Here is a 72,089-nt window from a genome sequence, read left to right as displayed (position 1 = left end):
GATGTTGCATAAACCTTACTAGTGACACTTTATTTAGAGTACCTCTAAATGTAACACCAAAACGCTAAAGACAAGATAATCTGGGGGTCAAATACAGCACAGAAAATCAAACCCCTTGCTGGCACAGAGGAGATGGGGAGCTTCCTAGCATCCACACTCTCTTATGATTCTTTGAACACACAGTGGTCACCCAAAGCTGCTGACTACTTACAACAGCCAAAACATGAAGACAACCGAAGTGTCCATTGATGATGGATAAAGATGTGTACACACACATATATACAATAAAATATTATTCAACCATAAAAAATGAGGAAATTCTACCATTTGCAACAACATATATGGAACTTGAAGGCATTAGTCTAAGTGAAATAAGTCACACAAAGAAAGACACATTCTGAATGATCTCATTTATGTGTGAAATCTAATTGAAGAAAAAAAAATTCTAGAAAAAAAGATCAGATCTGTGGTTCTCAGAGGTGAGGGATAAGGAGAGGGACAATGAGAGAAGGGTGGTCAAAATGTACAAGCTTCCAGTTATAAGATAAATAGAGGTATAGTGTACATGACTGTACTTACACTGTTGTGTAAGACTTAAATAGGAAAGTTAAGAGATTAAATCCTATGAGTTCTCAGCAAGAGGAGAAATAATTCTTTTCTTTTTATTGTATTGGGTTGGACAAAAGTTTGTTTAGTTTTTTCTGTACAATGGCTCTAATAGTACTTAGTCGTCTTTAACTTCATTTGAAACAATTTTGTTAGATTGTATTTTGACAGCTGTCATATCAGCATGCATTAAAAAAAATCAAAATTGGTAATTTTTAGTGCAGCTCTTTTAGTATTGAAGATGGAAGAAGATATGCAACATTTTTGGTGTACTATGCTTTATTATTTCAAGAAAGGTAAAAATGCAACTGAAATGCAAAGAAAGATTTTTGCAGTGTATGGAGAAGGTGCTTTACAGATTGAATGTGTCAAAAGTGATTTGCAAAGTTTCTTGGTACTATTGACATTTTGGCCAAATAATTCTTTGCCGTGGGGTTGTCTTATGCATTGAAAGATGTTTAGCTGTACTTCTGGCCTCTATCCACTAGAAGCCAATAGTGGGAGATGCTGACATACTCAGAATATCCAAATCAATAAAGTAATAGATGAAAATGAAAAAGTATGTCTTCTATTTTATGGAAAAAACCATATGGACTTTTTGGCCAACCCTATAGTTATACAAAATGATAAATGTTAACTAAACCTATTGTGGTAATCATTTCACAATATATGTAAATCAAATCATCATGTTGCACACCTTAAACTTATAGAATAATATATGCCAATTATTTCCTACTATAACTGGAAATAAAAGTCTGCTCTAATTCTCCATTTACCTGTTTCCCTCCTCAACTGCTCAAACACATGTATCTAACTGAATGTATTTTGGGTGTTTTTGTGTCACCAGTGACAGCTCCTTAATGGGTGGTCAGTGAATGCTTCTTAAATGTAGATATAACATCAGTTCCTGCTATGGTCTGAATGTTTGTATTCCCCCCAAATTCATACGTTAAAACCTAATGCCCAGTGTGACGGTATTAGGTAAAGGGGTCTTTGGTCGGTGATTAGTCATGAGGGTAGAACTCTCATGATTGGGATTAGTGTCTTTATGAAAAAAGAAACCTCAGAAAGCTAGCTAACCCCTTCTGCCATGTGAGGTTACAGCAAAAATGTGGCCAGCTAGGAGGTGGACTCACCAGACAGCAAATCTGCTGACCCCTTCATCTTGGATTTCCTAGAATCCAGAATAAAAAATAAATGTTTGTTATAAGCCACTCAGTCTCTGGAGTTTTGTTATAGCAGCTCACATGGACTGAGAAAGTTCTCCATGAAAATTTTCTTAGGACTTCCTTAGGATTCCAATTAACTCTTGTATCATGGTGGCTCAATATGCATTTAGTGCCAATCTGATTGTATTAGAGCAGATCCTTTTGCTTAGATTTCCTCTGAGCTGCTTTGCTTTATTAATATCTACTGTCCTTCAGTCTCAACTAAGTCCTGGAGTCTTAACTAAGGTCAGGAGTCTTCCTGATCATCCTGAGTAGGTTCCCCTTCAAGGTTTTTCTACAGTTTCCTGTGCTTCTGCTTCCATAGCCAAGTGAAAAGGCCAACAAACCACTAAACTTGTAGTACTGAGATTACTTCAAAGTGAAAACATCTGAGCTACAGAAAGTACAGAGAGAATGCTTATTTGAACTTTCCTTATCTGACTAGACCAGATATTTATGAGAGTCAGTTGCCATAATCTTCCCCTCCAGGGAGGTCTCCAGTCAGGGAAGCACTGATCTTAGGCACCAGGACATTAAAAAAAAAAAATTGTGTAAACATGGATGCAGAACCTCCCATTCTTTGAAGCTCTTAACTTAGTCTGCCACCTCAACCCACTTCAGCCTTTATTAAGCTGGTATATAAACCTTTACCCCCAGCTGTTCTGGGAGCTATTTATATTGGGTACTCCTGAATGCATAACATCTTCTCTTGCTAATCTTTCTATTGTCAGTTAATTTGCAGGCTTCTGACCAGTTTGACCTAACTTGATAGAGAAGTTTTTCCTCTGGACACATGGCACTGTTATTGAGTTTTAACATGACAACAAACTCACTAGAAACAGAGATTGAGTCTCTCTCATACTCACTGATTCCCCGGGAGGTTCCTTAAGCCCAAGTTTATGTTTGACTATATTTTCATTTCATTTGCACATGAACAACAAAGTAATTGGATACAGAATCCATGTACTATAGCCCCACCCCCCTAAGCTAACTGTATATTTCTTAATTGACCTAGTTGTTTGGTCCTTGCTGGATATACGAATTATTCTCCTTATTCACAAACCATCTCACCCTCCAGATTCACTCCGTTTCTCCACCCTTCTCTGACCAGCTGTTTTTTTGCCTCTGTTGGCATGCTTGCAGGTTGTTCCCTGATTCATTCAGTTAATGGGAGGTACCAGCAGGAGATCAGAGGACAGGAGGGCAGAGAGAGGTCAAACTTACCATTTTCCCATTCCCCATCCCTGCTCAGTGCACACAGGCTCCTCCTCCAGGACTCCAGCTCAGTTAAATTCTACTAACTTCATTTTGTCCCCTCATCCCTCAGCTTCCTGTTGTTGCGTATCTCTGGTTGCCTCATCTTCCTTGTTTGCACCTCTAACCCTTTCTGCAAGTAATGCCTTTATTAAAGTCTCTTCACTTAACCATTAGAAGTGGTCCCTGTTTCCTGCAGGGATCATAACTGATACAATAGATCACTTGATGGGTAGTTGTTGGTTTTATTTGGTGTATGTCTGGGAGGCAACAGTGCTGAAAATGTCTAAAATTTTTACACACTCTTAATAATTGAAAATGGTTAAGTCTTGTTAATGAATTTGCCATGGGAGGCTCAGTGGTGTGAAGAAAAGAAGAACCAATTTATGAGAGTATATCAAAGGCCCATTTCCACCATTCTAGCCATATGAGTTGGGTATGTCATTTAAGCAAGGTTTCAGTTTTCTTATCTGAAAAATCAATACAGTACATGAAATTATAATTACCTCAACTACGATTTGCATAACACTTCATGGATAAAATGTATTTTTTTCAGGCTTTTGAAGTAAATAAGGCATATTTTTTCAGAAGGTAAGGAATATAAAAGACTCAAGAATGGAAGGAAAAAAAAAGATCTCTGGCTGCACTGAAGGTAGAACAAAAGAAAGTGAGTTTAAGTAAGAAGCAGAAATCAAGGAAGTACTACATTCCCTGACTTTCAGCATGAATGAACACCAGCACAGTCTCCCTGAGATCGGGGAGTTTCTCTCTTCCAAAAGGGCATCAAAAAGAGAACATACATTGAATTTTCTATGATGAGGATATCTGATGAACTGCCTCTTATTCTTCTAGGCCAGGGCCAAATCTCATTCCTGTGTGGTCTTTTCCTGATCTTCTCCCATTATTCAAACTCCCAGTCCAGGAACAATTAGTTATCTTTTCTTTTTTTGTTTCCACAGCACTCTATACCCAACTCAAAGACTTTTAGTACATGTAAGTTTCTGCATCTGTATCTACCTCTGCTGACACACTGTAAAATCTCTAAGGCTAGGGACCCCATCTAATTTATTATTGCATCTACCACAGTTCCTAAAATGATAGTTATTTCAAGATTGCAACTGAATAAAAGATTTAGAGAATACATAATTGTCAGGGAACATCCCCCAAAGAGTGGATAAGTACACGAAGAAATAAAAAAAATAGTGCTAATTATTTTTTATTTCTTTTAAGGTCAATCAATATTCTTTATGTGGATCTTTTTGATCAGTAAGTGATATTCTGTGAGATATACTACCAGACATAGGGAAAGAGAACCCACTTTTCAAACATGTACCTTTGAGAAAGGATAGCAGGCTGGAAGCATGATCAAGTCATCAATCTACTAATACTTGCATTCTCCTTCCATACACAAAACTGCAAAAAGTACTAGTTATAGCACAGGATGAAGGCAAATTGCCTGATACACTCACTGTAGGGCACACCAACCTTAAATTCAGGTGACAAAGCTGATGGACAAAACCTCCAAAACAATGCAATACCATCTTATCAATGTCAAAAGCAGAGGCATTGATCATTTTCCACATGCTTTAGGAGTAACTGATTCAATCTGCAATAGGAAGGCTGACTGAAAAACATAAAATAAAACCATCCAAGGTGGAATGCCATAAGAGGGATTTCATGATTCCTAGATTATACTCACTTACAAGAACACACATAACTCTGTAAAATATTCCTGTGTAACAGTGATCCAGCACAACACTGGTTCTTCATGACCATTACAGTAGATAAGTAAATCTGGGTTAAACAAGTTTGTACAAAAAGGTTTCTGACCTTTGAAACTTAAGCATAATTGTATGGTGAAATAAGAGTAACACATGTCACATCTTTCTATAATCACAAAAAAGGAAGTGAATCTTTACAGACTGTATTAATTTATTAATTCAATAAATGTTATTAAGAACCTGTAAGACACTGTGCTGGAACTAAAATGATGAACAAAACATAGAGAACCCTGTACTCAAGGAACATGAATTCTGTGGGTGGAGCTGACATTCCAATGATGACTTCAGAATTCCTAATTTTTTAAAAATTTTAGAATCTTGTGGAAATATTATAGAGAGTCACCACTTTGGAGAAAAGATTTTCATATTGTACAGAATGAAAGTCAGTAAACAGTAATAAATCAGGATAATAAGAAAGAGACTGAAAAATATTTAAAGTGCAATTGAATAATATTTTAATTATGCAATTCAACACAATAGTTAAGTTCATTCTGAAAATTTGGGAGACTGGGCTATGGTTAGCATATTGTGTAGTAAACCATATCCTTCACTCCTTCCTACCTGAAACTACAAAAAGCACCAGTTATATAGCATTGTTTGAATAAATACACACACAAACACACACACATATGACATATACATGTATATGAAGATATTAACCTTAAGCTCTGAAGACTCACTCTGAACAGTGTGGCTCAGTTGGCTGGGCATCAGTCTGCAAAGCAAAAAGTCACAGGTTTGATTTCAGGTCAGGGCACATGCCTGGGTTGTGGGTTCAGTCCTTGGTTGTGTGTGTGTGAGAGCCAGCTGATCCATGTTACTCTCTCACATCAATGTTTCTCTCCCTCTCTTTCTCCCTCCCTTCCCCCCTCTCTAAAAATAAATATATTAATTAATTTTTAAAAATCTGAAGACTAAGCCTTAGACATCCTGCTAGGTGAGAAGATAGCACCTAAAATTTTTAGATAAATCCAGGACCTCAGGAGAGCATTAAAGTAGATCTAAGTCAGTAGTATTGCTTGGCTTCAAGTAAAAGCAATAGCAAATTCTCAGTGAAGGAAAGCATCTTCAATTTAGATCCTCAAGATTTCCTTAGATTAAGTTCTACAGAATATATGTTCTCAATTAAAAATTATCAAGCCATGAGAAACAAAGTACAATAAGTGAAAGTGAGCAAAACCAACACATAAAACATGATCAACCATCAAAGACTTAGATAAAAGATGTAAAATAATTATGATTAATCTTTTTAAATAATGGGAAGAAAATTTAAAAAATGAGAAAAAACAGGAGATTGTCCCAAAAAGCAGGTACACTTGAAAAAGTAAATACAATGTATATAAATAAGAAGTATAATTAAAAACACACTTGTGGACATCTGGTCAAGTGGTAGTGGAGGAAACATGGTTGTCCTTGTTGCACAACCACATCAAAATTACAACTAAATATAGAATAACCATCTCTTAGAACTGTCAAAAACAGAGTTGAATGGAAGTCTGACAACTATGGAATTAAAGAAACCACCTCTATCCAGAATGGTGAGAGGGGTGCAAATGTGGAACATGCTGGTCCCTCACCCATGTGTGGTGGATAAAAATTCAGGAGGGATCTCTCAGGAGTGAGGAGTCTCAGCCCTACACCAGGCCCCCTAGCCCAGGGTTCCAGTGCTGGGAAGATAAGTCCCCACAACTTCTGGCTGCAAAAACCAGCTAGGATTGAGTCAGTGGAAGAAACTGCTGGAGCCCCAAGCATCTCCTCCTATAGAACCCACTCAGAGACTCACCTATTCAGACTCACTCCCTCTGAGCTCCAGCACTCAGGTAGCAGCCTGAAAGGCACCAGTGGTATACAGGGAGAAACTGAAGTGTCTGGCATCAAGGTGAGCAGAGGTTATTATCTCTTTTCTAAACCCTCGCCCACAGAGTGGGCAAGCTTAGACTGTATCTGAGACTCCATCAACCTGGCTAACTCTGTTTGACCTGCCTTGGAGATCCCCAGAGACTCCACTCCAGCTGCTTTTCCATATGAATGGCTGGTCTTGGTTCATACTTCACAACTGCCTAAACCCTATCAAAAAAGCCACTGCTGGCCTCAGTGATCACCAGGCCCAGCACTATCAGCAGCCAGCCTAGACTCACAACCTGGCTTCGCCTGGGAATCTCCAAGCCCTACACACATATCAGCCATCATCTCAGATTGCTTTATAGCTCAGGCAGGATGGCTCGGGGGAAAACACAGGTTGGGGGTTACCTTGGCCTGCACCACCCAGGAAACCCCAGGGCCAACACATCCAATGGACAGCTACAGACCAGGTTGGAGCACCACCACCCTGCCCCTACACAGCTGATCCTCCACGGAGGGTGAGGGTCTGTGGTCAGTGATCACAGACAATCCTTGCAACTGACTAGCCTGGGTAAATATCTCCCATTGATCTGCCAAGAGTAACCAAGGCTCAAATACAAGAGGAGAGTGTACTCAGCCCATACAAAGGGCACACCTCAAATACCTAACCTGGGTAATAGGGGAGGCTGTGCCACTGGACCCTATAGGATACCTACTACATTAGGCCACACTACTAAAACATAGAGTCAAAACAGCTGTACCTAATACTTAGAAACAAGCACAGAAAAGCTGCCAAAATGAGAAGACAAAGAAACATGGCCCAAATGAAAGCAAAGGTCAAAACTCCAGAAAAAGAGCTAAGCAAAATGGAGATGAGCAATCTATCAGATGCAGAGTTCAAAACACTGGTTATAAGGATACTCAAGGAACTTAGTGAGGACTCCAACAGCTTAAAAAAAATCTAGTTAGAAACAAAAAATATACTAATTGAAATAAAGAACAATTTATAGGAAACAACAATAGAGGGGATAAAGATGAGAATAAAATCAGTGATTTAGAACATAAGGAAGCAAAAAACAGCAGATCAGAACAAGAAGAAAAAAGAATCCAATAAGAATGAGGCAAGTATAAGCAGTCTCTCTCTGGGACAACCTCAAGGGTTCCAATGTTCATATCATAGGGGTTCCAGAAAGAGAAGAGAAGGAGCAAGAAATTGGAAATCTATTTGAAGAAATAGTGAAAGAAAACTTCTCTAATTTGGTGACGGAAATAGACATGCAAGTCCAGGAAGCACAGACAGTCCCAGACAAGATGGATACAAAGAGACCCCATCCAAGACAGATCATAAGTAAAATGCCAAAGGTTAAAGATAAAGAGAGAATCTTAAAAGCAGCAAAAGAAAAGAAATTACCTACAGGTGAGTTCCCATAAGACTATCAATTGATTTCACAACAGGAACTGCATGCCAGAAAGGATTAGTAAGAAATATTCCAAGTCATGAAAAGCAGGGACCTACAGCCATGATTGCTCTACTCAGCAAAGCTATCATTTAGAATTGAAGATAAAGAGCATCACAGACAGAAAAAAGCTAAAGGAGTTCATCATCACCAAAACATTATTATATGAAATTTTAAAGGGACTTCTTTAAGAAAAAAAAAAAGATCAAAACTATGAACAATAAAATGGCAATAGATACATATCTCTCAACAGTTGAATCTAAAAAACGAACTAAGCAAACAAGAAGAATGGAGACAGAATCATGAATATGGAGTGTTTTGGTGGTGGCCAGATGGGATGGCTGTGTAGGGGAATGGGTGAAGAGGTGAGGGGATTTAGAAATACAACTAGGTAGTTACAGAATAGCCATGGGGATGTAAAGTACAGTATAGGACATGGAGTAGCTAAAAAACTTACATGCATTACTTATGAACATGAAAAATGGTGTGGGGATTGCCTGATGGAATGGGAAATGTTGGGTGGAGGGGGCAACGTGGGTAAAATTGGAACAACTGTAATAGCATAATCAATAAGATGTAATTTAAAAACACAACTGTGAATGGAGGAAAACATTTAACTAGACACAGCTAAAAAGAAAAATGAGTTAATGTGAGTTAGATCTGTGGAGATTACCCAGAATGCAGCACAGAAAAACAGAAGCTTGAAGATACAAAAGGGAAGTTAAGAAATCTGGAAGATAGAATAAGGTCTAACTATGTCTCATTAGACTCCCAAAGAGCAACAAAAAAGCGGTCATAGCAGACAAGTAATATCTGAAGTGGCGATGTTGGAGAAACGTCCAGATTTTATGAAAAATGTAAACGCACAAAAATAGAAGGCATGATTAACAGAATAAACAAACAAACAAACAAACAAACCTAGAAGCATTGTAGTGAAAATGTAGAATATTTTGATCATTAATTTTGTGTCAACTTGACTGGGATGCCCAGATACTACCTGGTAAACAATATTTCTGAGTATGCCTGTGAGGAAATTTTCTGAAGAGATTATCATTTGAGTTTTTGAGCTGACTGAGGCAGATGGTCCTCCCCAATGTGGTTGGGCATCATTATATCTGTTGAGGACGTGATATGATCAGAAAGGTGAAGAAAGGGCATATCCTTCTCTCTGACCTGGGACATCTATCTTCTGCCCTCAGACATTGTTGGTTCCTGGGCCTTCTAATATGGACCAGGATTTATATCATCACCACTCCCCACCCCTGGTTCTTAGGCTTTTGGACTCCCATCTTAGAGACAGCAGGTCATGGGACTTTCGGGACACTGTAATTATATATATATATATATCTTATTGGGTTTGTTTCTCTGGAGAACACCGAATAATAGAATTCACAAAAACAAAATCACAAACTCAGAAATTCTTAAAAGTAACCTGAAAGAAAAGATAAATCATTTAAAAAAGAGTGACAACTAGAAAAATCACTTTCTCAACAGCAGTAATGAAAGCCGGTGACAGTGTAATTTACCTTAAAAGTGAGTTGTGTATTCAACTAAATACTAAATTATCTTCCAAGAAAATGGTCTTTCAAAAATGAAAGTGAAATAAATATATTTTCAGACAAAAAAAACTAGAAAGTTATCAGTAGCAGACTTTCAGTAAAGGAACTTTTAAACTACACCTAGAATTTATTATAGCATTTGCCATATGCCAGTTTCCTTATATTTATTAGATAGTTGATCCTCAAAATAATCCTAGGTACTACCACTATCCGCATTTTATAGAGAGATTAAGGGCCAAGGTCACACAGCTAGTAAATAACAGCTCCTGGGTTTGAACTCAATCTTAGTACAGTGTAAATGAAGGTGTATTTTATGACTAAAGAAAATATTACCAGAAAGGTCTGAGCTGCAAGAATAAATAGACAACAAAATCAGGAAATATATTGGTAAATATAAATCAATATATTGACACATATAAATTCAGAGGAATTCAGCATATAAATTCAGAGGAATTAAAGTGTTCTAAGGTCTTTATATTTGTCACAATGATAGTAAAACATTAATTAACTTAAGACTTTGTTGATTTAAAAATAGATGTTAAGGTGGTGTGAATAATTTCTGGAAAAAAAGCTGCTGCTTTGACTGTGAAGTTTGTCTCCTGTAAACAAGTGACATCAAGGTGACAATTGAGAGCTGATTTCTGATGTTGTGTGCCTTGGTGCAGGGCTATATCTATCAGAAGAAAGGTGAGCCTTTTCATTCACCAAGTTATCCTCATCACCAGTCAATGGAGCAAAACACACAATATAAGCCCCTTTACTGATCTGCCTTTCACAAGGAGTGCATTATGCTAAATGGTTCGAGGCATTTTGTAGGCAGTCCTTCCACTAGAAGAAATACGGGATAAATACCTTTTAAAACAAAATAGGGAAAATAAATTTTTTTAAAATGCAATAAAAATAAAAGGAGAGGGATTATGGGAAGAAACAAATAGATAACAAAGTTGTTATAAACAAGTCTAAACATAACAATTATTGCAATTATTGTAAATAGACAACACTTACCAATTAAAATACAGAAATTTTCAGACCAGATGTTTAAAAACATGTTACATGTTCTTTATAAGAAACACAAGATCATGTAAGGATAGAAAAAGGTATTCTAGCAAAATGTTAATCAAAGAAAACTGAGGTAGTTATACCATATCAGGACAAAAAAGTATTAAACAATAAGCATTACTAAAAATAAGGTCACTACATAATGCTAATAGAATCAATTTAAGTCACTAAGAAAATATAGAAAATCAAAACTTAAATTCATTTAGTGAAATAGCTGTGAATTTTATAAATCAAAAATTGAGAGGAAGCAACGAGTGACATCATCAAGATGGGAGACTGGGAAGCTCTGGACTCTCCCATGGACACAGCTATTCAATATATGGATAAAGCTTCTTTATGAGAAATACAGAAACTAAATGGGAAGCTCCTGCATTCCAGGTAATTGTAAAACCAGCCACATTGTAACAGGTAGGACAATTAGAGACATCTCCTCACCATAATCCCCACCCTCATCACAGAACCGTATGATGGGAGGAAAGCTCCAGCTCCCACCTTTTTCCAGAGAAGGAAAAGAATTGAACTAAATATCCACATCTCAACTTTCTGAGGTGGTGCCCAAGGGACTGGCTGTCATCTTGCCTTTCTCAGAGTGCTGATGAAATCTGGCATATTCTAGATATCTGGGGGTCACTAACAACAAAGATTGTCACTTGGATAAAAATGAAGGTTTGAGAAGCCCACAGAAGATCTGACTGGATTGACTGGTGAAGGTCCTCTGTAAGGCCAATCTCTGAGGCATGGGAAAGGGGCACTTTTTTCCAATGTGTAGACATATACTAGCACAAAAAAATTAAGGAAAAATAAAGAAACAAGGAAACAGGATCCAAGCAGAAGAACAAGATTAAACTCTAGCCCTGGCTGGTGTGGCTCAGTGGATTGAGTGCCAGCCTGCGAACCAAAGGGTCACTGGGTTGCTGGCCAGGCCTACAGTTGGAGGCATGCAAGAAGCAACCACACATTGATGTTTCTCTCCTTCTCTTTCTCCTTACCTTTCCCTCTCTCTAAAAATAAACAAATAAAATCTTTTTAAAAAGATTAAACTCCATAACTGACCCACTTGTCACATGCAAAGGAATTCCCATAAGATTATCAGCAGATTTTTTAATAGAAACTTGAAGGCCAGGAGACTGTGAGGTGATATATTCAAAGTGCTGAAAGAAAAAACTGTCTATCAATAACATTATACTTGGGAAATATGCCCTTTCTAAACAAAAAAGAAATAGACTCTCTTAGGCAAACAAAAGCTGAAGGAGTTCATCATCACTAGACCTGTCTTAGAAGGAATGCTGAAGGGATTTCTTCAAGTTGAAATGAAAGGATGCTAAAGAGCTACAAGTAGCATAAGAAAGTATAAAACTCATTGGTAAAGGTAAATATATAGACAAATATAGAATACTGAATTAATATAATTATTACTGTATTAATGCAACATATCACTTAATACTAGCATAAAATTATAGATACTTTTATTATAAAATCAGATATACTTTTATTTTTACATGTATAGATATAAATTTTGATATATCTTACATTAAAAATGAAAGTATAAAAATAACTATAATAAATATGTTAATGACTATACAATATAAATATATGTCAATTTTGACATCAATAACAAATTTGGGGGAAGGAAAAGTAGAAGTGTAGTTTCTGTAGGCAATTGAAGTTTTTATTATTTTAAAGTAAACTATTATAACCATAAGATATTTTATGTAAACCCCAGGGTAACTGCAAAGAAAATACCTATAGAAGTTACACAAAAAGAAAACAAGAAAGGAATCAAAGCATATCAATTCAAAAGAAATCAATGAAATACAAAAAAAGAGTAAGAGAAAAAAAGAGGACAAAAGAACTATGGGACAAACAGAAAATGATAAAACAACAATAGTAAATCCTCCTCTATGGGGTGGAGAATGATTTTCGATGCAAATGCTAATCAAAAGAGAAATTGTGTAGATAGACAAAAATAAAATAGTTATAATTGCTAATAAAGAAAATCTCAATGATTTATTGTTAAATAAAAAAGCATGGTGAAGAGTCACATAAATAATATGATTGAACTTAAAAGAAGTGCGATTATACATAAATATATGTATAAAATTGCTTTAAAGATAGACATGAGACAACAAATGATGGATGTTTCTAGAGATTGGTACTGGGTATGGTGCAAGGAGAATGACTTTGATTTTTCATTTTATACCCAAGAAATTTTTCTAAGTCTCGTATTTCTTTTTTTTAAGTATATTTTATTGATTATGTTGTTATAGTAGTCCCAATTTTCCCCCCTTTGCTCCCCTCTGCCCAATACACCCTTCCCCTCCAGCAATCCCACCCCTCTTAGTTCATGTCCATGGGTTGTACATATAAGTTCTTTGGCTTCACCCCTCCCTATATTATTCTTAACTTCCCCCTGTCTACTTCATACCAACTGATTATACTTCTTAGTCCCTGCACTATTTTCCCATTTCTCCCCTCCTCCCCAACCCCCCCAGCTAATAACCCTCCAAATGATCCCCATACCTATGATTCAGTTCCTATTCTGGTTTGCTTAGTAGGATTTTGTTTTTATTTTTTAGATTCAGTTGTGGATAGTTGTGAGTTTGTTGTCATTTCGATGTTCATAGTTTTGATCTTCTTTTTCTTAAGTAAGTTCCTTTGAAATTTTATATAATAATGGCTTGGTGATGATGAGCTCCTTTAGCTTCACCTTGTCTGGGAAGCACTACATCTGCCCTTCCATTCAAATAATAGCTTTGCTGGATAGAGTAATCCTGGTTGCAGGTTGCCTTTCATTATAGTGAATACAGCTTGCCAGTCCATTCCTGCCTGTAAAGCATCCTCTGAGAAATCAGCTGATAGTCCTATAGGCACTCCACTGTAGGCAACTCTCCACCTCTCTCTTGCTGCCCTCAGACTCTGTCTTTATTTTTCACGTTTGGCATCTCAGTCATGATGCATCCTGGTGTGGTTCCCTCTGGGTCTGGCTCGCCCAGGACCCTCTGTTCTTCCCAGACCTGTATGTCCATCTCCATCGCAAAATTTGGGAAGTTTTTCTCATTTTTTAAAATTCTTGCTTCCTCATTCTGCACTGGTTGACTTTTTTTCTTCCTTATGTTCCAAATCATTGATTTGAACCTGTTTCCTTCCCCTCACCATTGGTTTTGTGTGGATTTTCCTTCGTTTCACGTAGCATATCCTTCACTTCTTCTCTTTTGCATTTGCCATATTCAAGAACATCTGTCAAGCCTGTGAGCATCTTTATCACCAGTGTTTTGAATTCTGTGTCTGTTAGGTTGTCTATCTCCTCGATCTGTTAGGTTGGTTATCTCCTTGTCGCTTAGTTTTCCCATTGGAACCTTGATCCATTTCCCCTTTTTGGCCATGTTTCTCTGTCTCCTCATTCTGACAGGCTCCTGTGCTTGTTTGCCTCCAGGTCCCTGGTGTCTCTCCTGTTATGTTGTAAGAGGCGGAGCCTTAGGGATTCATCAGTTCAGGGTGACCTGTTTCACCATGTTCTGGCGCTGTATGTGGGGGAGGGGTCCGAGAGGGAACGATACCATTATCCCAGCATTCGCCCCTTTTCCAGGCACCTCTCCCACCTCCGCATCAGACTAGCACCCCTCTAGCTGCTGCCCTGGCCGTTGTTCCCAGAGTGGGTGGGTTTGCAGACATTCTAGGACCGTGGGGTCTCTTTAAACAAGCAGACTCTGCTGAGACTGGCAGTTTCTGCCTCCACCCCAACCCCCACTGGTCTGCACAGTCAGAAGCAATGAGGATTCATTTTCCCCTGTGCTGGGACAGTGAGCTTTGAGGTCTGATGAGGAGCTGGGAACTCTCCCCAGGTGTCCCTCCTGACTTTTTGAAACATGTGACTGCACTTTCCACTGGCCTACTGCTGCTGCCGCCGCTGCTGCCACTGCCGCCACTACACCACATCCTCTTGGCCCCGGCTCCGCCCCTCCTACCTGTCTGGATTAATATTTCTTCTTTATATCTTTGTTTGCTGGATTTCCATGTAGTTTGATTTTCTGGAACTTCTGTTTGTTTATAGTTTTGAGGTAGTTGTATTCCTTCTTAGTTGTGGAGGGAGACGCAGTGTCTGTCTATGCCTCCATCTTGGCCAGACGTTATTATTTTCTTTAAAACACTCAAAAACAAATAGTTCTGCCTCCCCCTATCAAACCAGGCTAGTTTTAGAATACCCGTATTTCTTTCATAATTAAAAAATCCAAAAATGATTTTAGTCAGTAGTAAAGATTACCTTTACATCAAAAGATGAAGAAGAAAGAGGAATAGGAGGAAGAATAAAGAAAAAATAGAAGCAAAAGAACAAACAAAAATATAACGGGTTGTTGTATTCATAGCATAAGCATGTTGTACAATAATAATTCGGTTGATCAATTAAAATTTTGTGGATAAAAATTGCTGAACCAAAGCAAATGTCAATGATTCAGCACACTGATGTTTTTTGTGGAATTTGTAAAAATTCCTGGCCTCTGAATATCTCTCATATCAAATATCTTGCAGGAATGATGAAGGAAAAAAGAAATAAGGCATAAATAAACAACACTAGGAAATAATGAGCAGACTTACTATGAATATACAAGAGATTAAAAAGATAAAGGACATACAGAAACTTCATACTAATACATTTAGAAAAGTATATGATATTAAATTCTGATAAGAATATAACTTAACCAACTCAAATCAAGAAGAAATGGAAAGCCAGAAATGTCTGCAGCCATTAAAGGAATTGAGTCAGTAGTTTAAAATCTTCCTACACTAAGCCCAGATGGTTTAGCAGCAATTTAAGGAACTTAAAAAAAAGGGGGGGAGGGGAGACTATTTCAATCTTATATAAAGTATTTCAGAGGATGGAAAAGGAGGAAATTCTCTATTTATCTTATAAAGGTAGTAAATCTTAATTACTAGAAAAAGACAAAAATGATATAAGGAAGGAAAATTATAGGACAATCTTACTTATTCTAGAGAAAATATTAGCAAATGAAATTAACAGTGTATGAAAAAATATAGGATGACCAAGCTGAGTCAAAAATGCAAGGGTAGTTTAACACTAGAAAATAGTTAAATGGAATTCAAATTATGGGGTTAAAGAGAAGAACCATATAACCCTCTCAACTGATAAAAATTTAACACGATAAAGGGTATCTACCCAAAATACAGTAAACATCATTATTAATTGTGAAAAGTTAGAAACATTCCCTATAAAATCAAGAACAGAAAGCATGCATATTTTCAACATTTCTATTCAATACCAATTGGAAGTCCTATATAGTATGGTAATAGGAAAAAGAAATAAAAGTAAAATGACTGGAAATTTAAAAAGAAACAAAAACAAATCAACCCTTACTTGCCAATGATATGACTGTCTACATAGAAAATCTAAAAGAAGTTACAAATTACTGGACTGAATAAGGTTTAGCAAAGTGACTGAATAGGCAATCAATATACAATATAAAATCAATTGCATTTCTATAAATACACAGAAAACAGTACTTTTTTGAGAAAGAGATGTTCATGGTGGTAATAAATATATAAGACGCTCAGGAACATACAGGAAGAAATCTACCAAACATGTACAAGGCCATTATGGTGACCTTTATGAAATACTGAAATATATTAAAGAAGACTTGAATAGAACTATACACGTGTTAGAGAGGAAGACTCAACGTAATGAAGATGTTAATTCCCTCAAATCTCTGTGTTGTATATAATTCTTTCAAGATCTCAACAAATTATATAGAGAAAATTGACTGAGTCTACAAATTATTTTGAAAAGCAAAGAATGTAGTATTGTTAACATATTCCTGTAGAAGGACAAAATAATAATTTCTGTTTATGAAAAGACAGTAAAGAAGATAAAAAGCCAAGCCACAAACGAGAGAGGATATTTGCAACACATGTAACCAATAACACATCCAATAACACATTATTATCCAGAATCAATTTCTCTCTTTCTGATTATCACTTATTTACAAATCAATAAGAAAAAACTATATTCTACATATACAATAAAAATGAGCAAAAGACATGGACAGAAATTTCACACAAGTGGAAATAGAAATATGAATAAACATATAAAAGATGTTCAACCTCAATGGTAATCAAGAAAAGTTAAAATCGGATACAACTTTATACCTACCAAGTTAGAAAAAGAAAGTCAAAGAAGACCAAGTTTTGCTGGTGACATGAAGCAAGCAGAAGTATTCTATACTGAAGATAGGAGAGTAAAGTGTACAGGCATTTTTGGAAAATAATTTAGCATTACAAACATGAAATGAATATGCCCATAAGATATGATTTAGCATCATTTCCATTCTTAGATATATCTATCCTTGAGAAACTCTTATCTTTTACCTGGACACCTGGACAAGGTTTATAGCAACAAGCATCCTTAAAAAGAAAACAGTTAATTAACTGTGATATATTCACACAAAGATATACCATTCAGGAGTAAAAATAAATATAGCTATTAAATAAACAAGTTAGATAAATCTTTTCTATGTAATACTGAGTGAAATAAGCAATCTATAATACAGTATAATTTTTATACATTTTGGAAACAGTCGTTTTGGAGATAAATATTTGGTAAAATTTATTTAAAAAGAAAAAAAAACAAGGCATGAAAATACCATTTCAGAATATCAGTCACTCTGATGGGGAGACAGCTTATGGGACAGGAGAAAAGTACAAATATGCATTTTAAAAGTGGAGATTTGCTGGCTCTTAAGTTGGGTAGTTATGCTTGTATTTATTTTATTAATGTTTCAAAACTTATATTGCATATATTCTTTTCCCGTTACCCAAAGGTGTGGAAGCTGCATGAGGCCCAAATAAGAACTGATTCTCTGACTGTGTTCCAGGAAAGAGGTGCCCTGATCTGCTGACAGGACTACTTGACTCCATCAGTAGGTTCTTGTAATGAAAGATGGGTGCGTTAGGCTTCCTTAGCTTCATGACAGCTTCCGGCAAGGTCACCAACCTTCCTTCCTCTGTTCTTATGCCTGCTAACTATGCCTGATATTAATTTAACTTCCTGTGCACTGGGAGAGACTGTGATGGTCACAAATATCACAGGTATGCAGTTCTCACTATTCATTGTCATTTCAGCTTATATATCAATCTCTTGTGAGTTTGGTTACCATAAGAAAACATTTCTTAGGGGATCTAGGTCAATTAAGGACCCAATCAATGACAAGATGGTGTTTCTCATCACACAGAGCTAAGGGTAAGATTATGGCCCATGGAATATCCATCAAGGTGCTGCCACCCTGAGTGAGATAAAGGAAAAATATTTCCTTATGTTTCTATATAAGATATATAATATCTTACATTTTGGGAAATAGATGGATACATATTTCAATTTATTTACTTTTATTGAGCACCTACCTAACAAGCTCTTCTTCTAGTCTTTGAGGTTGCAAGTTTCCTACTGTTCATATAATAGCTTATGTTCTAGTGGAGTGTAACAAATAAAAAGGAATTCTCTCTGCATGCAAATATGTGTTCTTAGAGTAATTAGAAGAAAAAAATAGTGTAATATTTTTTAGAAGTATAATAAGATTGAGATGGACTTTAAGCAACCATAAAAGTAACATAGTAGCATAGTAGATTAGTAGCATTAAGATGTATAACTATATAAATATCCAGATGTATTTTTAGTTGATCTATCTCCTTTAAAGTGAAATCAGGTGGTATGATATTATAAAATACATACATGTAAATATGTATATGTATAGAGTAACCAGTTTAGACAAATACACACCAAATATTAATGATCATTTCTGGGTGATAGAATTATAAATTACTTATAAGTTTATTATTCAAAACTTCCTATACTCTCCAAGTTTTTACAATATGTATTTATTACTTTTACAAGGAGAAAAAATGTCTGTGGCAGTACTTCCAATGGAAAATAATGATAGCAACAACAATGTTCTTTGCTTATATATGAAATTTTACTACTGACCTACTTCTAGTAGTAGTGAGGATTTCATGGATGCATCCATGCAGCCTCTTATCCATTGGTGACCAGCAATTCTCATTTTCTAGATCCATGGTAGGCCTCAGGGCACTGAGTGAGTGTTTTCATGTTTTTACTCCACTGTGCTTCATAGTTACTAGGTTGACCAATTTGCTTTCTGGTAGTAACAGAAAGAAGATCTTCTGCTCACAAATTGCCTGTACCTTTGGAAAGCATTGGGAGACTATCCTGGCCGGGCTGGTTTTCTGGAGTAGCTCTGTAAGACTGGAGCAACACCATGCTTATGGGTTCTGTAGCCTGAAGGTTGAAGAAAATATTCCAGAGCCTGAGCAAGTCAAGAGAAGTTTGAAAAGCAGAAGCCACACGAGTCAGCACTTCCCATCTGACCTGAGGAACATGAATATCCCCTACAAGAGTGGGTTTCACCCCTGTCAGACATAAATCCTCTTTTTATAGTAAATATTGTGTAGTACAGCAGTCTCCTCTTATCTGCCAGGGATACATTCCAAGATCCCCAGTGGATGCCTGAAATTTCAGATTTTTTTTCCTATACATACATACATACCTACAATAAAGTTTAATTTATAAATTAGGCAAGTAAGAAGTTAACAATAACTAATAATAAACTCAAACAATTATAACAATATAGAGGCACACCTGGAAGATATTGCAGGCTCCATTCCAAACCACTGCAGCAAAGCAAATATCACAATGAAGAGAGATCTTTTTGCTGGAGGAGGGTCTTGTTTTCCATTTGCAAAATGCTAACACCTGTGAAATACAAGAAAGCAAAGCACAGTAAGGTGAAATATGATTATACCATAAAAGTTATGTGAATGTGGTCTCTCTCTCTCTCAAAATATCTTTTTGTACTGTACTTACCCTTCTTCTGATGAGATGAGATGAGATGATGCTGATGTGACCAGATGAAGTGAGGTGAGTGACATAGGCATTGTGACCTAACATTAGGTTACTAGAAGGGTTACTTGAACACAAGAACTAGGATACTGCAACCCATAACCAAGATGGCTTTTAAGTGGCTAATGAGTGGGTGCAGGGGGTATATACAATGTGGAGACACTAAATGATTTACATCCGGCGCAGGGCAGGACAGGCCTCCCGTGATTTCATCATGCTACTCAGAACAGCATGCAATTTAAAACTAATTAAGTGTTTATTTCTGGAATTTTCCATTTAATATTTTCAAACTGTGGTGTGGACTGCAGGTAACAGACACCATAGAAAGAGAAACCAGGATAAGGGGTGACTACCGTATATTTTTAACTAAAGTGAAATAAAATTTACAGGTAATATGTTACTACACACATACTTTAAAAAATTAACATCTTGCCTTAAGTAAAATATAAAAAGAACAAAAGAAAGCAATTTACATAACATCCACATATATTATTATGTATAAGCTTGGGCATAGTGATGGCATGGTCAAATTACACATAGAATCACTGTGAATGCACAGTTATAGAGACCAATAACAACATGTAGGTTTAGGACTTAAGTGCCATAGTGATGCTATTTTCCAAAGTATTTACTTTAAATTTACATGGTGGTTGTACTCACGGAAAATTCAATGAATATTAAAAACATGAACAGAAAAAAAAGTTGGATGAATTTATATATATAATGTAATTAGGCTTTGGACTCAGAATAATAAAGATTCTTCACCAACATGAATTGAATGCCCATCAAAACGCCTGTAAATTGTATGGGATGTAGGTCAATTTTTAGTTGTTGTGAGACTGCCCCCATGCATTGCAGCTTGTCTAACATCCCAGACCCTTAGTCAACATTCCCCATCATGATGACAATAGAATACTCATTCTCCTGCAAAGTTCCAAAGCCCCTGGGGGCAGTACTGGTCTACCATCTTTAAGTTGGTGCTCTCTTAGAGAGGGCCAGATGGGGTTTTCACTTCACTCCAGCTGTGTGTTTATATGGGTTGATCATGTTCATTTAAAGTGCTCAGCATGCAATTGGCATTTTATTTCAATATTTGAAATACTTGTACTCCAAAATTTCATTTCTAGGAATTTCTCCTTTAATTAACTCAGCCAATTATATATGTAAACATGTACTAAAGGATAATATCACACTTAACAGCAAATACTTCTAGGTAAAGAGTTGGAAGATAAGGGTATATGAGGTGGGGTTTGACTTTTTACTTTCTAACACATAGTTTTTAAATTATGTTGATTGAGCATGTTTAACTTTTATTAAAACATTAGTTTTAAATTGTTTTTACTCAAAAATAAATTATAAAGGCTGAGAATGCATATATCAATTTCAGTATTGAACTGATGGTTTGCTTCACTGACCTAATCAATTGAGCACATTAGCCCCAACATATTATTGTAATGTCAGTAAAAGACATTACATTGTATTATCTTTGAATCATTTTAAATAAAATTAAATAAAATACCCATAACTTTTCAAAGTATGCTCTATCTTCCAGGGTTATTCCTAGACCTGTTTGTTTCTCTGAGGTCTTTTAGAGCAGAAATGAATTAGTCAGAGGCTGTCCTGACAGAAGACCCAGGAATTCTCCAAAGTCAGGCCCTTAGAGCTGCCTGAGAAAGCTAAACACTATTATGGCTTCATATTAGGCCATGTGCCAGATCACAAATTTTATACACCACCTCAAGTTTCTCAGTTTTAGTATTTAAGAGATTATTAGAGATATAAATATTCTTGAGAATTTTTTCTTATTTTCTACTTTCCTCCTGTTTCTTTTTTACTTCAGTTGATTTTTCCTTACCTATAACTGCTGCCCATCAATCCACTCACCCACCCAATGGACTCCTTATTAACAAAAACATCTATTGAAGGGAAAAAGACCTAGTGAAGGGGTAAGAAAGCCTTCCTCTATGAGAGAAATTTTCAACCTGCTTCATCTCATGGCACAGATATACTAATTACTAAAATTCTGTAGCATACCAAGAAATATATATTTATTTATTTTTCTTTTATTGCCAACATGACAGAAAATAGGTATAATTTTGATTCATTCATACCGTATGGCTATTGTTGCATTGGCTGTTGTCATTTCTTTTTTATTTGACAATCTAAGGGAAAAGAGGTCAGTGCTTCTAAGTAGTCAGGTATTGCATGTTTTAAAATTGTTTGTGGCATACCGGTTGAAAACTGATGCTCTAGGAGGTGACAGAGGGGAGAATATTTCAGTGTACTGGAAGCATCGGCCTTGACATTTGGATTCTCTTCACAATAAATCATGCTAGAAAACTTTAGAATTGAAGTGGGTTTTTTTGAAATGACATTTACTGATCGTTTATTTTCCCCATATGTTCTTTAGTAACTTTGATACTATAAAATTGTTACATGACTTCTTTTTCTGAACTGTTGTACTGAGTTGATACATGAGATCATATCTGGCAAATTATTAACAGCTTCTAAATGAACTTATTGCATGAAGTTTCTAGCCTTACAGGTGTTCTTCTGATACCTGAGAACTGCGTACTACATAGAGAAGATGTTATCCTTATTTTACTCAGCACCTGCTGCAGGGAGAGTATGAGTTATACAGGCTTGAAACTTAGCAACCTGTTTTGAGAAAAATGATATTTTAAAAGAAATAATAAATCACCAATTTTTCTGATTTTTATGTATAAGGAAACTAAGACCCCTTGAGTTAAAAAAGTAACCCCCACTGGGCAACAATTTGTAGCATGCAGTAACAATAATCATAGGAGAATCAGACAATTTACCAGCTTAAAAAGATATATAACCATTCCGCCAACTGGGATTCATTTCAATATACATAACCAGCTATCACATAAATCCTGTATTCTTACTTCAACTTGGTGATCAGTACACTGTATTCTTCTCTGGGCCTTAGGTACAAAATCAATGCTTTCAAAGCTCTCAGATTCACAGTTTGTTTATTGTTTTCCCTTGAAATGAGCAGAATAAACATATCCTATGTAATTTGATACAACTGAGAATACAGTGGACCATCGCATAAGATAACTTATAAGTGGTAATAAAATATTTCACTGAAATTTTCTTGAAGCTTTTTTCAATGTGTTTCTAATTTATTATCTCATTAGACATTCTCAAAGACTGTGTAAAAGAAGTCAGATAGATTAGTGTTATTCCCATCTCACAGAACAGAAAAGTGAGGTCTAGAAATGATCATCAGTGCCATAGATGGAAGTTTAACCCTTTGAGTGCCAACATTGCTGTGAGCGACGCTGACAAATTTTCCCAAAAGTGCCAGCGTCGCTCCCAGCGACTCTTTTTTCAATGTCTATAAATATAAATAACAATGGAATAATTCATATTTTATGTTTTGTTCTCTTTTTTTGTACCTCAGGTTATATATTGATATAATTTTTTCTCATGTTGATCCAAAATTTTGAATCATGCTTGGCACTCAAAGGGTTAATATCTATATCCCCAGGCGTTCTGCTTCCAAATCTCACCTCATCTTGCCTAAAGTGATAGTCCTTTAAACAAAAATTAGAAAAAACAGGACACTTTCAATTCTTCAATGCTGTTGAAACAATAAAGTCTGAGTTATACCTGGTTTCCTTAACATGTTTTGGGTAAAAGAGACAAACTAACAAACACATACACTAATCATACACCCCATTGGCTTTTGTCAATTCCCATTTTTACTGCCAGCTGTATTTCAAGGAAAAGATAGTGAACTGCAGGGAGTAGATAATGGGAACTTACTTCTTAAGGAATCAGAACATCTAGACCACTGTCTAAAGCAGATAATCGACGGCATTTGTTTAGAATGGGAGCGACAGCAAAAAAGTCACAGCTGAGCCCCAAGACACCCTCAAAATGTGAGCACTTTGTTTATGAATCAGCTGCCCACCCTCTGGTTTGAGAATTAAAGAGCCTCCAGTCATACTGTGGTCCTCTCCAGAGAGTGAATACAAATGCAGCTGCAGTATAGCAGCAGTGGTGGGAGAAAGAAAAACAGCTGTCATTTATTGAGAGCCCAAGTTCCAGGCACCAGGCTGGGAGCTGTGTTTATTACTCATTTCATCCTCATAACACAGATAGATGGTCATTTCTTTTTCCTTTTTAAGTTCCTTTCTGAAGTTGAAAAATCCTTGAAGAACTCTAGGAAGAGAATTTATTCAGAAGGCCAGCCAAGTGACTATTGAAGAAGTACCCACCTTTTAGTGCTGTTTTTCTAGTACTTACCATATTTTCACATCATAATACTGCTGCTGCTTGCCCTATTTTTTTTAAATGAAATATTTAGATATATAATTTTGTAGGCTTTTTAATTACAGAATTTTGATGACTATTTTGCAAGAGTTTAATCAAGAGGGAACAAAAGCTGTATTAACCTGTGTTCTCACTCTCCTTATTTGCACTATGTGCTTGTTTATTATCTGTGAGAGCATACTCCTCATATGGTTTGAAATGAAAGGATGATCCATCTCCTCATTACCAATCCTCTGCTTGGTGATGAGAAACAAAACAAAACAGAGGAACAAAGGAAAAATGCGTTCCTGTCATTTCTCAGCCTTCCTTGCTGCTGCTCAGCTGGGACGTTAAAGAGTGGGGTTTAATGAAAGAAGGTGAGAAGGTGAAAAAAAGCCCTAATGAGCATGTGTTTAGTTATATGGAAAGATTACTGAGAAGCGGCTGTGATTTGCTTTGTGCCTAACATAACAGTGTCCCCTAGGCCAAAGAAGCCCCATCATCCTTCCTTCCTCACCCATTCTTTCCCTACCCTGGCTAATAGCTTCTCCATCTAGAATAGATATCATGAAGTTTCATTTCTGGTGGTGAAGTGAAAGACAATGTCATTTCTAGACACTAGTGTACAGCTCTTGAGACACATGCAGACGTGGTGTGGGAGGTTCATTAGGTTGTTTGCATCACTAGTAGAGCATCTGATGAGCAGGCATTTCAGATCCAAAGCTCAGGATGACAGAGCCCCAATCTAGTCTGCAAGCTTGCTGACACTTACCCTTCAGACTGGGAATGAATAATCAAATTCCCATCTAGCAATACAGAGCCACTGAAAAACAAAATGCTTCAAAGCTTCAAAAGAGAGTTGATAAGAGCTGTCAAAACTCTAAAGCAATACTCTGAATTAGAATGAAATGATGTAGTCATAATATCATTTTGAAAATGTCTTTAATCAGTGAGCATTCCAGCCCTGTGGGGTGAACATCACACCTAAAATACCAAATAAAACATGAGTCAAACTCAGAAAAACTTTCAAAACTCAGAGTTTTTTGGTTCACCAGTTCCCAAACCAGGAAATCATTGCTCATCATTCCCAACAGACAACTCCTTTGGGAGTGGGAGAGAGGCATAACCAACTATAACAGGTAAAAAGAAAAAAGAAAAGAAAAGAAAAGGAAAGAAAAAAAAAGAAAACTTAAAGTACAGCTTCTTTAGAATCAACAGCTATCTCAGGGAGGCAGGATATGCTTCCTTAATGTCTATGCCCAGTTTAACGGTTAACACTTTGGCAGGAATAGAGACCTTTCTTTGAAGTTGACCTATGCAGCCTTCACTGTGTTTTCATCCTGTACATTTCACTAAGTGAAAAACCTAAATTACACAGAATGGTGGTAAACTGGCTCCTCATAGATAGCCCTGTTCTAATTTTAAAAGGATAAAGAACGAAAAAGCCAGACAGCCTCACAGGTAGCAGTTCAGCAACCAGTGAAGTCCCTTAACAGGTGTCACAGTCTTTCCCCAGAAGGTTATGGGTTCAAATTCAACCTAGGTTTGTGGTGACTAAGGACCATTTCATGTCTGGAGTTAAATGTATGTGTGCCTTCAACATAGTGTTTCTAATAGGGATTTTGTCAGCTTGCATTTGTCATTCTTACTGACTCTCTTCGGAGTACAGTGGAAAGCTAACCACATGTGGAAACTAAATCATTCCCTGCCATATAAAGATGATCCTTACAAAATATAAACTCTGAGGCACAAAGAACATCTTGCTTTCACGCTATTGTCTGCCCCTCTTCTATCTCTTTGACTGGCAGTCTAACACCCCGATGAGCTCAGGACAGATTTTAAATTTTAAAGACTTACAAGCATGTCCACAAGAACAGCATTTTCCAAACAACATAATAACTCTCTCAGTTTTCACAAAGCATTCACTTGTGGTGATAAAATGCCAGGTCACAAGTCAAATTTTGACTCCATTACTGAGCAGTATCTGAATTCTAAATGGAAGGGCAGTACAATTCACAAGCTGTCAGGCTCCAGCCTTACCCCAACCCTGAACGACAACAGAATAATAGGCTAAACAGTTATAGCTGCTGCAGTCACTACTTGATTAGATTCTTAATGACTTGGCTCTCTCCATGGGTCACTTCAGCCAGTTGTTCAACAAATAAGACTTGGAGCCATTTGGATCCTAGTCTTCTGCTTGGCATTTCATAGAATTCAGTGAAGAAACCCACCACCCATCAAAAGAAATTTGGGATGACTTAGAAACACTTCAGGTGATTAGAATACTCCTCTTTATGAAAAAGCAAGTTGATGTAGCTGAGCTGACATAGGAGGTTTCCATGGAGTTCCTTCTAAGGTTGTAAATGGTTCCCACCTTTAGATTTGATGTTGTTTACCATAAGGTAAGTTGATGAGTGGGAGAATGCCCTATAAGGGGCACCCCAGGACGTGTCAAAGTTGTGTAGCTGAGGGGTGCTAAACACATGGGCCACCCCAAGAGCAAGATTATCTGGGTATAAGGTGGCAGCACGCATGTGAAATCGTGTTGCTTGAAAGCCCTCCAGGAGCCCAGCTTCCCATTTCTTTCCTGTTGCCTGAAAGATGTCCTCATCACAGCCAGAAGAGCCCCCTAGATCCTTTCTTTTAATTACTAGCAATCACTTGAACCTGTGCTACCAGGAAGTTGTGAGACTTTAAAGTTACTTGTCAAGTCACCAGATCACTTGGGGAATTAGAGTCTGGAAAGTCACTAGGAAGGCTAACTTTGTGAATAGTTCCTCCTGCCAAAGGTGAGGTGAAGGTAAAATCTAACCATGACCCCTAAAAGAAAAGAAGACAACCGATGCTGAAGCCTAGCCTACGCCCCTCCCCTGTCCCCCTTATAAATCTCCAGATGCAGCTGTCTTGGCAGTGGAGGTGGGCTGGATCTGCCTGAGGCTGAGGCTTCCGGTTTAGTGCCCAGAGCTCATCCCACATCTACCCACCTATCTATCAATCAATCATCCCTCCGTCTATTGATGGGACCATCAGATCTTTATTTATAACCTATTCCATCTGCTTACCTAGTAGAAATTGATCACTTCAGCTGCGGACTCCATCTCAAAGGGCCATTTTCCTCTTGGGGAAATGGAAAATAATACTTTCTCTAACCTAAAGCAGTCTAGGAGGATCTTCAAAGACTGACGTAGCGCTCTGCCGGAAACCTTTCTAGATTTGGCCTCATGTTTCCAAAAGGCACTTACTGCCTTCCCTCCTCCAGGATTCTGTACCCACCAGTTTTGGGGTTCCTCCCCACCGATTTTTCTCCCTTCCATGAGAGGTTCGCTTTTCCGGGTTCTCAGTACGTAGTTCAAATACGGGGACCAAATCTGTTACAATTGCTGTGGGGCTCTGGTCTTGGGCTAGAGGAGAGTGTAGGCAGGAACTAGATGGGGTGCGGGATGAGGACTGGGGCAGAATTTGCCAGATCCCTGCTGAGGTGTCTTAAAATGAACGCCGAGGCGGCCACGGAGAGGAGACTTGGGAACCGAACCAAGTGCTTTCCGCGGGGCTCTTGGGGCCAGAGTGACGTGGCTCCATCAGGTGGAAACTATGCAGTCCTCCCCAAAACAACTCATAAGAGATAAAGATATCTAAATAACCAAGAACGTCGCCGTCATAACTCTCCCCGGGCATAGGGGGAAAGAAGGTGGCGCCTTTTCTGCTGAAACTGCGGCCAGGGCTTGTTTGTAGGTTCGCAATTCACCATGATAAATGTAAAGACCAATTAAGGTTTGATCTGTGCACACGGGAGGCTTACGGCGGCTGATAGTGATACCAATTAACTAGCATGTCCCCTAATTCCTGCCGCGGCCGCGGGGTGCACCGCGGATGCCCAGGCGCCTGTGGTGGCTGCCCAGAGCTCCGCACCCCGCGCCGGGCCTTGTAGGCAGGTGTCCTCCCTGGAGGCAGGTGCCCTCCAGCGAGAAGGTGCGAGGAGCGTGGCCGCGGGGCAGCTGGGGAGGGCCGCGCCGGGCAGGGAGGCTCAGAGCCAGCCGCCTACGGAGCCCAACTGTTTGCTGACGGGGTCCGGCGGGGATGGCGACTGGAAGGCGCCCTGCGCGAAGCCAGGCGGTGCCCCGAGGGCAGAGGACAGGTAGCTGCGTTGCCGCCGCCAGGTAGCAAACGGCTCGGGAGCTGCGCGGCGCGGTCCCAAGGTTTCGCCTGCCCCGGGCCCCGCTCGCTTCTGCCCACAGCAGGGGCGGCCTGGCGTAGGTAGAGCGGGGCTTGAGGCAACACCCTCGGGCCCCGGGGCGTCTCAGCCTCTCCCCTCGCGCTCCCCTTTCCCTTCCGGCTCAGCCCGCTGCCCCAGACATGACCCCCGAGCAAGGTGTTGGTGCTGCGCGCAGCCCGGGCGCGCGTGATTAATGGCCCCGAGGTCGGGGGCGGCGCAGGCACTAGCCTTCCCTGGGCTTGGCCAGGGTGTGAGGGTATCCGGCAGGAGAGGCAAGTCTTGGCAGTGGGGGGCCCCAGGACTGAGACCGTGGAGGGAGAAACGGAGGAAGAGAAGTAGATGGCGCGGGTCGGAAGGGCTAGTTTCCCTCCGGCCCCGGGGCGGGCTCCGCGGGTAGTCCCCCGTGTCAGCAAAGTTTGGAGCCACTGGCGCCGCGCTGCGTGGGTCCCTCCCCACGCAGTTTCCTCGGCGGGGTCTATGCCGCGTCTCTGCCGGGGCAGGACAAAGGCTCATTAACACGTGATGGGACCGCGCCTCATAAATGGGACTGGAGCGAGAGGGAGCCAGAGACGGAGCGCTAGCAGGGGCAGAGGCAGGCGCTGCTCGAGCTGGGAGAGGCGACGGGCACCGGACTGACAGAGACCCGCGGCCCCACGCCGGGCCAGGTGGGGCGAGCAGAAGGAACCAGTGAAGAGCCTGGGGTAGGGGCGAGGCTTGCGGGCGGAGGAGGCGCCAGTCCCGATACTTGTCGCTGGCGGGCGCTGCAGGCAGGAGACGCCGGTTCGCGCGTAGCGTAGACTGACTGACTTACTGACCGACGGACTGAGGCATATCCCGCTCCACCCCACCCCGTCCGCATCCCAGCGCCAGCGCCGCCTTCCTCACGCTACTCCCGCGGCCACCCCTTCCTTCTCCACTTCTTTTCCGCCTCCGCCTCTTCTAGGCTCCCTTGGCGCCAGTGTCTTCCCCTGGCTCGGGCGGGGCGCCTCTGCTCCCTGCAGATCCCTCGGTAGAGCCAAGGGGGACGTTCCGTTCCAGAGGAGAAGCAGCGTCTGCGCTGGGCGAGAGGTGCCCAGGGATCTTCCCACCCGAGAACCAGGGGATGCGAAGGGTAAGATCTGGCAGACTTGCGTTTGAAAAGACTTTTTCCGCCTCTCTTCTGTGTCCATCGTGGAGTCCTTATTCTGTGTGAGCGAATCGTGCGTTTGTGTTTACTTAGCTGTGTAGCCCCAGCCTGTTAACAGTGGTCTGTTCTACTTCTGGAGGTTTCTACCGTTTATTAGTTACTGAAAGTGTGTGCACCTGGCTTTCTGTATGCACTGATGTCTGTTTGTGAAAAATGTGTAATTGTGCCAGTTTCAAAAACAGGCGTTTGAGTTAGTGTTTAGTGTGTAGAAACCATATCAGCAACTAAGTCTTCCCAGAGAAATATATAGATCTCTGTACCAAACCTAGAAAGTGCCTCAAGTAAATTATTAAATGTCCTATAAAGAAATGTATGTCAAATAATAAACTTTTGATATAGAAAAATACAACTACAGGAAGCACTCTTCTTTGAGGAAAAATAAATGGGCATGTAACTAATATCTAAATTTGAATGGTGCTGGAACCATTTAACTCAGAAGTGGCCATTAGCTGAAACAAGTTGATGTGTTTTTAAAAAATATTTCTTGCTAAAGCTCACAATCAAAAATGGATCACCTCCTGAACGCAAATATGTTTGCTGTGATACATGTGAGTAGCTGTCATTTGGTCATTGGAAAGTTTAAAAGCAACATGCATGTTTCTAATTTTAGTTTTAACTTGAATATAGGAGAAAAAATGTAGTCACTTTAATCATTTTATCTTTCATCTTTTTTTCCTTAAAAATAATGTTATTCTTGCCTTTGTTGTTGCTTTCTTGATATATTAGGCATCCTCTGGCATTTAATCCAGTAAGAGATTAGAATAGATTTACTGGTTTTAAAGGTGTTGAAAGATATTTCTGTGGGTCCCATAACTTCTCATTTTTATTACCAAGTTAGTATTTTTTGAACAATGGGGGATATGTAATTTCTTAGCGGAAACTGAGTGGACGTTGACTATCAGTGGGATGACTACTGCCATCAATCTATTTTGCAGAATATTGAGAAGCTCAGAGCAACCAACCTTTAAGATTCCCATAGGGCTTTATCTGATTTAAAGTGTTGCTTTTCTAATCCCACCCTGCTGACAGTTTGCAAGGGAAGATAGACTGATTGATTTTTCTTCGTCCCCTTTTATTCCTGGTATACTCCTTACCCCTCCCCCACTCTTCTAACTCAGTTTAGAGCAATTTTATCAAAATAAAAGGCCATGTATAGTTTCTTAAGTGAGGCAGATTATTTTTTTATTATATCCACACATGAAAAGTATCCACATACCTCCAGAATTTTAAACATAAGATACTGCTGGCAGTACCACAGCAGTTACGATAGTTGGGCAGGAGGCTTGAGGATGGGCATGGTTTTTTTAAATCTAATTTATTTTAGGTTATGAAAAGAACTTACTATTAAAGGACTCTTTTTGTTTCAAAGATGTCTTCACTCCAGGCGAGGAGCAGTCTTGGCTGAGGTATGTATCGAGTGTCTGATAGGAAGAGGTCTCATTGTGTTCCTAAGTCTCCATGGGAGTAAAATGATGCCACAGGGGGGAAACGCTCAGTTTGACCCTTCAAAAATAAAACGATTATGCTTGTTGTTAGGAAGGCAAATCAGATGTCTCATGCCCCCCAGTTTAAAAGACAGCATCAGCATACATGCATACAAAGAAGAATCTTATGCCTAGTCCTTTCAATAAACCACAGGTGATAGTATTTAATTTGGTGTGTGAAGTTTTGCATTCTGGTGAAAATGTGATCTCACATTGAAGTAGTGCTCATCTTTGTTTGTTATCCACTGTTTTCTGTCTTTTTCTGTTACTCTTTTCCCAGTGGACTGCATGCCTCCCTGTCTCGTCTGTGAGGTTGTTCTAATAAGCCTAGCTGCAGGATCAGTATGTTCTTCTTGGCATTTCAAAATGTTAAAATAGTGATATTGTTAAATGTTACCATGATGAAACTGCTGGGAATGAAGTTCTCCAGAAGAACCACTATATTTGTGACATATTTCAGTTTATTCCCAAAGAAAACCCCTTGAATTGGTTTACCTATTTTCTCAAGAAAGAAGCAGCCCCTTTGATTAATGTTGATAACTGTTTAGTATGCAGTGTCAGCTTATTAATTACTAAGGCAAAGCCTGAAAAACTCTTCCAAAACAATGTGTGATATTCTTTTCCGCTTGGACCCAGAATTAACATTAACCACCAGGAAATTTAGACGGGTTCCTTGGTTGTCTTGCATATTAGTGTTAGGGATTAGAATTGAAGTACTTTGCTATATAAGAATAAACTGTTCTGAAATGGAACTCCTAACTGTGGTTTACAGTTCACCACGATTACCAAATGTCTACCCAGAAAACAGTTGGCCTAATAAGGAAGGAGATTATTTCTTATAATTAGCTCTCCAGGAATGCTGGAAAAAGAAAAAGGAGTGATAAATTGAATTTGGAAATCCCTAACAACACATGATCGCATGATGTGTAAAATCAGATTTGGTTATAGAGTCTTGAATTTGGTCAGTAAGCTGGAGCCTATCCTTTAGGTTGCTGCCTGTAATGTTCTTAGGGGTAATTATGTTAGCTCAGTTGCATGAAGAACACAGATGAAAGCTTTCATTCCTGCGAAAAAGGATGCCGTGTCTCCACCAGTGTAAGTCTGTCTCTTCTATTTTTGTATTTATCATTTTCTAATTGAACCAACCAATTAGATGAAATCAGCATTTGAGTTTAAATTATTTGTAATTCTGTTTTTGACTCTGAAACAACCTGGACCCAGCAGTGCTTGAAAAACTGTGCTGGGACCAGGTTTATGTATTGCATATCTACATTCTGAGGGACCATAAGCTCTGCTGATTTTTCTTTTCTTGACTGAAAATTGGTAGAGAAGTTAAAGACTAAGAGTAAATCAAAAATCAATGAATGTACTTTATATTGGCAAAAATTTAACTTCATATTTTCCCCTCTGAATCTCCAGGTCTTTCCTAATCCTGATCTATAATAATGTTAACTTTACAATTACATGAATGCTCTTTTTGAGGGGTGGGGGGATTCAACACTTCGCCACTGAATTGCTATTAAATCTTTTGATAACCATTTAATTTGATCAGATTAACTTTGTAACATAGATCAACTCAGATTTCTCTCAGATGTATTCTGGACTAAAAGAAACAATTAATGTCATTCAGAATACATAATGTCAAATTATATGCTGCATAATTTTAGGTAACTGGATATATATAAACATATTTTTATACATAGGCATGAACAAACTTTTTCATATATGCAATATATATCATGACCAAAAGAAAATTAGACATCTTACCTTTATATATTTGAAAATATAATTTAGGTTTTAAATAAATATTACAGATTTGGGAAGTGTCCAAATTTAGGGAAGCTGTGCAGATGGACACTAAAGACTCAAGGCAAAAAAGGACACATCCACCTTGAATCATCCACCTTGTTCTTATTTTCCACCATAATGAAACAGTGTTTCAGTCCCATGTGTTCTAAGAATCTTCCAAAGATGCCAGGTTGGGCATAACTACATTTGATCATAGTTTTATCATAAACACTAATTGAGGGGTTTAACACAATTTTCACCAATCTTGCTACTTGCTTATTATTTGGGGGAAGAAAGTTGAAGGAAAGTGGAAGAAAATATACAGTTATTACTATATCACAATGCATATTAACATAATATTTGTTAATTATAACAAGTTATAATGCTATCACAAGTAAGTTACAGCTATCAAAAATTTGTGAGGCCTGATAAAGGGAGGGTTATGTTCGGTGGTTTTCTGGTACCTCTCTCTTGGGACTATTCAAATGGTTTGATGTTAGATGAACTCCTGTCTCAAACCGGGCCCCATGGATAATAGGTAAGTTAGGTCATATCAACAATAATAGGTCAAAACTATTCTATAAAGTAATAAATCATTGTGAACCTCTAGTTAATAGCATAAAATATTTGCCAAAAGTTTTCCTGGGTTATAAGTTTTCAATAATAGTTTATCTAGGACAATTGCAGTTATAAACAAATTTTTGATCCAGTTTTTATTGATATTTTTCATATAGATTATTAATGCATAATTTTGGGCTATATTCTAATTTGAAATTTTCATTTGGGCAGTTTAGTTGCATTACTTAGTGACCATGGAATTCTTGAAGTTCATAGCTGTGTTTATATAGGTTTTTGAGGGAAGGATTTCTTGCTTATCAAACCTGAGCGAGTGAGCCTGACAGTCATTGAAGTTGTTCCAGAGTGCTGTGAATTCTGTTTTAGCCCCAGCTAGTGAAATTTTCACACCTGCACTTTAGGAAAGCTTTCAAAGTTTTTCTTTCTTTGTTTTGTTTTCTTTTGTTTTTGAATATGTGAGTTGAGACTGGTTAGATAGGAATCAATATTTTTTGGCTAACTTTTTTTTTCAGCTAATTCTTTTTTAACCCACTGTACTATAGCATTTGGCCCTGGCTGGTTTAGCTCAGTGGATTGAGCGTCGGCCTGCGAGCTAAGTGTCGCTGGTTCGATCTTCCAGTCAGGGTACATCAGAGAAGGAAAACTCTGACTCCAAAAAACCTCCGCTGCCTTGCGGCATACCTCTTCAGGGGAAAGGCTAAGGGAGTAAACCCCGACAGAAAATCCGGAGCCGGAGTCCCTAAGGCGGTTTGACGTTGTAGTCAACACCGGCAACTCCTGCGGCGCACCTGAAGCCAAGCTGTATTGACTCCGTCTTTCCCTTGGACCCTTCAGCTGCGAAGAGAGGGGGGGTCTGCTGCATGGGCAACAGCAGACCCTCCATATCACCCTGCCCAGGCTCTGTAGCTTCAGCTTCACTGGAGAGGACACTCCAGCGTCATCGCAAGATGTCGATTCAACACGGGAGGAGACAGATACGTGTCACTCCCGAGTTGGACTGCACAGCCATTCTCGGCGGTGCAGATAGACTCTTAAGAAGCTACACCATCGTCTCTCGAGACGGACGGCTGCCGACGACGACGACTATAGCATTATATTCTGTACTTTTAAATTGTATTTTTTGAATGCAACCAAGGATGTAAGTTCTCCTTTTTTCCTAAACACAAATGGAAAATCATTTTTCCCTAAGCATAAAATATTTTATTATCCAATATCTTATTTTTCTACTTTAATTTAGATTCATAATTGTTAAGAGTTTGTATTTGTTAACTAGAAATTTGATATCTTTTGGCTTGATTCCTTACCACCAATATCAACTCCGAATAGCATTTTTTATTGCCTTTTTTTTTAAACTTCAGTCAATAAAGTGCAGTATAGTTACCTAAATTTGACAGTGTAATATCTATTTTTTAGTTCCTATTAGTAAATACCATGCTATTGCTTTTTAAAGAAAAGCAGAGGCATTTTTCAAAGATGTACCAGGCAATCTGTTGTAGTAGTTGAATATACTTGGCAAATGCTTTCACAAACGGTACATGTTAGTAGTATATTTAAATATAATTAAAATAACATGCAATTAGGAAATAATGTTTGTCAAAGTTTATGTTTAAATGGGAGGGTTCCCCTCTTTCCTTCATTATCTCTTCATCTATTTTTTTAGACTCTATATATAGAGAAGAAAATTGGAATCCATATGAGTTCTATGAATTGTTATAAGGAATTTCACATTTAAATTGGTGATAAATTTCATTATGCATCTTTAAAAAAAATTCTACTTTCAGATACAGACATTCATACTAGGAAATTTTATAGCATTGTTTTCTGTTGGTCAAGAAGATAAAAATGATGTTTTTAATATAGCAAGTGAACCAACATCATAGGTAATATGCCTCTGTCACTCCTGCTTGCTTTTAACTTCGCTATGTTTAAAAATAAATCAATTTGACTTATTCTTTACAAGAGAAACTTAATTCAGTGCTACTATGATCTGTGTATTTTGGTTTATTTCCATGTGGATTATTAAATGGACCAGATTTTCAGCTAATTTTAATGCATTGCTACCAGAATTTGTAAATGTTTTCTCCAACTTTTACATAAGTTGTGATAAGCAAGCAATATGAATGTGGAGAAAAGGGAGAACTAAACACCTTAAGATATAACCAAAGTAAGCAAAATATTGTCTAAAGAATTCTGTATCTTCGCATATGTAGGAATTTGACTTTGGAAAATGTACAGCTACTATTGGAAATTATATCTAACTTTGGCAAATAAAAAATTCTTTGAATGATTTTAGTCCTCAGCTAAGGAAACTAATTATGAGTCATCTATGATCCATTTTTTATTGATAAAATAATTAGAGAGGAAACAGTTTGCCCAGAGTCATGTATTTTAGTCATTTGGCATATATTTCCATATATTTATAGCTTTTAGGTATAAGATACTTGCCATCTATAAGCAGTGTAAATTTCATAATTACCAGGGTAGCTCTGTAAGATCATTTACAGTGGACCTGTATTACCTGAGCCTACTGTTTCTATTTTAGTTTGTCATTTTCTGGGTTCATCTCCTATGATACATTATTTTATTGTTCTGACAAAAGAAGAACAGAAACAAACATTTCCATCTTAAAAAAAAAAGAAAACAGCTGGAATACAAACTACTTTTACTTTTTTCCTGTTCTTTTATGTGTAGTAACCATGGGTTCCCTCACAATGGTGTTGAAAGAAATGGCTAGTAGTCCTATGAAACTTTACATAGACTTTGCCAATAGAATAAGGAGAAAATGGTGTGGAGTTCTTAATTTGTGTCTGCCTACTGGGTACATACTTACATATTATTACTTGAAGCCACTTCTCTTTGCTGGATAAGATACAATTTCCTGAAACAGTGCAGAGAAACCCTGAATTGTAGGCTGAGAGGTTCCCTACTTCTGTTTATTTTCAGGCTACACTACATTGTTTTATTCCAGTCAAATAAAAATACCTTGGATTTAAAGATCTGTGAGATTATTGTGGCCTTGTACTATAGTTTGATATCAGGTAGTGTGATTCCTCCAACTTTGTTCTTCTTTCTCAAGATTGCCGTGGCTATTCAGGGTCTTTTGTGATTCCTATACTACAAGGCCACAGTAATCAAAACAGCATGGTACTGGCATAAGAACAGATTTATAGATCAATGGAACCAAATAGAGAGCACAGAAATAAACCCACACCTTTATGGTCGATTAATACTTGAGAAAGGAGGCAAGAATATACAGTGGGGTAAAGAGAGTCTATTCAATAAATGGTGTTTGAAAAATTGAACAGATACATGCAAAAAAATGAAGCTAGACCACCTTCTCACACCACACATAAGAATAAACTCAAAATGAATTAAAGACTTAGATGTTAGGCTTGAAACCATAAAAATCCTAGACAAAAACATAGTCAGTAAAATCTTGGACATTTCTTGTAACAATATTTTTTCTGATGCATCTCCTTGGGCAAGGGAAACAAACAAAAAAGGCAAATGAGACCACATTAAACTAAAAGTTTTGCACAGCAAAGGAAACTATCAACAAAATTAAAAGACAACCCACTGAATGGGAGAACATATTCACCAAGATACATCTGATAAGGGGTTAATATCCAAAATTTATAAAGAACTTATAAAACTCAACAGCAAGAAAATTAACAGTCCAATTAAAAAATGGGCAAAGGACCTGAATAGACACTTCTCCTAAGAGGACATGCAGATGGCCAACAGACATGTGAAAAGATGCTCAACATCACTAATCATCAGAGAGATGCAAGTTAAAACCACACACTGATATTACTTCACACCTGTCAGAATGGCTGTCTTCAATAAATCAACAAACATCAAGCACTGGCAAGGATTTGGAGAGAAGGGAACTCTAGTGCACTGTTGGTGGAAATACAGATTGGTGTCGCCACTATGGAAAGCAGTATGGAGTTACCTCAAAAAATTAAAGATAGAACTACCTTGTGACCCAGCAGTTCCACTTCTGAGAATATATCAGAAGAAACCTGAAACACTAATTCTAAAGAATATAAGATACCCTATGTTCATTGCAGCATTATTTATTGTACAATAGCCAAGATTTGGAAGCAGCCCAGGTGCCAATTTGTAGATGAATGGATAAAAAAGTTGTGGTACATTTACACAATGTAATACTACTGAGCTGTAAAAAAAGAAGGAAATCTTACCTTTTGCGGCATGGATGAACCTAAAGGGTATTATGCTAAGTGAAATAAGCCAGTCAGAGAAAGACAAGTACTGAGTGATTTCATTTACATGTGGAATCTAGTGAACAAAATAAACTAACAAATTAGAAACAGACTCATAGATACTGCAAACAGACTCGCAGCTGTCAGAAGGGGTGGGGTTGGGGGCAGGGGACTGGGTGAAAAGGTGAAGGGATTAAGAAAAAAACTCATATAGATACAGACAATGATATGGTGATTACCAGAGGGAAAGGGGGTTGGGGGAGGTAGAGTATGTAGAGTAGGTTGGGGGAGGTAAAAGAGGGGAAATAAATGGTGATGAAAGGAGACTTCATTAGGGGTAGTGAACACACTATACAAGATACAGATGATGTATAGAACTAAACACCTGAAACCTATATAATTTTATTAACCAATGTCACCCCAATAAAATTTATAAAAATCTGTGAGTGAGTACTTTATCATGAGCAGGCCCCCTTAGCAATCCCTTTCAATTATTTAAAACTTATAGAATAGTCTTTCTTGCTATCTAACCTCAATTCTCAAAGGTTAATTCTATTCTCTCCCCGTCCCGCCCCCGTCTTTTTCATAGCCATAATCTTTAACAATGATTCTTAAACTTCAGTGTGTTAGAATCTCCTGGAGGACTTGGTAAAAAAAAGATGCACCCTAGCCCTAGAGTTCCTGTTTCTGTAGATCTGAGGTGCAACCTGAGAATTTGCATTTCTCAAATGATGCTGAAGCTGCTGAAGACAACTCAACCATCGGAGGGTCACTGACTATGAAATAACTCCGCATGCACTTAGCAACCATGGTGAGACTTCACAAACTGTTTTTGTACACTGGAATTTCCCCATCTGTTCTCACCTTTCTTATTTCCCAATTCTTTATCTCCATGTTATTTTTTCTGAGTACTTTCAGTTACTCAGTTTCATACAAAACTACATAATTGCGTCACGCAAATCCTAGGAAGGATTTGACCTTGAATAAATACAATAGAACTACCTCATGGTTTCAATGGCAAAAATTCTGTACTTGCATCCAATTTGCATACTTCTTCTTAATCATAACCATATTTACAAAGTGTATTTTGCATCTTTACTGAAACCTACTTCTTCAAGTTCTGTTTGTACATAATTATTTGCATCTTGAAAGCATATTTCTGTTTATTTTATTGTTAGTACACACTTAGGTAGGTAATACATAAGTACCTAGTTTTTAAAATCATGTCTGAATGGAATCCTGAATTTACACAATGATAAAAGCTTATTTAAAATTATTCCAGCAAGAAAATAGTAGGAAGGAAATTGAATTGTTTAGAAAGCTACTGTATTCTCAGTTTGTGTATTTGAACAATTTAGCCCATGTAATAGTAGAAGATAATTTTCCATTCTTTTTCATCACCGAGTTATGACCTGTGTTGGTGATTTCATATTTGAAAATTGGAAAGCTAAATGTTTCGTAAAGTAGAAATGAGTTGAGTTTGTTATTAGAATTGATTTGGGGCTCCTGAGACATTCCCTTCTTACATTTAACCATATCTGGGCATAAACATATCATTTGTTTTCAGTAGAACTACTTTCCTTTACTCATTCTTAATTACTTTCTTGAGGCAGAATTCCAAATATTCACAATTAATTTTTATTAATGTATTAAATTTTCTCAATATCCATTTGCCCCAGAAAAGCAATTTGAAATTTAGTTTTTGTAGGTAGTAGTAATAACCCATTTTAACCCTCCATAACATATTTTCTTATTTATGTTTTAATTAAATCACTTCTGAAATGCATAGCATGTTGTAGCAGGAGGAGAATTTGCTCAACCAAAGCAAGAAATATTTCGTAAATAGAATAACAAATTGGTTCCTGAGGGCTTATAAAAGTCACTCCATCTAGTGGTTGAATTTTCACATAACTTTTCTTGAAAAGACATTTGCACATGGAGAAGCCCATTTGAGAAAGAGCAGTACATAATAACATGCATTTGAGGGAATGAAAGGGCCACTATACTCATAATTTCTTATATTTTCTTTAAAGGTCTATATCAACAGTGTATAACTAGGATATGTTTAGGGTTGTGCATGTCACAAAGATTTCTTTGTATTTCAGTTATGTGGCTAAACATTGCAGTTCATAATATACACCAGGGCTAAACAAGAATGATAACAAAAAGAAATATCAGATCTTTGACCATTATCTCCACTTGCTGCCAATATGATTGCTATTTGATTCTGAGCTAAAAGATCCTGGGACAAATAATTGTTCATGCCTTTTATGTAACTTTTACATTTGGAGAGTATTTTTTCATATGTTGGAAGTTTGTATGAGACTAAGATTTAGGTTTAATTCTCTAATGATCAACTGACTTTATGCCAAGGAAAACTATCCACAGTTAAAAGTCATTTTGCTAAGATAGATCTGCCATGTTGCCAATGCACACCAATATTCATTTAGTGAACAAGTATTGAGTACCTACCTTGTGCCAGGCAGAGGATATACAAGGTCATGTGAGACAGGGCCCTAGAGTCAAGTTTCATGATCTGAAGAGTTTAGAAACAAGAAAGACTGCTGTATGCTGACTCAGCAGTGTCCATCATATTTCCTTGGGAGAAAACCTCAAAGCATATATAGGAAGGAGATTTATACAACCCAATACTATTTAATGATAAAGTATAATGTGCCTATTACATGTATTCTTATCCAATTCTGTTCTGTCATCTGTGGAAAGGGGAAGGCAGATGAGTGAGCTATATTTGATTGGGTAAGGTAGAATGGACAATCATTTCCATTGCTTCCTTGACCCATATTCATTACACAGGTATGATACATTGATATATAATTTCTACAGTACTAGGCATAAAATACACAAACAATAAAAACATGTTAATGAAGCATCTAAGGGCCTCTAATTTTATATTCATCCCTGTGCCCTTGGGGCACCAAGAGTCATCACAAACACTCTTGTTGGAGCCCTACAAAATTTATTCTGCCTGATTCCAGCCAATATTTTAGGAACTAGCTTTGGGGTCTAAGAAAATTACACTGCTCTAGATGAGAAGTTGAGCAATTTCAATGATTTCTCCATATCAATAATGACATTTAAAGTTTGTTTGCTAACAACAGTCACATCTCATTCAGACCTAAAGAAGGTGCCCTCTTCATTCCTCACTGGTGGTGTGGAAACTGTCATTACCATTCACGATCCTTGCAATTGACTAATGAATAAAACATAAACTTATCTAATTAAAAAACAAATGGTGGCAATGACAAGTTAGATTTTATTTCTATTTGCAAACAGTCAGTGAAAATAAGGTGCTAATCCAGGGTTAGGACTAATAGCTGATAGTTAATTGTCATACTTTGTCCCTAAAGACCACAGAGAAGGATGATTTGCAAATGCCATGGGTATCTTTCTGCTGTCAGCAGATCATTCCTCCAGATTTTAGTTGTTCACTGTGCAAAATTATCATGTACTATTTGTTACCTCCTTTTCTCCAAATCAACTCTTCCCTCTTCCTTAGAAATGGAAAGAAGAGTGTCTTTTTCAATGGTTCTTGGACCTCAAAGTTGAGCAGGGACTTTGAGTTATGTAGACCTGGTTAAAGTTTTAGCTCTGCCCCTCTATTTGGAGACCTTGGGCAAAGTATTTTACCTCTCAGTTTTCTCATGTGTAAAATGGGGATTGGGATAACACCTATTTCATGTAAATATTAAACAATATAAATATGTTTAGCACAATGCCTGGCACATAAATATTCAAATGTTTCTCACTGAAATATTTGGAAATTGGAGTTTTCTCTATTGTGCATTTAAAGTACCCAAATTCTTTGAGATTGGAACCTAGAGAATCAAGACTTACTTTTTAGTTGGATTTAATTCGTATGCTGATGAATTCAAAGAGAAAATACCACTTATTGAAGAATGAACAAGGAAACTGAAAAGTATGCTGCACCATTGGACAGCATGGCAGCACACTTGAAACTATTGCTGTCCTTGGTAATGAACTGTAAAGATAACCTATCTAATAGGTTCTATATATATTGCAGATCAAAATAATATATTGCTTTTGACTTTTAAGGACCAAACCTCGTATGGAAGATAAAGACAATCATATGGAGTATTTTATACGTTGACCAGGCTTCTACTGAATTAAACACTTTGTGTATTCTATTTCAAGGAAAGATTGCTTTAATTATGTGTGATTACTTTCTTTACAGATTAGGTAGAAGAGGTATCTCTATGAAAAAAAAAAGGCAAAGGCACTTGTTAGTAGGAAACATCAAAATAGAGCAAGATTAAATGGTAGATGGCATTAGTTATAGAAGTCAGCAAGTTGTTTGTATCATTAATTTGCATGTGTGGTAGGCTCTTGTGGTGTCATCACCTTACTAGTGAGTGCTTATTCAGCGTGGTTTAATTATTGAGCTCTGAATTCTTTGTTTTAACAAGCCTTTAAATGTTAAATAATTAAGCAACCTTCAGGTTAAATTTGTAAAGAAATATAGCCTTATAAGTGTCTTAATGTCAGTTTAGTTTATATAAATTAATATATTTTTTATGAAAAACCTAACACTCATTTTGTTGGTAAGAATAGACCAGAGAAAATAGTGCATTTAATAACTTCTATGTTAGAAAAAAAGGAAAAACTAAAGCTTTGAGAACCAACTGAGCATTACAAGCATAATGGAATTTTCTTTAATATATGGGAAACAGAGCTGACATTAATACAAGGAAGAAGGATTATGTGTTTTTGCCTGAATTATCAGGATAATTAAGTCAGTCCTTTATTTCTCTTTGCTATAGAAAATGATGCAAAAAGTTACAAAATTGCTTTCATAATTCCAAAACTCTAATGGTTAGGTAAGAGTTAGGAAAGGCTCAATTGCCCATTCAACCATAGCAGAAATATTATTCATTGAGTTATGGTGTTGGCCTTTGAGATCTGCCATGTAGAATAGAGGACTTGACTTAGACATAATACAATTATAAGGTAACTAGAAATTTTTCTACTAGCTTTAGAGAAATGCATTAGCAAGTTTTTTTTCTTGATCAAATTAGTAGAAACCAGACTTGTTCCCAGAAGTGAGGGGAAACACGCACTAGCACCACTGTTCTCCTGAATCCTTCACAAGGCTCCTCTATAAGGCTAGCCCAGCAGAGCAACACAGAGAGCCAACAATGAAAGGAGGGAAAGAAGAGGGTTAGCCAAGGGCCTGAAACTCCTGCATTTGATATCCTGGACTCCTATCAAATTTAATAGTATGAGCTTGACATCATCTTCTTAAAACATTTATAAACTTAGCATTTTAGAGAAGGAACCTGTGGTGGGCTGATACAGTCTGTAACTATATTGGGAGCATCAGTCCTTTTGATGCTTCCCGTGGGTTTTCTGCCTTCCTGGACAGGACAATGTGCAGGAAGCAAATACTGCCTAGTGTCTCTTCTCCAGAGATACTGTACAGGCCAGAATGGCAAGGATTTTGACTCCAGGTACAACAGTGATAACAATCTAAATTATTGAAATGTCTCTCTGAAACAAAGAAGGTCTCCAGCTGGGCAATGAAGAATAAAATAACCTGCTATTAAATTATACTGATATAGAAAAGAGGCTATTTGAAGTTTTGTTTTGAGGACATTCTCTATGCTCATCTTAATCAGCACACAGATGTCTTATACCCTTAATGGTTAGAGAAACAAAGATTTAGACTCTGGGTTGACTTTTTTAAAACTCCATGCTGCTGCCATACCTATAGAATTTCTTTGATAATAACCATAGCTTGCTAGTTGATGTATAAGTTTGGGGGTGGGGGCTGGATGGAGAGGCAGGTGTGCATATACAGAGATGAATAAAAACATGGGGTGGTATTCTAATTGAAGTTTTAAAAAATAATAGATACAACACATTAAAATATTTGATTATTGTTATAAAGGCATGACTTATAGCTTAAATTATTAGACTATGCTGATTTTATTCAAGCAGAATCCAAGGAAAATCCCCTTAAATGTCATTCAGTCATTCTTCTACTGTAACTGTAATAAAAACCAACTGCTTCTTTAATAAGTACATCTATGCATCTTGCTCGAAATTTTCAATTATGATTTTTCCCAGTAGCAAACAAAAACAAAATTAATGGCAGCTGCATCCCCAGAGCCTAAACTATATTACTAATGAACTCTCAAAGAAAACTCTCAGTGCAAAAAATAAGCAGGTGGAAATTACTGTAATAATCCAAATGTAGAAATAAAAGCAAGAATTATTGAAATGCAGAGTTTTCCTACCATGATCCCATTAACTTAAAACAACCTGTACACAGTGGTATATGGACATTACTGAGATCCTTGAACTGCACAAAATTCATTATATTTTTAACTGTATTCTTTAATTATATTTGGCTTATATTGAACAGAAATTACTTTGTATCTCATAACCATTCTTGGTTGCAATAAAATAAGAAATTGTGATCACATATGTGGTGATCTTAATCTAAAGTAAATCATAGTCACACATATTTTACATTATAAAAATAAGGCCTGTTATCCTTTTTTTTTTCCTCACTTTAGAGCTCTTCCACATTTTATTTTAGCCCTTGAGGCCATGCCAGTAGGCAGATCCACCATGATGGGCTGGGATAGGAAATAGTGATTCAGTGGAAGTTAGTCTTAATGACTATAGTTGACAAAAAGCCTCAATTTGTGTTTGTAGGAAGCTAAAAGACTTGAAAATAAGATTCAAAATGGCTTTATCCTAGTTACTCTTAATCCTTAAAACTATCAAAAGCAGAAATTCTGGAGAGACAAGGGTTCAGATACAAACTTTTCATATTCTGGACAATTTACTTAACATCTAATGGCTCCATTTCCTTGTCTGTGGAATGGCAATTATAAATAAGCATCTGACAGAGTTGTCATGACAATTTAATGATAGAATATATGTAGTCTCTCAAATGCCTGGAATATACAAATAGACATTCCTCTTCCTTTACCCATGTATATATCTTCTATGTGCTTTAAGTGCTGAGACAAAAATAAAAATTGGGTAAGCAGCCTATGATCTAATTAGGGCAATTAATTATCTTGATATATAATTAATATATAAGGCTGAGAGCCATAGTACTAAGTAATGTTAATAATTAATATTTATTGAAGAGTTAAATTTTGTGCCAGATACTATATTAAGTGCTTTTTTTAATATTTAATTTTCAGGACAACTCTACAATTTAGGCCTCCCCTTCCTTCCTATTTTACAGATGAACTACTAAAGTTTTGAAAGACTGACACTAATCTTGGTCTGCTAACTCCTAACTCAATGTTCTCTCTGTGAATAGTGCTTTGATTGGTTGAAATCACTGCGGAAAAGAAGGGAGATAGTAGCATCCCTGTGTTAGGTTAGAGAGATGTTGTCTCATAAAAGTTAAAAGCAGCTCTAGACCTATACTGTCCAGTATGGTAGCCACTAGCCACATGTGGCTATTAAGCACTTGAAATGTGGCTAGGTTCATATGTTGAAATGATAATATTTTGGATACATTAGGTTAAGTAAAGTATATTATTAAATTAATTTTCTCTTTTTACCTAGATACTGGAAACTAAAATTGCACGTGTGGCTCACATTACATTTTTATTGGAGAGCACCGCTCTAGAACTAGAACATCTGGCCACCTACTAGCTATGTGAATGGCAAATTACCCTCTCTGTGCCTTTTACCTATAAAATGGGGACAATAGCAGCACTTACCTCACAGGACAATTGAGAAAATGAGTAATTTGATAAATGTAAGAGGCTGAGAATGGTACTTGCACATAATCAGTTCTCCATGAGTGCTTCAAAAGGGAAAATAGGCAAGACTTAGTAGTCTACTTGATTACAGAGGCCAAGAAGGAGGAGGAATCTGGGGTAATCTGAGGTATGAGCTTGGACAACTACAAAGGTCATTCACAGTAGCACAAGAAATATGAAAAATGGCATAACTGAAAGTGATTTACTGCAGCATTATTTGTACTAAGAAGTGATGATAAACTAAACTTCCATTCATAAGAGGCTGGACACATTTATCTAACAGATACTTAAGGCAACTACTAAATACAGGAAGGTTCCGTGGAATTGTCTTCTTGTAAGTAAAAAGGCAAAGTGAAGAATACTATGTATTAGAGTTTGTTAAAAAGAAAGTAAAGTAGGAATGGATATACATGTTTGCTTAAATATGCATGGACTATCTCTAGAAGGAGTAGCAAGAAACTTCTTACATTTAAGGAGGAAAGCTGGTTGGCTGGAACATCTGGATGAGATAGATTGACTCTGTTATATCCTTCTGTACCTTTTTAAATTTGAATGTAATGAAAAATTAATGAAAATTTCAAATAAATTAGTCTTCTATTGGGAAGTGTGAAAGGAGAGTTATCTATTTGAGAGAAGATGACCTATGGGATGAACTGGCTCCCAAAGCTGCTTAGATATGGCTCAAGCTTTGGTTTTTGGATCAAATATCCATCAAATTGATTGCCTTTCTTTTTTCTAATTTTAAGAAAGGCAAGTAAATATTATTAAATTACTGCTTTAATGTTAATAAAATTCAATAGTCACCTATTAGGTTCAGGTGAACATTTCTATGGAAGCCCAGCCCTCTCTTTCTTATCTGTTATATCAGGCTGGTGGATCACATAAGAAAAAAGATAACATTCCACATTCTAATTATGGAAATAAATAGAATATGTAAATTTGGGATTAAATGATATGATGTTCTGTCTCCACCCACACTAATCCTGTATACTCTTGGCTTAAACATCCTTTCTTTGGGGAAGCCTCCTTCAACCCATAGACTGGCTGTTCCCACAGCATCCTGTAGGTATCCAATTGTGGCTGTCACCACGCTTTCTCATATTTATCAGGTCAGCTGCCTGTCTCCTGCTACACTGTACTTCATGTGGTCATGGACTCTTACTTGATACAATTGTGTCCCTAATGGCTAGTGCAGGGCCTGGCACATGGCGAGTGCTCCATAGTTTGTTGAATGAATGAATAAATGAATTATTAATTCAGGCAGGATCTCTGTATTTTAGGAGGAGGACTCAGAACTTTTAAATTTGTTCTAAGATAATGATTGTCTTTTTCCCCTCTAGTACAGTGTAATATTTTTATGAACAACAAAAAGACAGTAAATAAATATTGGTTTTTTATGATTATTTTAATTATTAGATATTCAGTGCTTCTAATATTTTATAAGCTAACTTCTAATAACCACATTTTAAATAGGTGTTTATAAATACTGTACTAAAATTGATTCTCTGGCTGTTTATTTTGAAACAAAACCAAATTGCGTATAAGTGAAAAGGTCTTAAAATTTGGGCTGTCCTCTCAGCCATCCTTATTTCCAGTGCCCACATGAAAGGCCTTGCAGAATGAGGCCTATCTGCTGCCTTCAGCATGCTGTGGCAGCACGCCACTCCTGGGGGACACTGCCAGGAAGCACTGTCCACCATTACTCTGCTCCAGTAATAAAGATCTTGGTCTTCTCATGAGCCTCAGTGCAAGTGTGCCTTTTATGACATTTTTCTTGGTTAGCGTAGACATTTTGAAAGTTTTCCTCAGCCATAGCTCAGTCCAGACATCGCCTCTGGGTGAAGAAACTTGCCTGATGGAGCCAGGACTGGATCGCAGATTTTCCTGCACGTTCTTCCTTTGGGGCTCAGCAGTTTCTTCCTCCCCCTGTCCACTCAGCCCACAGGCTATGCAACATAGTCTCTGACTCCACATGGTCTTGTCTTATTCTTCGGTGGTCTTGCTCATTCAATCTTACCTGTATGACAAGGCGATTAAAGTCTTCCAGAGCAGATTGTGTGACACATTATTTTCCCTCTTCCACCCCAGCATTAGGGCGCTGCATGTGTGTGACTGCTGAAGCCAGGTGGTAAACACTTCCTGCCGTAAATGTGAAACACACACCATGCCCAAGATAAATTTTCTTCACTGGACTATCAGACCCTGGCAGTCTCTCATAGTGACTTATATCCAGAGAACTTAAAAGATGAAAGAAATGTGTTTCTGGTACATGCCAGATCAGGAATTTTTGAGTGGCTTTTAACTAAGTGACTGACTCATTTGATTGACTGGATCTGGCAAAGATTTTACCTGTATTCAGAGGCAGGAATGAAATAGTGTGGTGGTATTCACTGAAGTGTTTTTGTGTTAATTCTGCTTGTTTTCTCTCCATTCAGCTTATCTGCTTTCCCTCTGTTAGGATTCTCTGCTGCCAGTCTCTTTCTCAGCCATTTTGAGTCTGGCCTAACTGAAGACAGAGGTTATGAAGTCGATCCTGGATGGCCTTGCAGATACCACCTTCCGCACCATCACCACAGACCTCCTCTACGTGGGCTCGAATGACATTCAGTACGAAGATATGAAAGGTGACATGGCATCCAAATTAGGGTACTTCCCGCAGAAATTCCCTTTAACTTCTTTTAGGGGAAGTCCGTTCCAAGAGAAGATGACTGCAGGAGACAACCCCCAATTAGTCCCAGCAGACCAGGTGAACATCACTGAATTTTACAACAAGTCTCTTTCATCGTACAAGGAAAATGAGAACATTCAGTGTGGGGAGAACTTCATGGACATGGAGTGCTTCATGATTCTGAATCCCAGCCAGCAGCTGGCCATTGCTGTGCTGTCCCTCACGCTGGGCACCTTCACGGTCCTGGAGAACCTGCTGGTGCTGTGCGTCATCCTGCACTCTCGCAGCCTCCGCTGCCGGCCTTCTTACCACTTCATTGGGAGCCTGGCTGTGGCAGACCTTCTGGGGAGTGTCATCTTTGTCTACAGCTTCGTTGATTTTCACGTGTTCCACCGCAAAGATAGCCCTAACGTGTTTCTGTTCAAACTGGGTGGTGTCACAGCCTCCTTCACTGCCTCCGTGGGCAGCCTGTTCCTCACAGCCATCGACAGATATATATCTATTCACAGGCCCCTGGCCTATAAGAGAATTGTCACCAGGCCCAAAGCTGTGGTGGCATTTTGCCTGATGTGGACCATAGCTATTGTGATTGCTGTGCTGCCTCTCCTGGGCTGGAACTGCAAGAAACTGCAATCTGTTTGCTCAGACATTTTCCCACTCATTGATGAAACCTACCTGATGTTCTGGATCGGGGTCACCAGTGTGCTGCTACTGTTTATCGTGTATGCATACATGTACATTCTCTGGAAGGCTCATAGCCACGCAGTCCGCATGATTCAGCGTGGCACCCAGAAAAGCATCATCATCCACACGTCGGAGGATGGCAAGGTACAGGTGACTCGGCCAGACCAAGCCCGCATGGACATCAGGCTGGCCAAGACCCTGGTCCTGATCCTGGTGGTTTTAATCATCTGCTGGGGCCCTCTGCTTGCGATCATGGTGTATGATGTCTTTGGAAAGATGAACAAGCTCATTAAGACGGTGTTTGCCTTCTGCAGTATGCTCTGCCTGCTGAATTCCACCGTGAACCCCATCATCTACGCTCTCAGGAGCAAGGACCTAAGACATGCTTTCCGGAGCATGTTCCCCTCATGTGAAGGCACCGCGCAGCCTCTTGATAACAGCATGGGAGAGTCGGACTGCCTACATAAACACGCAAACAACACAGCCAGTGTTCACAGGGCCACGGAGAGCTGCATCAAGAGCACGGTCAAGATCGCCAAGGTGACCATGTCAGTGTCTACAGACACGTCTGCCGAGGCTGTGTGAGCCTGATGCCTCCCACGTAGCACAGGAAAAGAAAATTTTTTTTTAAAGCTCAGAATCTAGAAGAGTCTGTTCTCTCATTGGTTATATTATTTAAGTTTATCATGCTCACTGAAAAGGTGATTTTTACCATGATTAGTTGTCTGTTCTCTAATGTTTTGATAGTGTAGATTCTCAAACTCAGTTCTCCAGGGATTTACAGTGAATAAAGCCTGTTGCTTAAGTGACTGGAAGGTCCTTCAGAGTCTCAATGAAGTAGGAGGGAAACCTTCTGCCACACAATTTAAAGTCTAAGTACTAATAGAAAAATGCCATCAAATGAGTAATACCTTTGTAACCACCCTTTCATTATAATGTGAAATGTATATGTCCATCAGTATCAGAGATGTCAATTTTTATAACAGTCATAGTACTAAAGTAGAGCTATTTTGTAAAATATATTGTGTCCTATGAGATGTGTATCAGTGTTTACTGTGTGTTGTTTATATTTGTTTAGTTCAGCAAAACTGAAAAGTAGAATTTTATGAAAACAATGGAGTTTAAGCAGTGGATATAGGCCAATGAGACCAGTTTTTTAAAAGGATATTGCTCATAACTTCAGAAACTTTAATATTTTTTCAAACATCTCTATTTAAATTTGACATTGGAAATAACCATAGATGTTTATTTTTTCTGTTAATACAACAAGAAGAATTTGAAGACTCTCTAAAGTATTGAGCAGAGTTCTTGACACTTAAAAATTTATGGGCTCTGCATTTTCATACCTGGACATTTATTATCTTCTGGACTAAAGCTGTTCTCTTGGGTGATGGATTACAATTAGAATGGAAGAGAGAAGGCGTATTGACTTCTTTTGGCTGACATCTCTGACTTTCTTTAGTCTTCAGCTATTACTGGACCTCTTAAGACAGCATGTGTCAATCTCAATGTATATTGTTATCACTGTGCAATTGCTGTTTACTTGAAGAGTATTGTATTCTTACATTCCAGGTTTAAGTAGATTTTATCCTGGGTGGCCAAACAACAGTTTTCATTTTTCTTAATTGAAAAGGAGTATTATCTGGATCAGTAAAATTATACTGTGTGAGTGTGAGTATAAATGTGTGTATGTGCGTGTTTCTATCCTGTAACCATTACAGTATGTTGTAAAGTGAGCAAACTGTGACTGACTGTAAATTGTACCACTTGTTGCACTCTTGTACATGAATTCAGTTTCTAAAATTGAGCTCATTCAGAAATCTTGTTGATAAAATACTGACTATGAGCATTCGGAACCCTCCCCCACCCCACCACCCCTGCCTTTAAGAGGTTGGGTCAAGTGTTACTAAATTGACCTTTAGGTATTCCATAAGACCACTGTTTAGCAAGGAATAATCAGTAATGAACATTCAAGTGAAGGTCTGTATTTACAGTGTTAATGTCAGGAAATGAGAGTGTTCTGGCTTCTGAGCACCTCATGTGGTCCACTATAAGGGAATTGATCCTAAAAAAATATCCAGTGGTAACATTTTTCAGTTGTGTTTTTAAGCAGTGTGATCCCATTTTAAGTGACACTATACCTGGCCTGCTGGAAGTTAGACAACCAGGTCCAGCCCACGTGGCCAAGGAGGTCTATTAGACAGAGATTGGGCGAGACAGAAAAGGGCAACGAGGAGCTAACACACTCATGATTGAGGCCTGGATGACATATGGCTGCTTCTGTGCTTCACCCAGATGCCCTTGGGGACAATCCAGCACCCAGCTTTGCCTGTATAGGTTTGAGCTGTGGAATAGACCTCTTGTCTCATCCTGGTTACCAAAGTTTGTTAAAGCGTAAGGATGGACATGGCTTTCTTTCCTCTTAGACCCTAGTCTGTTACTCCTTAATGGTTCCATGGGTGCTAAGAATTAGACCCTTTCCCTGTAAGCATTGATACTGCTTAAGAAACGACTTGACTCTGATTAACTTTACTTATGATCTTCTCCTTATACAGCTAAAGCATGACTTCTGCAGGATCCAGAGGCCTGCACAGCATGAAGTAAAGTTGAGAGCTAGAATTTTGGAGACTTTTTTAAGGTATTTAGATACCTGCACAGCCTGGTGGAGTCTTCTTGCAGTGTATGGTCTAAGGCTGAATGTGGCCCATGGACCAAGCTGAGATACTTTTGATCACCTGTCTATATAGTCAAATCTACCTACCGGTTCCCTTTACCTCTCTGTGATATGCAGATGAGAGCTCAGGTTGCTAGAGGATTAATAAAATCTCATTAGAAGAAGAAAAGATTATTTATGAAAAAACTCACCAGGGTCTAGTTTTCATTTAGGAAATGCCATTCTTGTCCCACATTACCCTGAATATTAATCCACATGTCTCAGAGCTCACCAGGCAGTACCAACTTTCTTCTCACAGCTATGGAAACCTGGTGAAAATGAAATTCTAGTTATTGGTTTAAAAAAAACCTCCAGGATTCATTTTTGAAACTGTATTTGTGTGTATGCAATGTAGATTTTAATAGTGTGCTATGCTTTCAAGATCTAAATCATATATAATCAATTAAGGGACCATGGGGCTGACGGCACTAAGCTTGGTGCTTATTGATATTCTAAGAAATATCTGTGAAATATTATCATGTATGTGTTATACCACCTTCATTTTAAAACATTTAAATTAGTTTGATTCACTTTGACACTTTTAATATCATTTCCTAACCCAGGTTACTCAAATGTTCTCCCTTTGAATATGCTCATTAGAGTTACCATTTATTAGTATTATTCATTAATTAGCCTCTTAATTAGACCTACTAATATAAATATAACTGAGGTTGTAATAAATTTTAAAAGATCCAACTTCAGACTTATCTGCTTTCCTCTGAGGGTAACATATTTGTCCTGACCATGCCCTCTGCCATCACATGTGAATTCAGAAAGGGCCAAATTTCCAACCTGATCAGTTTCTTCAGAGTAATGATGAATCTTTCAGTCCTAGGCCAACATTTTTATTTAGACAAGGTCTGTCTCCAAGAACCTTAATTTTCATTACATATGAAATAGAAGTAAAAGAAACATGGATATGGGAGAAGCCTCCCAATCATTTTGAGTCAAGTCTATCTGGCATTAAGTGTCAAGGCATTTTGGCCCCCTAAACTCACCCTGCAGGGAATAGACCCGACCACCAGATGAAAATTATGCCCTGGATGAGTAGCATTCTAGTTACTGTCCTAATAATTAATTTCTGCCATTCCATGTTTATAAACTAAACCACTGATATCATGCACAAAATTAGATTTCTCACAATCTAACTGTATATTTGTAAGATATTTTAAAATCTCCTAAATGCTGGGCAATGGCTATTAACAATTGTCTTGCACTGGCCTTCTGATGAAATGTTAACAATGCCTATTGTAATATAGACAAAACATTTCATCTACTGATTTGGGCTGAATGTATGTAAATAGGTTTTTAAAAAAGTCAGATGTTTAAGCAGTGGCCTACAAATCAGTAGTTTTCGGATAGAAAAGTTTCTTTACATTGCTGTGGCATCCTAAAAGCTATCTTCACGTAAATTTAGTGCACTAGGCCTGCTGGGGATTGGAGTCCCCAAGAAAGGAAACCTTTTCTTGTAATAATATAAATGAGGATACTAGATCATCTAGATTCTTACTTCCAATGTTTCAAGTGGAAAACAATTCTTTATTGTCTGTTAATCTAACATTATTACTTTTCCTCTTAGAAGAATATTGTATTGTTAGACGTTTGTTGAACTGGTAACATCCTTGCAACCGCTGTAATATCTTTGTTAGTAATCTGTATAATATTTTGTACACAAGTACCAGTAAGATTGTTATTCACTGTAGCTTCAGTCATTAAATTACTATAGCAAAGTAGTACTTCTGTAATACTTATAATGTATTAAGCCCACACTCTATTTTATTTCAATGATATAATTAAACTGTTACTTACAAAATTGTTATAAATTGTTAATTACAAAAGAGAAAACATCCCATCATGTCTATTGTCCAAAGTTACTTGGAATCAAATAAAAATTCTAGATTATCATAAAGAACATAAAATACCTTTGAATTCTGCCTTCTTTCACAGTCTGATGTTAAAACCTTTGTGATTTAAGTTCTAATAGATGGTTAAACAACTGATTATCAGTTCCCAAAAAGCACAACTTTATCTGGGAAATTGGGACAGATTGGATTAATACATTCATTTTTAGCACAGGAAAAGTATGTAAAAGCCATCATTTACATAATGAAGGAACAAAATCTGCCATGCCTTTTAGAAACATAATTTCATCAAAAAAATTAATAGTTTTGTAGTAAATTAAACAAATATACTGCTCACAATGTGTAAATTAAATTAGAATTTAGCAGATTTAATAAAATAGGGGAGTCTAAAGAATTTATAAACACATACTCTGAACCATATGAAAGAGAATACTTTTCAATGTAGCTTATGAAAACTCACACAATTTTTTTTGACTGTGTAAAACTCTTGTTCTTTTTTTTTTTAGAATTTTTATTTTGTTTTTCAATTACAGTTGTCCCATTTTTCCCCCGTTGCTCCCCCAGCCCACCCCTTCTCCCACAATCATATCCCTCCCCGTTGTCCATGTCCATGAGTCCTTTATACACGTTCCTTGACTAAACCCTTCCCTTACTTATCCCCCTTCTCTCCGTCCCTCCTCCCCCCTAATAACTGTTATTCTGTTCCTTGTTCTATTTAGTTCATTTGTTTGAAAACTCACACAATTTTTATTTGAACAATAAGAGAAGATAGTTTAAAAACTTTACAATGAAGTAAAAAAAATACTACAATTAAGTTTACACATTATTATTCTATGAAATAAAATATCTTTGCAGTTAATTTTAAAATGATGCTTTAAATTTTCAAATAATGACTTGGCAAACATTGAGGAATAGATTATTTTTATTATTTTATTGTTGTTCAATTACAGTTGTCCCAATTCTCCCCATTGCTCTCACCTGTCCTGCCTGCCCCCAATTCCTACAGTCAATCCACACCCTGTTGTCCATGCCCATGGGTCCTTTATACTTGTTGCTTGACTAGGCACTTCCCCTTCTTTCCCGTTATCCCCCTACCCCCTCCCTTCTGGTCACTGTCAGTTTGTTCCTTATTTCTATGTTCTGGTTCTGTTTTGCTCATTTGTTTGTTTTGTTCATTAGGTTTCACTTGTAAGTGAGATGATGTGGTATTTATCTTTCACTGCCTGGCTTATTTCACTAAGCATAATACTCTCCAGTTCTGCCTGTGCTGTCGAAAAAGGTAGGAGGAGTTCCTTCTTTCTTTGTGTAAATGTACCACAGGTTTTTGATCCACTCATCCACTGATGGGCACTTAGGCTGTTTTCAGCACTTGGTTATTGTAAATGATGCTGGTATGAACATTGGGGTGCATAGTTTCTTTTGAATTGGTGTTTTAGGATTCTTAGGGTATAATTCCAGCAGTGGAATCATTAGATCAAAAGGCAGTTCCACTTTAAGTTTTTTGAGGAAATTCTATACTGTTTTTCACAGTGAATGCACCAGTATGCATTCACACCAATAGTGCACCAGTGTTCCCTTTTCTTCACATCCTCACCAGAACTTGTTTGTTGATTTATTAATGATGACCGTTCTGACTGGTGTGAGGTAGTATCTCACTGTGGTTTTAATTTCCATCTTTCTGATGGCTAGTGATGTTGAGCATCCTTTTATATGCCTATGGGCCCTCTGTATGTCCTCCTTGGAGAAGTGTCTGTTTAGGTCCTTTGCCCATTTTTAAAATTGGATTGTTTGTCTTCCTGGTGTTGAGTTGTATGAGTTCTTTACATATTTTGGAGATCAAACCCTTGTCTGAGGTATCATTGGCAAATATGTTTTCCCATATGATTGGTTCCCTTTTCATTTTTCAGATGTTTTCTTTGGTCGTGCAGAAGCTTTTTAATTTGATGTAGTTTCATTTGTTTATTCTTTCCTTTATATCCCTTGCCCTAGGACATGTATTGGCTAAAGTACTGCTGTATGAGATATCTGAAACTTTACTGCCTATGTTTTCCTCTAAGACTTTTGTGGTATCATGATTTATATTTAAGTCTTTTATCAATCTTGAGTTTATTCTTGTGTGTGGTGTAAGTTGGTGGTCTAGTTTCACTTTTTTTGCATTTATCTGACTAGATTTCCCAACCATTTATTGAAGAGCCTGCTTTTACTCCATTTTATGCTCCTACCCCCTTTGTAAAATGTTAATTGACCATGGAGGCATGGGTTTGTTTCTGGGCTCTCTGTTCTGTTCCATTGATCTATGAGTCTGTTCTTATGCCAGTACCAGACTGTTTTGATTACAGTGGCCTTATAACATAGTTTGATATCAGGTATTGTGATACCCCCTACTTTCTTCTTCCTCAACTTTTCTGAGGCTATTAATAGATTATTTTTATTTTTAATAATAAAGTATGGGAGAAGATCCACAATTTCCCCATAGATTGTTTAAACTAGAAATATCCCATCCTCATCTCTAGACTATCCTATGATCAGTTTCTTCTGGATTAGAGGTGATAACATGTGAAGTTCTTGCCTCCATACTGAAATGTTCCTAACGTTCCTGTCCCTGGAATTCTGGTAAGGAAAATTTGGAATGTACATATCTGATTAGCTTAGGGGTAATGAAATATGGAGTGGGTATGTCTCTAAACATCTCAGATGTACAGGTCATTGGGCTACTACTGTCTTAACTACTTCAGAATTTTCTGGGTAAGAATAAGTAATAAATATATAGGATTATTGGATACATAGTTCCCTGTGACATACCCAAAGGAAAAGAAAGTGGTAGGAAAGAATGACAAATGGGATGAATAATTTTAAAAATATAGTTGCAGTCTTGGATTAAGAGAAAAATGAGATTCTGGGACTCCCAGTATTAATTACAGCACATTGTTTATTGCTTCGACCATGGGTGCCAAAATATTTGTAGGGTGAATTAAAATTTTTTTCTTAATGCTAAGAAATAGATTACTAATGCAGTAGTCAGTTATTTATAGAAATAATAATAATGATAATAATAGAATTCATAACATCTTTGAATAAGAGTAATCTATTTGGAAATATTCCAATGTTATTTATCCAGTACACAATCTTTTTGGCTAACATCAGAATACAGTATGACAAATATCAGTGGGAGGCATTGTACCAGAACTTTATATTGGTACTTTATACACACACACACACACACACACACACATACACACACACATATATATATGTATGTGTGTATATATATATATATATATATATATATATATATATAACATTTAATCCTTGAGCAACCTTATTATATAGGTAGGACAAAAGCTCAGTGAGATAAAGACCACATAGCTAAGGTTAGAATTCAGGTCTTCTTGATTCCAAAGCTCGTATTATTTTTATTATATCACAGTGTTTCTAGTTATCCATTCATGATTCATTTAAAACCATATATTCCACAGATATTTGTCAAAAACTTCCCTGTGCTAGGAAATGCAAAAATGAAGAACTTTGCTTACCAGAATGCCTAGTAAAAATAATGCCCACAGTTGTAATGTTTTGATGTACACTTCCATATATGTAGGCCCAAGAGGTCAGGTATCTTGCTCAAGTTCACATGGAAAGTTAGTAGTAGATTGATTCTCTAGAGCTCAAGTGTGGGTTCTTTGGCTCTGAACTCTGGATTTTTCTATCACACCACATGGCAAGGAGCATAGGGTGTGATGAGGTGCAGGGCTCTAACCATATACTTGCATTTTACTTCCTTCACTCCCCAGGAGCCAGCAGTTTGAAAACTTTATCAAATTTATTCTGATATTAAAATAAGTTAAACTCGTGTTCTTTATTACTTGCTTAGTATGAGTCATCACCTACCTTGGGTAGCTAAAACAGTGGCTGAGGAGAGGTTTGATGTATTTTATCCCCAGAGCTGGATGCTACAAATATATTCTTGATCCCACCTACAGTAGCTATTTTTCCAGCTCTTTGAACACTTTCTACAGTAAAGTTTTCATTTTAACTCTTTTAATTAAAAAAACACTTGTTTTATTTTTAACTTGCATGTAGAACAAGGCATCTAGGAAACAATACTAGTCGATGAAATATAACTTGTTAAAATTGTAAAATACAATTTAGCAAGTATTTACTGAGAAACTACCTTGTACTTGGCACTGATAGTAATGGTTAACATTTATCTCATTTTTTATGAGATTCATAAGCTCAGTTAAACCTCTCAACCAGCCTGTGAAGTATTATTATTGCCATCTGACAGACAGTAACCTGCCCAAGGTCATACAACTAGTCAGTGGTAGAGTTCAGATTTGCTCTTAACCACTACATTACTGAGTTGATAGATAAGCCAATTTCCATTTAGCGAACTGTACTGTGAATTTATTCTGTTCAATTCAAGCAACATTTACTGAGCAGCAATCATGCTTCATGAACTTACTTAAGATCTAATGAAAGAAGATGAATATTTAAACAGATCCTTTCAATGCAATGCAATGCAATTAATGCTGAAATAGACAAGGCTATGGGAAACCAGGAAGGGCACAAGTAACTGACTTAGGAAGAAGAGAGGATACTGAGCTGAGTATTGAAACCTAGGATGAGCCAGCAAGGAAAGAAGAAAAGAGAAAAAAAAATTGTTACAAAAAATGGTATAGGGAGAAAAATACTGGTGGGGTGGGAATACAGGCGAGAGACTGAAGAGAGCATGATGTGTCCAGAGAATAACACAAATTCTTATGTGTCTGGCACATGGTACCTATAGGAAAGTAATGATGAAAACAAGGACCCAGATCATCTAGGGCCATAGATGCTAAGGAGGTTGATTGTTCTTGGTGCACCCACTGTGATTTGCAAAGGCCTGAGCAGATTCATATTAATCAAGAAGATTAAAATTTAGATAGCCTTTTCCCTAGTTCTGCTAATTCAAAGACATTTTTACAAGGCATCGTATACATATGTAAAAGTATTATTTCCTGCTTGGCCCAGTAGAGCACCAAGGGGTGGGGGTGGGACTCCATGCCTGTTTTCTCATTAGCAGGCTGCATGTTTTCCCTCCTGATGACATTACTATCACTGCTAGAAAGAGCATTATTCACTAGGAACTAAGGGACTCCAATTAGCTCCCCAAACAGAGCAGTCATCGGTCACAAAATGTTCCTGGTCATTATTCACCTGGGCTCAGGCAAACCTTCTGATCTCAGGATGACAGGGACAGTATTGAACACCAGTCCTTGGGGCTTCAACCCTCTGCCCTCCTGCCCCCTTTGTAAATAAGGTTATTGCTGCTACTACTGCCTGATTTGCCTGAAGAGATACAAAAATTCTTTAGGGAGCAGAAAGATAAAGACTAAGGAAAAGATTCTCTAAAAACTGTCCAAAGAAACCCAACCCTATACATGACACAAGTGTAATTATTTCATTCATATTGAACAACACAGCCTGTTTTTCAATTAAGAGTTTTAGTTTTGAAAGGGAAGGAAAAAAATGAAAGCATCTTTGTGTTGTGCCATGGGGAAGGGAATAAAGCTTTAAAATATTCTGGCATTAATCCTTTTCCAAATTAATTACATAGTCACAGTTTTTGTAAAGATTTCACCATACATACAGTCACAAAATCCGCACAAATTTTGTGTCTTTTTAAAGGAGGAGGAGCTTTGCCATATATTTTTTCTTATAGATTTTATGACTTGCATTTATAAACCAAACAATGGTTTTTCTGCTTTGTACCTTATTCAAATCTGTGATTATTCTAGAAAGGGACAGAAACCCTTTAGCAATTCAATTCAGCTTCTGATTGCTTGTCTTGTTAAATCTCAATCTTTCTAACCTGGGTGGCTATAAGCAATTTATCTTCTTACATGTTCATCCAATGCATACATTTTCAAGTATTAATCCCTTTCCACTGATTGAGGAATTAGGGACGAAAAGCCTTAGAAAATGCCTTCCATTTCCTAATAGATGGAAAACCCTACATATTTCAGCATTACTAATAAAATTAGATAAATCTAAATAGCCCTTTGAATTATCCAGAATAGGTCACACTTAATTGCAAAATTGTTGTTATCTCCTGGGCACAGCCTCCAGGGAGAGGTGAGTGTGACAGTGCCCATGGAGGTTACAGTATGGATCATAAAAGATTTTGGCAAAGTTGCCCTTTCTAAAGACCTTTCTGAGAAGGTGGGGTCATATTTGTTTCCATAACATCCCAGTTCCAAGCCTGCTTGGTTGAGCTCCCCAGCTCTCATAGCTTTTATGATGTCCAAGTGGAAGGAGAAAAGGAGAATTGCTATGTGAGGGAGGACTGCTGGACAGTGTTTTCTACAGCAACAATTCTGTACTCCCAAAACCTGAGAGCTCTTTGTTCTAATCATATTGTGGCCAAGCCAAGGGAAATGGAAAAAATATATTGATTCTTAGAAACTGATTATGAAAGTAAATTCTTTAACAAGGTGACCTCAGGAGATGCCTGCAGTAGAACAGGAAGCTTCTTGAGGCTTTGTGTGCATATTAACAGACCACCTTAGTAGTTTTGAAGCTAAAAATCAACAACACCATGGTTAAAATGCAGTGCCCTCCAATGGAATCAGCTTCCAAGGCTTTCCTTTTCTAAAAAGCATATGCCTAGCCTTCCTAAGGTTGAATACAACTGAAAGCTCTTCCAAGTCTGCTTCTAAAAATAATTAGGTATTTAACCAAGATATGGTATCTTAGATGCAAAGATGAGACTGAAAACCAAATCCAGGGACTAGTCTTGAATCCAAGGGACTTGGCAATGAGGCTTAATGCTGTTATTCTCATTGCTATCATCTCTGACAGTAAATAGTACAAACCAGTCTAAAAGCAAGCCCTTTCTTTTGTATCTAGGGTCACGATATTCAAAGTATACCTAATGGAGGTCAGAAAGTGGGCCAAAAGAAGCTAAAACTCTAGGCAAAATCAACTTTACTATGCTTTGAAGACTTAAAATATTTTTTGCTTGTTTTATATGTTTGTACTGGAACTCTGTAGCCATCTGCACATATGACAGCAAAGACAGATAAATCATCTGAAAAATGAGAGCGAAAAACACTAGCTTTTGTCTAGGGATACAAGAGCAAAGATGAGGTATAAACAGCAGAAAAGAGTATGAAAGTTATAAGTGAAAATGACTTTATTCCAACATTTTGGGCATAAATGAAAATTCTGTAGGCAGAAGATTAAAGTATTAGCAAAGATACTACATTTAGAAACTTAAAAAAAACAGGTCTTTCTTACCCAAATATACATAAAAACATAAAGCAGAAGCTTCTAAACCTGGCTATATGAACTGGTTCATTTGCTTTTCTTCTATACAGAGAATGAAACTTCAAAAATTGTAAGAATCTAATCAGGTGTGGCTCATTAAAATCCTATGTCCAATTTATGATAAGCACTACTCAGTTTTGAAAGTGGAAATAGCCAGACAGCTTCCAATGTTCCCATGAGAGAATTAATTCATTTATCAACCAGGCAGTCAATGAAAAGCATCTTGGCAGATTTAGCTCTACAGGTGTTTTAAGACAATTTGATATATTTAAATTCAAATTCATAAAAAAGACAAATGAGGAGGGAATTATTTTCTCACAATAATACTTTGCACCTGCAAAAAAGCTCATCACAGGATGTACCTTGAGTTGTCAGCTCCTCTGGTGGATTTCAAATGTAACTAAATGTTCATAAATCCAATTTATAAAAACTTTTCAGAAATAACTCTATTGTTCAAAGGGAAATGTTCCTGTAGTTTAAAACTTTTCTACCCGTCTTACCCTTTAATTCTATACAAGCGTTTCTTACATACTTCTGTATTCTGTAACCCAGAATTGTTTGCCATGGGTAGATGTGATGAACTAACATGTTTGGTTCTTCAGGGCAAAGTACCTCTCTGCAAATTTGAAATTGTCTTAGGGATATAGGCAAACCTCAGTTAGTCACAGTAATAGTGAATGGAATAGAGTGAGTGATGAAATCCATAAAAAAAAATCCCCAGATATCCAAATCCTTGATAGCCAACTATGAGACGTTCTGTAGAGATTTTTCCACAATGTTAACAAGTGGAGGAGGAGGCTGATTAACATCTGATGCCTTCTCTCACTGACCTCTCTCTGCTGACAGAGACAACAGGCAGGCAAATGGTAAGAGAGCAGGTAGTACAAGCCTTGTGAGCAGAGACACTCAGCAGACTGCATAATTAGCTCCTAAATAACAGGGAGAAGACCATAAACAAGACAGCAGCAAGCCAAAGGGGACTTTACTTCCATTTAGCAATGATTTCACCATGTCTACTGGGTGTCGAGAAGACTAAGCACGTTGGCCTAAGCACTCTGGCCTCTCTCCCCAGGCTCCTCAGAACAGCCGTCAGCACCAGGCTATTTTACACAGTGGCTCCCTAAAGCTGCAAGCTCCGTGAGGCTGCTGTGCTGCTGCAGAAAGGATGCCAGGCCTGGTTCAAGGCTGGACTCGTAGCTGAGTTTGATCTTGACTGTCCTTTTTCACTGCTCATATGTGAGGCCCCAACAGTCCTTCTCTGAGCTGCTTAGCAGTGCCAACGGGCTAGAATTGTAATTAAATGGGACCACTTCTGTGGCTATGCCTTAAGTCTGTAAAATGCTTTATTAATGTAGGGTTTTATTCAGGAGGATTTAGAAAATGAGATAACTATTCAGGTAATGTCAGATGGACTGTGTCTTCCCATGAACTTCGAAGAGGGCTCACTCCCTTTATTCTATTTCACCTTCCTTACCCTCCTTCAAGAGCTCTGACAGCCTGAAGGGGAGTGTGGAATTTGCAGCCAACACTGAAAAAATAAAAAAATAAAAAAATGGTGGCAAACCTCTGCTATATGGCTGAATTTCTGGGAGAATTCTTTTAAAAATATGATCTTGTCTTCTATGATCAAATTCAGTGCCACCTAACTCTTCCCAGGGCCTCCTGGGTGACTCAGTAGCAGTCAATCTCTGTGCACAGAATTCATATATAAAGTCAAACTCTGCAATAGATATTACTTTTTTCCAAAGGTCATATGTATGCAAAAAATTGAGGGTACTGAAAATAAAAAAAGTAGTGGATTTAGAAATATACTTGAAACTTCTTCATATAACTGATATCACTATTTCAGTACCAGTTTGAGATCTAATTTAGGGCATCATTTTTGGAAAAATAGATTGAAAATTTAACTTGTATGTTTGACTTTCTAAAACAGGATTGTACTGTGATTCTCAGCTCTCAAATGTTATGCTATAATGTTTTGGTATAATTGCTTATTGCTACCTTGTCCTTGGCTTTTTAGCAAGGCTAAAGCACTGTACAAATACAAAATTAATTTTACTCTGTGCCTTCCTTAAAAAGTGTTGACACCAACCAACTAGACTTTGATAATTTGTTAATTAATATATTATTCACTCAACAAAAACCTGTGCAAATTTATGGCCTGTTTTGAGAAGACAACTTAAAATCCTTTCGAGGCCATATAGTTCTGTGATGATTCATAGTATTCAAGAGGGGACTCCCCAAGACAGAAATTATATTCTGGAGGTTGGGCCCCTTGTAGTACAGGCTTCCCCCTCTCAATGAGTTTTTTAGGAACCCATCTGTATCAGTTTTCCAGCTGGTGTTGGAGAGGCTTCTTTCAACTTCAGTGAATTTTTTTTTCAAGACTCAGTGCGTTTGCCCATTTTATAATGGGTGATTTACGAGTGCACCTGCCCACACTGTGCTGAGTGTTCAGCAATTTTTGACCAAAAATGGCATGACCTGCATGTCCCACCCTCTCTATTCACCCTGAGTGACTTGTTTTGTTGTTGTTTCCTGGATGAAAAAAGTCCCCAAAGGGAAACGTTTTGCCGATGTGGAAGAGGTAAAACAAACAAACAAGCAAACAAACAAAAAATGGCAAATGCACTAAAAGGCTTCAAAATTGGTGAGTTCAAAAACTGTTTTGAGCAGTGTAAAAAAGGTCTCAATAGGTGTACTGCATTAAATGGAGAGTAGTAGTTTAAATATATAAGAATAAATACACAATTTTAAAAATAAATTTCATTTTGGGGGTCCCCCCTTGTATTATAAGTGATCCTCTGCCATCATGGGTCTATAATTCCTTGTTTTTGAATATACACTATATTCTTGTCAACATTCACTTCTCCCTCCAAAAATGACTATCTTGACCAAGTCCCATGAGATATGAAGTCACTTGTAGAGGTGTTAGGATAGAGAAGTAGAGGTGACATGAGTCTTCTTGCTAAGAAACAGCATTGATTTTACACCATATGGGACTACTCTGCAAGGCAGGGAAAGAGACGCTGTGATTATTCCACTTGGAAATGAATTCAGATTAATGACATATTGACCTTATCAGTCACTTATATCCTAGTGTAAAAGTTTTAAAATAATAGCTTCAATTATATGTATTTCTTAATAAGCACTTTTACTTCACTTACTATGTGCTGGGCACTATTATAAATGTTTCCTAACTTGGTATTAGCTGATCCCATAATAAGAGTATACAACTGCAATACTCAGGAGACTTTTCCCTCAACTTTAAAAAAAATGTCACAGCACACATATTGCAGAACATAATATTAGAGCAAACTTCTGAAGCTGTGCATGGCTAAAGACCACTGCCCTTGGATCCCACCGAGCAACCCTAAGGACTGAAGAAAGAAATCCCTCGGAACACCTGGAACCTATATCTGGCACTTTGGCTGCAATGTAGGACTTAAGAAGCTGAGATTTAATTTGGCCATTATATAAGGAATTTTGGAGCATGAAGTATTTAGAAGAAGTTGGAAGGCTTTGAACAACTAGTGGGTAGCAAGAAGTCTTGGATTCTTTTGATAACTGCCTGAATATGAAATAAAAGGACTTTTCTTTATCAACTCTTAGAGTGCTACTAGTCAGATTTAAAAGCCATATCATTCTGGTACTTAGGAAGGAGAATCTATCATTTATGATACTATATAAAGCCATGTTTTAAATAACACATGCATAGTATGTAGTTCTGATCTATTGTCAACTTCCCTTTCAGATCAACCACCCACTCTCCTGGTAAATCTCCTGGGGACTTATTGATCTCATTTGTCAGAGGCCAGTAGGCTGCTTTCATCGATTCAGTCTACAGTCTTTAAAACTTCCAGAGTTTCATCAATGAAATAGGTGCTTATTTTGTACTGGGAATTTCAGTTTCTAAATAAACATTGTAGTAAGTTATTATTTCTGAAAAATGATTAAAAGATGATTTTGATGGGCTGCAATGTGAGAAGGTCTATATACTTCTTTTTTATATATACTTTTAAAGTTAGTAATCTGTTGTTATATATACATAACATTTGCTTCTACCTGAAAACTGTTTTCTAATAATGTATTTGTTTCACTCAATTGAATGCATTTGTCCTTTGATATTCATAGTTCTAATTTTAGGTGCATTCTTCTGTTTCCCAGTAATAATAGTTGTTATGTCAAAATTTTTCATTTCCATTTTAATTGATTTAATTCTTTGACCCAAGAAAGCCAGAAGTCATTTATAAACAAATTAGTTTTGAAAAACCAATCAGGCAATAGCCATTACCTGCTATTTACAGATGTAGATACTGCCATTTACAAATGTACATACTAGAGTCACCTGAGAATTTTAAGGTCATGTACAAATACATAGCAGATCTGGGCATTAAAGTATTCTAGCCACCATAATATCATCCCTAAATGATAAAGAGACAGTTGGGAAAAGTAAGTAAAAACTAGAGGGAAGAGAAATAGTCCAATGGAATTCTTCCAAATTAAACCAGTGCATTGAAAATGCCCACAGTCTCTTCTGGCCAAGATGGAGGCCTAGACAGACACACTGCATCTCCCTCCACAACTAAGAAGGAATACAACTACTCCAAAACTAGAGACAACCAGAAGTTCCAGAAAATCGAGCTGCATGGAAGTCCAACAAACAAAGATATAAAGAAATACTCATCTAGACAGGTAGGAGGGGCAGAGCTGGGGCAGAAAGGATGCAGTGTGGTGGCAGCAGCAGCTCCGGCAGTGGCAGGCCAGCAGAAAGCGCAGTGACACATTTTAAAAAGTTGAGAGGGACACCTGGGGAGCACTCCAGCACCAGACCAGATCACACAGCTCACAGTTCCAGCACCAGGGAAAATAAAGCCTCATTTCTTCTGACCATGCAAATCAGTGGGGGTTGGGGCAGAGACAGAAACTGCCAGTCTCTCAATAGAGTCTGCTTGTTTAAAGGGCCCCCATGGTCCTAGGTTGTCTGCAGACCCACTCACTTTGGAAACAACGGCCAGGGCAACAACTAGAGAGGCACCAGGCCCATACAGAAGTGGGAGAAGTGCCTGGAAAAGGGGTGGGTGCTGAGCAAGTGGCATTGTTCCCTTTCAGACCTCTCCCCTCCACACAGCACCACAACATGGTGAAACAGGTCACTGATGAACACCTAAGATTCTGCCCCTTACAATGTAACAGGTACAACAGCTCTACTTAAGACACAGAGGCAAACAAACGCAGGAGACTGTGAAGTTGAGGAGGCAGAGAAATATGGCCCAAAACGTGGGATGGATCAAGGTTCCAGTGGGGGAGCTAAGCAACGAGGAGATAGCCATCCTAACAGACAAGGAAATAGCCAACCTAACAGATGAAGAGTTCAAAACACTGGTGATAAATATGCTCACAGACTTGACAGATATCCTTAAGTATGGCAAATGCATAAGGGAAGAAGTGAAGAAGTGAAGGCTATGATAAATAAAAAGAAGGAAAAGCCACACAAAACCAATGGCGAAAAGAAGAAAACCGGGGTTCAAATCAATGATTTGGAATATAAGGAAGAAAGAAAACAGTCAACCAGTACAAAATGAGGAAACAAGAATTTTAAAAAATGAGGAGACGCTTAGGAACCTCTGGGACAACTTTAAATATTCCAACATTCGAATCATAGGGGTGCCAGAAGGATAAGAGGAAGAGCAAGAAATTGAAATCTTATGTGAAAAAATAATGAAGGAAAACTTCCCAAATTTGGTGAAGGAAATAGACATACAAGTCCAGGAAGCACAGAGAATCCCAAACAAACTAGACCCAAAGAGGACCACACCAAGACACATCATAATGAAAATGCCAAATGTTCAAGATAAAGAGAGAATCTTAAAAGCAACAAGAGAAAAGCAGAGAGTTACCTAGAAAGGGGTGCTATAAGACTAACAGCTGATTTCTCAAAAGAAAATTTTCAGGCAAGAAGGGACTGGCAAGAAGTATTCAATGTGATGAAAAGCAAGGACCTACAACCAAGACTACTCTATCCAGCAAAGCTATCATTTAGAATGGAAGGACAGAAAAAGTGCTTCCCAGATAAGGTAAAGCTAAATGGGTTCATCATCACCAAGCCATTATTATGTGAAATGTTAAAGGGATACAGTTAAGAAAAAGAAGATCAACACTATGAACATTAAAATGACAACAAACTCACAACTATCAACAACTGAATCTAAAAAATAAAAACAAAAACAAACTAAGCAAACAGCCAGAACAGGAACAGAATCATAGGTGTAGGGATCACTTGTAGGGTTATTACCTGGGAGGGGAAGGGGGATAAATGGGGAAATGGTGCAGGGACTAAGGAGCATAATTGGTGTGTACAAAAGAGACATGGAGAAGTTAATAATATAGGAAAGGGTAAAGCCGAAGAACTTATATGCATGACCCATGGATATGAACTAAGGGGGGTGGGATTGCTGGAGGGTAGGGGAGTACTGGGAAGAGGGGAGCAAAGGGAAAAGAAATTGGGACACCTGTAACAACATAATCAATAAAATATATTTTAAAAAGAAAAAGACAAAGAAAAAGAAAAGAAAAGAAAATGCCCTCAATCTCACTGAATGCATATCTAAACTTGCAGAATAACTGAAGTTAATTGCAGAATTTAGAATACAGAGGATCCTCCACTTTTGGCAGGTTAGACTACAAGAGGCCCGCATATCCTTTTGTATATACATTCAGAGATTGGACATTTAGCTGATTAAGAACAGAGCTTCTGTAAGTGTCCATCAATAGACAAGTGGATAAAGAAGTTGTGATACATATATACAATGGAATATGACTCAGCCATAAAAAAGAGTGAAATCTTGCCATTTGCAACAACATGGATGGACCTGGAGGGACCTGGAGGGTATTATGCTAAGTGAGGTATGTTGGAAAAAAACAAATCCCATATGATCTCACTTATATGTGAAATCTAAAAATACAAAATAACCGAACAAACGAAACAAACAAACTCATGGATGCAGAGAGCATACATGGTTTCCCCATGAGAGGGAGTTGGCGATGTGTGAAAAAAGAGAAGGAATTAAGATGTATAAATTGCCAGCTATAAAGAGTTATAAAAATAGGATTGTAAAGTACAGCATAGGGAATATAGTCAATAATATAATAATAACTATGTGGTGTCAGATGGGTACTGACACCACACATAATTATGGGGGTGATCATTTCATAAGCTACTTAAATGTCTAATCACTATGTTGTACACCTGAAACTAATGTAATATTGTACATCAACTGTAATTGAAAAAGAACTTTTCAATTAATTTTTTTAAAAGAGTAGAGGTTATGGAGTTGAAGTGCCTGAGTTCAAATCCCAGGTTACTACTTTGTGACCTTGGGAGTTACTTAGTCTCTCTAGTTTTCTCTATTTGTACCATTTTGAGAGTTCGTAAGAAACTGAGCATAAAGGGCAATGGGTCAACCATTGGAAGCTTAAAAGATAATCATTCTCATCTTTTCTTATTATCTTCAACATCTGTTCCCAAAATAACCAGTTTCCTACACTGAAAAATCTGTTGGGATAGTTGTCTTCTACCTTGATGTCTTCCACCTGTGTCATGGGGTGTTTCTTGGCTCTGTGACAACCAACCCCTAACCTTGTTGTCCCCAACACTGTCTAACCTTGGGCAAATAAATGTTATCAGGAGCACTTTTATCATGGTTTGGTTCTAAAACAAACACAAGGCATGCTACTGAATTTGAATTAGAATATTAGAGATCCCATATTGGATCCAATATTTTGGCCACACACAGAAAAGTTTTTCTTTCTGTCAGTCACTTTCTTGTTCTTTATCTAGGAAAGTGGTCAATATCTCCAGCTGGTAATTGACTCCAGGACCACATTCAAATGCTGCCCAAAAGCTAGCTCTACCCCTACTTCCCGGTTTTAAAAGGATCAGAAGCCCAATACCTATGCCCAGTCATCAAAATACTCGCAGTGCCCAGTGAAGGTCACTGAGATGTCTTCTTATATTTGATCACAACTATTTTATTCCACTATAGAGATGTAGAAGTGTAAAAAATACTACGCCCTTACTGAAGGAATGTATCTTCTCCACCATTCCCACAGCCCAATGCTGAGTCACCAAATGTTGCTTTTAGTGACCCTGTCATTAAGGGGGAGGGCTATATTCTTGGCATCCAAATATATTTCTCCTTGTCCTTTATAAATAGTGATTATGGCTAGTTAGAAGCAGCACTATCAGTGCTATTCTATAGAGATGGTATGCTTACTTAATGACCATAGGTAACTAGATATCTATAGGAAAACTTTCTCCAAATGCTAAACATTCACCTTACAAACAAACTTTAAGACATGAAAATTACTTTTAGACTAGATTCAACTTCAAAGATGCTGTGTTTATTGCTTAAACTTCCAGTGAGGTCAACAGCTTGATTTTCCTCTGAGGTTGGCACTCCTAGACATAGACCAAGAATATACCATCTGTCCATCTCTCAACAAGCTGTGACATAGAACTGTCCATGTGGTTTTATCATGCACCTTTTACTTATAATGGCTTTCCCTCTTTATGAGTCTGGAAAACACCCACCCATCTTTCAAGATTCAACCCAAACATCTCCAACCCTGCAAAGCTTTTCCTGACTGCACTCCACCCAACCCCAGTAGATAGACTTGACCACTCCCTCCATTACAGCCTCATTGTTCTCTATTCATCTATAACATTTTATTGCTTTTATTGCACTATTGTGGTCTGCCCTAGAATATGAGCTCTACAAGGTCAAAGACTGCATCTTAACTGGTTTTGGTGTCTTTAGAACTTAATATAGATCCTCATAGTGTGCATTAATAAATATTACATAAAATTCCCTTTTACTTGTATTTCCCATTATTGTGTAAAATAAAATAATCTCTTATATATAACCTCTCATCATACAAATACTTCTTTAGCATTTAGAAGTTTTAATCTCTATTGTATTTATTTCCAGAGTTCTATTTAATTCTTTCACAACCTATGTAGTCTCAAATTTATTATGTTCAAGACTTCAGTAGCTAGTTTTCTTTCTTTTTTTATATCTTGACTCTCCTTCATGGTGATTCATTTCCTCGTGTGGTTTGTAATTTTTTAATTTGTAAACTCATCTTCTGCAAATTCTACTTTTCCCTGGAGATCCTGATTGCTCTAAATGTGGAGAAAAAAATAAAACACCTTTGAGCCCTTTCAGATGTGTTTTCACTGGGGATTTGAAGTCATTCAATAGCCCCAAATCAGCTTCTAATGCTAATGTCATGGTTTAAGTTTTCCATTCTACCCTAGTACAATAAATTCAGACATTTGGCACAATCCAGATATGGCTTTAAATTTCTCTGAAGCAACTCTTCCCTATAACTAGTGAGCTTTATTTCTTTTCTTTCTGAGCTGGTAGGAAAAGTTTTTGTAGATCTTTATAGACAAGTAATGTAGCCTTTTAAGACTCCATGCTTTGTGCACAGAGTTCTTTTTCAGCCCTCCAATCTCATATGTATCCAAGGCCAAGTCTCTGGTTCTCAACCTCTGTACTCTAGGTACATATCTGATCTGAAATCCACTTGGGAAAGTGGTATCAGCTTCTACTTACTACTCTGGTTTTGGTTTCCCTCTTAACTTTTTTGACTTGGGATTTCCTTTTCATTTTTTGAGCTAAGCTATGTACTAAATAATTGGTAGAGAAATATTTTTTCAGCACCTGAATTTATACCCTTGCATTCTTAGTCTTGCATGTTGCTGAAAGTCCCATTTCAGATTTTAAGGATATCTTCACATTTTTTTCCTCAAGTGATTTACTTAATAACTCTCAAGAAAGATTAGCCAGGTAGTAGGTCCTCTTACACTAGGTAACTCTATAGATTAAACTAATTTAAGGAACTTACCTCAGTGCTCATGGATAATACATTGCCTTGCCACTTTGAAAAATTCAGGTCTTCTAGTTTTAGCCTAATGCTGTGCAAACTGAGGCCCAATGATTCAATCAATATCTAGGAAAATCCAAGGTGGCTTTTTGGCAGATAGTCTTAAATGGTACCACCAATTTACTCTTTCATGGGCTCTCGACCTAGGTTTATTCCCTTGGATTTTACACTGCTCCCATCCTCTCTCTTATACCTCCATCATTTTTGAACATCTGTTATTCTCAAATACACTAAGCAAGTTTTCCACCCAGCTATTTTTTAACCTGTCTTTCAAACCTCATGACTTTACCCAAAGCCATCTTTGTCCATTTGGAATCACCCTCCTTTGCTTAATCACAGTGAAGATGTTCTTCTCCACCCTACACGTTTTTGCTTTAACTCCATCCTTTTGCACTTACACATCATTCTGCAACACAGTGAATGGAAGAAATTAGGAATGCAGGTCAAATTTAAACCACAGAGAATAATTTAAAGACCTGTGGGTCTACTGAAAAATTAGATGTTCATCATAGAAACTGTGTAGATTTTTTTTGTGTTTTTTTGACCAATATTATTATACTCTAGACCCTCCGTGGAGTGAAAACTATCTCTAAATGCAGTGTGTTCTGAGATGGCTGAGTTCCATGTAAAAATGACAAACCCTCATGAGGCAGACAGTCATGCTATTCATTTAGAATTGGTCCCTTTCAACACACCCAGTCCAGGGGCTATAGGTACTCTTAAGGAGCCAGAGTAAGGATCAGATCCTAAATCAGAGATTTCACGTGGCTCACCTACCTACCTCTACTTTAAATCTTTTTTCTCATTGAATCCTCTTGGTTCCTGAAATATTTGGTCTTGCACTTTGGATTTTTTTAGACTTGTTTGGAGTTAGTGAGTTGCCTCCAACTGTTCTCTTTGTTACTGACTACAATCCATTTGGAAACATGTTCTGGATATTTTTGTGACCTTGAAAACCTCAAGAGAGAATAAGAAGTACTTTGTTAGCTGAAACTCAAAGTGCCCCATTCCCATCTTCTATACAGTAAGGGAGATAAACCCTTTTAATTTTTGAAAACCAATGAAATACTAATAGGATAGTGCAAGAGTAGACATAACTCCCACACCAAATATTTTTATTACACATTCTGAATAAACTAAGAGCAAATGGCATATCAACACAATAGATTGAGGGAAATCTGTGCCCATCCTCACCTCCCCCCAGAAAACAACTCCTAAAGCCAATCAAAAGCCTTACTAGCTTCAAATTTTATTACAAGCAGAGAAATAAATTACAAATAGAAATCAGAAGAAGAGGCTCTCCTGAGCATTAGCTTCAAAACATCTTGTTAATTAGTCAGCCTTCGTCATCTCCTTACCTTAGGTGAGTGTATGCAAGGGAAATCTATGTAGAAGCACTAGTTTGTCTGGGATTTCTTATGCTAGTAAAAGATGTTTGTGCCAAAAATAAATGTTTAAGGTTATCTTCTTATTGAAGATGACACTTGTCAAAGTGTGATTGCCAGCAACCCAGGAGAGTTAATGCAAATAGTTTCATATTACCATGTCTGAGATGTATTACATTAGTGTCACAGTGCATTGGGTTAAATATTTCTAGCATGTTCAATATCTCTATTGTCCCTTTCTGTTCATGGGCTTCAAAAAAAAAAAAAAAAAATCCCACAACCTGAGTCACTTAGCTGTGA

General features: G+C 37.6%; 1 protein-coding gene across 1 annotated transcript; it reads left to right on the top strand.

Annotated features, from left to right (window-relative positions):
• Positions 1-28,765: 28,765 nt before the first annotated feature.
• On the top strand, positions 28,766-49,740 carry CNR1 (cannabinoid receptor 1). The gene is made up of 2 exons (XM_090279661.1): positions 28,766-29,297; positions 47,677-49,740. Exon 2 carries the CDS (start codon positions 47,740-47,742, stop codon positions 49,153-49,155), a length of 1,416 nt encoding a protein of 471 aa, XP_090135787.1. The 5' UTR covers positions 28,766-29,297; positions 47,677-47,739; the 3' UTR covers positions 49,156-49,740.
• Positions 49,741-72,089: the final 22,349 nt, after the last annotated feature.

Source organism: Furipterus horrens, unplaced genomic scaffold (assembly GCF_987537825.1).
Source record: "Furipterus horrens unplaced genomic scaffold, mFurHor1.1.pri manual_scaffold_6, whole genome shotgun sequence".
Classification (NCBI taxonomy): domain Eukaryota; kingdom Metazoa; phylum Chordata; class Mammalia; order Chiroptera; family Furipteridae; genus Furipterus; species Furipterus horrens.
This window is presented reverse-complemented; position numbering and strand designations above follow the sequence as displayed.

Coding starts and splice junctions, on each gene's coding strand:
- CNR1 (XM_090279661.1), top strand. CDS start 47,740: ATGAAGTCGATCCTGGATGGCCTTGCAGATACCACCTTCCGCACCATC.